Source organism: Saccostrea cucullata, unplaced genomic scaffold, assembly GCF_032062105.1.
Source record: "Saccostrea cucullata isolate Sc308-1 unplaced genomic scaffold, CSIRO_AGI_Scuc_v1 ctg2739, whole genome shotgun sequence".
In the NCBI taxonomy this organism is placed as follows: Eukaryota; Metazoa; Mollusca; class Bivalvia; order Ostreida; family Ostreidae; genus Saccostrea; species Saccostrea cuccullata.
Window position 1 is genome coordinate 1 of NW_026934932.1, and position 62,529 is coordinate 62,529.

The window sequence follows — 62,529 nt, forward strand, 5'->3', positions numbered from 1 at the left end:
ATAAAGTAAACGATATTAAAAATATCAGAAAATTATTATAGCCGCTATATTAGTGATATATTTAATCTTTACTTAGCTTTGACTCGTTTAATACGAGGGTTGTTCGAAAAATTCGTGGACGAAGTCAATTTATGCATACATGTTAACCTGAAGTGGTGAAAAAGAGGGAGATTTTTACCCCAAAAGAGGGAGCATTGTGCGCGACATTTTTCGCGGCATTTTTTTGCTAAATATTCACCCCATATACCTATTATAATGAATAAAGAGATGAAAAACAATACTAAATGAGACATAAGTTTTTATTTGTGTTCTTCACAGTAGGTTTTAGTGGCTGTTCTTGCCATTTGGAGAGTTGCCTTTGTTGGAATTGACTGGAAGCACACATTGTCATTGTTAAGTTTACTTGCTAGAATGGAACAGATGGTCTCCTGAGATAACTCTGACCTGAAACTGGTTTGGATTTTCTTAAGACAAGAAAACACTCTTTCACATTCAGAATTTGAATTTGGAATTGCCATCATGGCTTTAACAATAGAGCACAGTTTGGGAAATCTGAGTTGATCATTGGCAAGCTTTTGTTGGGACATTTCAATCCAAAATGTGTTGATTTCTTGTTCAGCTGATGGTAGGTCATCATCAGGGGAAACCACATAATCATGACACTCATCAGTCAAAGAGTCCAGGTCCTCATCTTTGAAGAATCTTGAACCTTTTAGCCAAGTTCATTGCTGAATTAGAAGAATAAAAAGATATCAGAATGCATGACTTTAATTTTTTTTAAGTGCACATGTCTTTGAAATAGATAAAAATGTAATAACCTGTCTCAGCTGTAACATCCTTTCTATTCTTGGGGTCAATGATTCTGAGATCCTGTAACAGAGAGTCTTTAAATGGAAATTTCTTCAACATCTTTGAAACTACAGCCTGGTAGAATTTTCTGACAAACCTATAATGATAATAATAAGATGATTTCTATATTTTATTTTTTTTTTTCTTTTCTTAATGTTGTTTATCATGTTTCAAAGTGATAAATTTTGATTCTGTATTACTTACATGAAAAATCTTGATGGTGTTGCAATTGGAATGTTTTCCTCCTCTTCTGCCAGGAAGGATCTAGCTGACATTTCAACAGCCAGGAGTTCATCTGAAAGTTGGGCCTCATCAGAGTAGAATGGGACTTTAGTAAGGTCTGTGTTGTGTTCTCTAATGACAGAAGCTTTGATGAACTTTGCTGTGAATTTTCTGAGAAGTCTTTCCATTTCTGACTTCAAGGACCCCAGCAGACAACGATCAGACTGTTGAAATGACATAAAAGCAATAATGATTTATCTCAATGCTAAATATTTTTAAATTTTAAAGCACCACATATTCATTAATTGTACCTGAAAAAGAGTGTTGAACTCATTGAGAGGAACAAGGATGAAATCAAGAAACAAAAAGTAGAGCTTCACTTCAGGATTGGTCAGAAGTTCTGAAATTTTTTTCACTCGTCCTCCAGATCTTTCAACATCTTTGTGGCTTGAGAAATAGGACTGTAGTGCTGGCCATTGATGAAGAGTTCTCCTTACACACTTCTCAAGACTCAGCCATCTAGTGGTGCAGTGCTTCAGTATCTTCAATGGATCTGTTTCTGTGAAGGCAGCAAATTCCTTGTATTCCTCAACTCTCTTTGAACTAACATATGAAAAATATAAATTCACTCAAAAAATTTGTTGGAATGGAATTAATTTATTTCCTGTAGGGCTATAGTAAAATTGTATGACTCAAGTTTCAGCTAATTTTTACCTTTTGTTGAAGTGAAAATAAATATCTATCAGCAAGTCATCAACAGCAAAAGGAAGCTGCTTAACAGCACTGCCACAACACAGATTTGTCAGGTGACATATGCAGCCGACATCAAATATATCAGGCTGAACAGCTTTAATTCTAGATATGACAGAATTGTTGGCTCCCTTCATGACGTTACAATTGTCACTTGTAAAAGCAACAACATTATGCCAAGGAATGTTAAGCTTTCTGCAATGGAAATAAATACATTTTAAGAATTTTCAATATTATTTCATCAATATCTTTTATTAATAAATGACATTATGTTCTGAAAAAATGTACCTGAAAGTTTCATTTATGACTTCAAAAATTGCCTCCCCTGTTCCAATATTGCACACTGGCATATCTAGAAATCTAGTGACAGCACCACGTTGAGAGTCAAAATAGCGAACCAGAATGACAAGACATTTGTCACATCCATAGTCAGTGGACTCGTCTATTAACAGTGAGAACATATTATTTCTGCAGTATTCCACAACAGGATTTCTGTATGTCGGATCCAAACAGTTTTTCACAATCATTGTTGATTTCATTCGTCCACAAGATTGTCTCTTGGCAATGTCACTGTCAGGGTTCATGTTTTTTGCAAGTTTGGTAAAGTGATCTGCAGCTGCAAACGGGAGATTATGCTCCACAAGGTACTCCACAAATAGTAACTCTGCCTGGCGTACTTTTTCATTTAAGTCCGTTGATTCTGCCTTAAATAAAGTTTTCAAACTTGAATGTTGAGATCTTACTTTATATGACTGCTTGTGCTTCTCTGTCTCTCTGTGTTTCTCGATGTCGTATTTTCCGCCATGGCTTACAGAGAAATCTGTATGACAAATAGTACAAAATGCGTACAGATCACCTTTTTTACTTCTGTGAATGAAGTCAAAAGTTTTCAGCCATTCATTGTTGAAGCAAGAATTGTATCTTTTCCTTTTTCTTGGCGGGGATATCGACGACATTTCTCGTCGCTAATGTAATCACTGAGATGTGTTCTCCAGTCATTGTCAAAAGCAAGCTTGAGTTCTACGTATTCAAAAAGCGTTTGCGTGTTCCCGATTTAAATCACGCGATATCTTGAAAACATCAACGAGATTTTAGGATTTACATAACAAACAGCTGATAATGGCTTCAAAATGGCCACTTTGGAAAATAAAAATTGCGTTTTGTAAGAAAAGCGGTAGATTTGCGAGTAAAATCGGTAGGCGGGAGATGAGATGAAAAAGCGGTAGACTCCCGCCTAAATCGGGAGAGTTAACATGTATGATTTATGTTATATTTCTCACGAGAATTTAAAATAAGTATAATACGTAAAAAATATTTGTATTGTTGATGTGTGAAGTTCCATTCTATTAGAATACACAGAAATCAATTTACTTCATTTTAAAATCAACATGTTTTTTACCCGAGGAGCACACTTAACGGCAAATTAACGTCAAAATATAGTGTCAAGAATAAAAATACTATTCCTATACATTTAACAAAGTATAATCCAATGCCCACTCGTTAAATCTCTTTTCTAATTTGTGTTTTTATGGGAATAGCCTAAACCTTTGAAAAATCTTTTCCATAATTTGAAATCTGGTGAAGATTGGTTGGTGTAAACACTCGTCTCTTAGATATCACGGTAGCCTAGTGGTAGAGCGTTCGCTTCGTGATCGGGAGGCCGGGTTCGATTCTCGATCGCGGCGCCGCGTCATACCTAAGACGTAAACAAAGGTAGTGACTGTTCCTTCGCCAAGCGCTCAACACTAGAAGTGAAAGTCACGGGTCTTTCGGATATGACCTTAAAAACGTGTGTCCCGTGTCACGGAAGGCGCTGGCACGATAAAGAACCCTCACTGCTCAATGGCCCTGAGTGCCGAGTATAGGTCTAAATTTGAAGCCCTTCACCGGCATCGGTGACGTCTCCATATGAGTGAAAAATTCTCAGGAGGGACGTTAAACAATATACAATCAATCTTTTCTAATTTTGACATTTATTTTTTAAAAGAATTGCTCTCGTTGTATAATTTCCTTTGTCCGATTTTTAATTTCTTTTACTACATAACCCTACTTTCACAATGTAAGCAACTCTAAAGCGCCAATGTCTTTCCTTAAGGTAGGATTCTTCTCTGGTTTTTGACTAGATGAAACATTCAAAGTATATTTGCTTATATGTCTTATAATATATTGAGGTGTAAGGAATTTAAAAGACCATATTTTTCTTTCCTCATCACAATTGTACAACTTTAAATAGATATGGTAAACTGCGTTTGAAAACTAGCAGGGACTATATTTTTGGCGGAATGTTGGCGTATGAAAATATCTTCTTATCTGCCTCTCAAAATTATAATAGAACAATGAATTTAGTTATAATTTTTACACAATCGAAGACTTGGAGAAATTTTCAAATGTTAGTTAAATTAATAATGAGGGACTAAACTTTCAAAATATATCAAATAAATATGATTTTTCAAACAAACTAGAACTTTGTTAGCTTTTAAACGCTTCCTATCAAAGTGCAGATTTGAGCCAAAAATCCATAAAAAGTAATTTTTCTCTCTTAGTAAACGATCAAAACTTTTTGTTTTTGTATCATTTTGTACATTTATAAGACTACTTTATAATATGTGAAAATAAGAAAAAGTTAAATATAGGAAGCATATGAAAATAACTAATATATCCTAAAAAATTAAGAAAAACAGAGAAAATTCGGATTAGCCAATATCCAGTTAAGTTAAATCATTTATGTAAATTTGGTAATATCATGCTATAGACCCGATATAGTGATATGTTTTCATGCAAAATGAACAATCTTCAAACTTTTGAAATAGAAGTAGGTATTACATGATTGGCAACAGTATTTTTTTATTCTTAATGTCAAAGAAAAAGATAATGACCTTGACCTGACCTTGCCGCTAATATAAAACGGTCAAATTTAATTTCACTGATACTATCACTTACTGATTTTGTCTTCTTGATTCTGTGAAAATTTCATTAATTTTTAAATATTAGAAATATGAGAAGAATCCTACCTTAACATTCCAACTTTTCAAAGTTATTGTTAAGATACTTACAGTTAAACCGTTTTTTCACAGATTGTCCTTATCTGATACAATGTCAATGTAATTCAAATATTGCCTGTACTTTTTGTACACATGTGCACAACTTGCTTGTGACATATTTATTTGACTCCTTCAAGAATTTTTGAGTTTATTCCGGATTTTTCCTGAGTTAAAGACAAGATTGCATCGCTATCCGCTGCTCCATGACGCTCTGAAACGTCATCGTTTTTGTCCTTTTCAATGAGGACTACCTATCTTCTCCAACTGATTTCTTTTCAACAAAGCAAAATATCAAACAAAAATTTTGAATACGAATCAATGTAACAATTCTAAATTTGATTATCTAGTTTGTTTTTCGATTTTGCTCCATTTTACAGAGAATATGACAACAGACATTATTTAGTGTATTGTTTGTAACTTACTAAATTACCAAATACTTCTACCAAATTTGGATAACATATGACCTCAAATAAAACATTTGACAGTTGTCTACGAATTTTCGAACAGCTCTCGTACCGAAAATAATCATTTTAATAACAATACTTCATTTAAAAATTTATGACATTTTAACCCTGGTCCGTGCGCACTATCGGCGACCTATAATGACCGCGAGTTTTACAAGAATATTAAGTTCAAACACTAAAAACCAAACTATTCTGACTTGGATTTTTATAAGTAATATTTTGGTTTACAATAATTTTATTTTGAACCATTTAGTTTGACGAGAACCTCATTGCCCAAGTACTTTTTGGACAACCCTCGTATGTACACAATGTTGTGAGAGTAGCGGAAGACAACTCTAATGGAGAATAGAGAATTTTTATGCCCCCGTAAACGAAGTTTCGGGGCATATAGTTTTTGTCATGTCTGTCCTGTCTGTCTCTCTGTCTGTCTGTCTCTCTGTCTCTCTGTTTGTCTGTTTGTCCGCAAAAACTTTAACCTTGTCCGTAACTTTTGATTTAGTGGAGCTGTGACTTTTATATTTCACATGTTTATTCCTTGTGACAAGACCTTTCTTTGGGTACCACCAAATTTGACTTTTTGACCTTGACCTTGGAGTCTGACCCACTTAAACACAAAAATTTTGAACTTTTACTTTGGCCATATCTTTTGAACAATAGATACCAGGACATTTATATTTCACATATGTATTCTTTGTGGAAAGACCTTTCATTGGATACCAACATCCTTGACCTTTTGACCTTGACCTTGGAGATTTCCGTATCTATGAAAAAACTTTAACCTTGGCTATAACTTTTGAACAGTTAGTACTAGGGCTTTCATACTTCACATATATAATCCTGATGAAAAGATCTTTCATTGGATACCAAGAACCTTGACTCTTTGACCTTGACCTTGGGGTTTGACCTACTTTAAAAATACAACATTGACCATAACTTTTGAAGGGTTCGGCTACGGCATTCATACTTCACAAGTTTATTCCTTGTGGCAAGACCTTTCATTTGATATCAAGAATTTTGACCTTGACCTTGGAGTTTGACCTACTTTTTTTCAAACTTTGATCTTGGTCATAACTTTTGAACGATAAGGACCAGCGCTTTCGTACTTCCCATACATAATCTTTGAGACAAAGCCTTTCTTTAGAACCAAACAACCTTGACCCTTTGACCTTTCTTTAGAACCCAACAACCTTGACCCTTTGACCTTGAAATGGAGTTTGTCCTATATTATAAAATGTTAACCTTGGTCATAACCCTGGAACAGGTGTAGCTAGCATTTTATATTTCACATTTCTTGTGAAAAGGCCTTACTTTGGTACCAACATATTTGATCTGCATTTGAGAAAGCTTAACCTTCGCTATGTTGCCATACGGGGGCATCAGTGTTTCACAAACACATCTTGTTTTCACTCGAGAAATCGTCATATACCGTTGAAGGGCTTACTCTTACTCTTGAGATGCAGGTGATTAGGGTATAACGGTATTTCTACGTCAATACTCAGTGAGTGAAGTTGACGATTAAAAAAAGTTGTTATTTTACGATCAATGTCTTTCCATTATAAAGTAGCCAATTATGAAATAGAATGAAGTCAGTATCTGTGATGTCTTAAGTTCAGTATCATATATGTCATATCAACACAGGATTAATTGTTGAAAATATAATGATTACACCTCATGAATCTTTTGGAGATTCCATTTTCTGCTCTGCTTCTTAACGTAGAACCTACGTCGTGTGACACCATAACTAGTTATTGTGATTAGCCTGTGTAAGATCAGTTTTGACGTCATAACCAATTCAATATCACTTTTTCTCGTACAGTTTCAATAAAAATTGTAGAAAAGAAAGCATTTTGAAATTTACAGAATTCCATTTAAAATCATGCCTAAATGATGTTTATTCCAATTATTTATGTTTTGGTTATAAAGCTTAATGAAAATATTTCTTGAATTAGAGAAACCTGTAGGCATCTTTCATTTATTATATCAGTAGATCTTGACACTGATTAAGCTGACAACACTAATACAATCTTCTGTAATGGAAATACAATGTAAATGTAAAGTATCATGATAATGTGTATGATATGTAACTACTTTGAAGGAATGCAAACATCCTTAAGAAATCTCCAGTTGCCAACTAAATAGTATTAAATCTCGATGAAATTTGTGTCTGAGTCAAAGATATACGTTTTGTAGATTGTGTATATATTGTATGATATATATCATTAAATGATGTGCATTCCTTGTCATAATAATTTGTTACTTTTTCAGGTATATTTTTAATGACTGGCATTTGATAACAATTTTTCTATCAAATATGATTTTTTTTAAAGTACAGTATTTGATAAACGTTAAGATTTTAAATCTGAAAGTAACCCCAAAAACGTCACTTAATAATTTGATTAAGGTTATTTTTTATTTAAATTTCATGACTCAGTAGTATTTACAGTAAATGTAATGCTCTAATGAATGATGCATCCATATTAACAGAGACTCGCAAATTTTTTCGAGGGGGATAGAAATGCTTAGCTTTTTTGATATTGTTTATAATTTTTGTAGGAGAAGAAAGAAGTAAGAATAGGTTGATATCTGAGAGAAAAAAATGCCTGCTGCATTAAATTTGGAAATTTATGGCCCGAGAAACTAAAGAAGATTTTTCGCCTAATTGTCCTCAACATCTGCATGTTAAACTGTTTGTCAGCAAAAGTTTAACCTTGCCCATAACTTTTGAATATATGCGGCTAAATCCATATCACAGGTGTATTCCTTGTGACAAGACCTTTCTTAAAGCTGAAAACGATCCCTAAAAGGAATTTGTCCGCCATATTCGATAGGACTCTCCCCATTTCTAAGGATATATAAAGGGGCTGTATAGTCACTGTTCAGTGTAATCAGATGTCACCGATGAAGACGGACATACGCTATACAGCACTCGGTAAACTTTTTCTAATGCAGGGATATAAAACACCAAAGAAACTTACAATAGTTGCTGTATACAAAACAAACACAAATACAAGTAACTGCAATAAAAATGTAAACAAAGATAATGGACCCTCTTCCAAGCATCCTTTAGGATGTACAGGATGCGGGTCATTCTTTGTAATGAGCCTGAGGCTCAAGAGGGTATCATGTAGCATTATCTCCGAGTGCAGCGAGGTGTATCTCAATTTAAAGAAGCTAAAAAATAATGACCTGTGTGACGCATACACACCTTTGGTCAGTAGTATATAAAGCACAGCTCCACGTGCCGAAATCATTCTTGGAAGCTTGTTTGTGACAACTAACAAACACCATATGGGTGGATTATTTTCCCTCAAAATAAAATCAAATTGGGTTGGGTACATGATACCCTCTTGAGCCTCAGGCTCATTACATAGAATGACCCTCATCTTGTACATACTAAAGGATGCTTGAAGGAGAGTCCATTCTATTACATATCGCCTTCGGCTCTGCAAAGGTATCATGTAGCATATTTAAAGTGTTGGTCACAAACAAAATATTACAATAAAAACGTATATTTTCAAAGTATTCAATAAGAAGACCACTTCATTACATCAAAATTTTTAATCTGATTAAAATTTGTTATACCAAAATTCATATTGTTGCTTAAATAAGCAATTTAAAATATTCAACTTTTAGTTTAGATTTTTCATATACATGTACATGTTTACCGCATTCTTTATTGTTTAGAATCTTGTGAAATGTTTTTTTCTTCACAAATTTTCTTAAGCTTTTATTTTGTATAAATAAAAAAATAATGGACATGCTTCATTGGCCCCTCAGATTTTTCTTAAAAAACATCTTAAGCACATCCTATCAAGATTAACATTCATCATCTAAATGAAATTTTGCATTTTACAACACATTAAATCTTAAAAGTTCTTATTTAATTTTCCTCTTTTTTCCCTTTTGTGTGATTAATGGAGTCTCTCATTTAAAACTTCGCTTTTGTTCAGGATGTACTGGACACAGGTGATGCAGATTTCGTCACTGGGGGGTTTGTAGCTGTAAAAAAGAATTTTAACAAGAAAGTCCATATGAATTATTGGTCATAATTAAGTACTAGTAAATGCCTCAGTATTTTTTAAACATGATCAGGATGCCTGACATTTTTAAATATGGTTACCGAGATGCCTCGCTATTTTTTGATTTGATTAAGGTAGATACTTTTCTACCTCTTTTGATTAAGTAAATGCTTTAATATTTTTAGGATATGATTAAAATGCCTTACTTTTTAAGATCATTTTAGAGATTCTTACGATTTTTTTAAATGTGATTCAGAAGATGCCTTACCATTTCTTGACAGGATTAAGGAGGTGCCTTACTATTTTTGACAGGATTAAGGAGGTGTCTTAGTATTTATTTTGACAGGATGAATAAGTTATTTTACTATCTTTTGACAAGATTAAGGAGGTGTTTTAATATCTTTACAGGATTAAGGAAATGATTAAAAATATCTTTGACGTGATTTGAGATCAAGATGCCTACAAATTTTTAACCTGACTTAAAAAATACCTTACTATTTGGATATGATTAAAGATCAAAACTATTTTTTGACAAGATTAAGAAGATTCCTTACTTTTTTGGCATGATTAAGGACCAAGATGCATTATTTTATTTAAAGGATTAAGCGGATGCTTTGGTATATTTTTCACATGATTTATGAGATACCCTTCTATATTTTTTTTAACATGATTTAGGATAGAAATGCCAAACTATTTTTTGACATGATTTAGGAGATGCTTTTCTACTTTTTGATTAAGGATCGATGATTCCAAATATATTATTTTTTACAGGATCTCACATTTGTAAAATGAAATGCCTCACTATTTCTATAAATGATTATGGAAATTCCTTACTTTCTTTTGAATAATTAATGTTTTATGATCCTTATTATTTTTTGAATATAATTAAGGATTTGGAATAAGTATCGAGATGCTCTAATATATTTTTTTTACAGGATCTTATTAGGTAATGCCTCACTACTTTTTGGACATGATTAAGTAGATATCCCTCCTTTACGCTACAGTTCACTGTTTATATCTATTTTTGACTTACGTATGCATTTTGGAAATGTTGGGCAACCAAAATACATCCCATACAGGGGATCACAATCCTTCTGTATTGTGGTAGCTCCATTGTCAAACTTATAACCATAGTTACACTTGGCGGTACAGCGGCTGAAAAAAAAATGTATAGAAAAATATCATGTCTACAAACAATTTCTTCTAACTCAGTGGAGGAAACTCAACCATGCAGTGTCGATAAATTGATATATAATATGTTTTTTCATACTACCGCACAACAATTATTTATATCCGTAATCATGGCAGTGTTTGAAATAACCGTGTGCTCGACCGCCCGAGGCACACATATATGACCATGAACAAACAGATTTGTACCAAATGAAGTCTGTTTGGACGAATAAAATTTTTCCTGAAATTTAAATTCATATATCTGAAAAATCTTTCTTAGATCAACTTATACTTTTGGTAATGAATTTATAGGTAGTGCGATAAAATTCCTAAGCCTATAGATTCGGAATTAAAGTTTTGGACCTATTCACATAATCATTAAAAGATATTCATAAAAACAATTTGAATTCTCTTTCTCGAGCTAGAGGATTTTGGTTGGGCTGACAACTTTCACTAAGCAGTCAGCCCTGCATTTCTAGTTAATTCAACGATGAAATTCAAACACTGCTTAATGACTTATTTTATCAGATACAATGGGTTTTTATCCATATATTTCTTTCTTTTATCATTATGTTTATCATGGAAGTTACATAACTGGTGCAATATACTCACTAAAATATCGTTTTAGTTGAATTGCTACAGTTTATTTGCCCATTTGTAGGAGCTGGTAACGGTTTGCAAGCACCGGATGCTACAAAAACAAGTCAATATTAATTGTTGTACATCACCATGTTGTCATTTTGTTTGTGTTGGGGAGAACAATCTAAGTTTTAATAACTTTTGTTCAATCTCATTGATTGTGTTTCAATAAGAAGTTTATCATTACTGGCTTTTAAAACCCCTGCCCGTATGAAAACCCCTTTGTAGGTGCTGGTAACGGTTTGCAAGCACCGGATGCTACAAAAACAAGTCAATATTATTGGTTGTACATCACCATGTTGTCATTTTGTTTGTGTTGGGGAGAACAATCTACGTTGGAATAACTTGTGTTCAATCTCATCGATTGTGTTTCAATGAAATATATATTTAAATCGAATCAAACAATATTTTTTCAGTCAAACATAGGATCACCATAAGTTGCACGCTTCTTACAATTTAAAATGTTTATGCAATGAAAGATTAAATTCGTTGAAAAAAATTCAAGGTAAGAAACAATGTAAAAGAAAAAGACAAAAGATCTTGTGCTGTTCTTAAGAATATATCGAGGTCAAGGACAAAATCTATCACGCGCTATGAGGAAGGATTTGATTTCTTTACCACTTTGATAATTTACACTTTGATTTTTTTTAAAATGTCTTCTGCCCTTAATACGTTATAAAAAATAAAGAGTGATCAAAATATCAGTGTAGAAGATATGATTAAAGATAAGAGTGAAATAATCTTGATGAAAGAGACAGAAAAATTCGCCGATTTGTCTAGTTATAAATTACTCACAGTGTTACATCGTTTGTGCGTAAGGTCACCGTGATATTGAAGTAAGATTACGTCCTGTCGGGTAAAACAAATAGCAGTTCATCTTTTTCCTATTCTATAAGAACAAATATTGCACTGACTACCTCTCTAATACACTTATTTACATTTCTGATGCAAAGCTTTTCTATTGTAATTTTAGCAAAATTTAAGCTGCTAGAAAATATATACAAGGGAAAATATATATTGCTCTAAAATATTGAAAAATAAAGTTTTCAATGATTAAATAATTTTAAAATAACTATAATAAACAGACAGACTCTTTTATATATCATAGAAATTCCCAAAATCCGGATCCATCTCTCTCTCTCTCTCGCATATTCATTATCACATATAATCAATGCTTCAACTGTACATTTTGTTAGCGTGTGTATTGTGTTTTGGATTCATTTAGAAAATACTGTTTTGTACGTGAACACTTTTTTCAATTAAACAGTATTTTCTATACATTTAACGCAACCAGCATTGGAATTGAAAATATACATGTACAAGTTCATGTATTCATGCGTACTTTAGATGTGTTTTATGTCCGTACATCTTTTACTTAAATTATCAATTCTTAAAAATTCCATTTGATGTGATGAGTTTTACTCTATTTGATTATCAAACATCCCCGTTGGGATCGGGTTAGAATAGGTCCTCAGCCCCCCCCCCCCCCCTTGCTTGTCGTAAAAGGCGACGACTAAATGGGGCGGTCCTTCTAATGAGACCGTATAAACCGAGGCCCCGTGTTACAACAGGTGTGGCACGATAAAGATCCTTCTCTACTCGGGGGCCGTAAGTGCCGAGCATAGGCCTAAATTTGCAGCCCTTCACCGCCAATGGTGACGTCTCCATATCAGTGAAATATTCTGAAAAGGGACGTTAAACAGTATACCATCAATCAATCATTATCAAACTTCTAATAAAAGCTGTTTTTCACTTTAAGTATATATATATATTAAATAAACACAATATCCAAATAATTGCAGAAAATGTCATTTCAATTACTAGTAGTCTAATTAGTTGTATTGCAGCGTAAATTTGTCAAAACTTTACATAATACCTACATATATCTTAACGTATATTTAAACAGGCTATCGTGAGACTTAAATTTAAAAAAAATCAGGATACTCACGTCCAGGACCGGAAGGGTTTGAATCATTACGTATGCATTTTGGAAATGTCGGGCCAGTAAAGAACATCCCTGTCATAGGATCACAGTCCTTCTGTATTGTGGTGTCTCCATTATCAAACTGATAACCAGAGTTACACTGGGCCGTACAGCGGCTGAAAAAATGTACAGAACAAATATAATGACAACAAACAAACTCAATGGAGGAAACTGAACTCTGCAATCTCGACATTCGGTTAGAATATGTTGTTTTTTTTTCATAGTATTTGAAATAAGCGTGTGCCTGACCGCTAGAGACACACATATCTTGCCATGGACGAACAGATTTGTATGTAATGAAGCCCGGTTGGACGAATAAAATTTTTCCTGCAATTCAAATTCATTAATTTGATAATTCTTTCTTGGATCAACTTTTACTTTTGGTAATGAATTTATAGGTAATGCGATAGAATTCCTAAGCCTATAAATTCGGAATTTAAGTTATGGCCCTATTCATATAATCATTAAAAGAAATTCATTAAGACAATTTGAATTATTTTTCTCGGGCTAGAGGATTTTGGTTGGGCAAACAACTTTCACCTAGCAGTAAGCCCTGCATATCTAGCTAGTTTTACGATGAAATTCAAACACTGCTTAATGGCTTATTTTATCAGATACAAGGGGTGTTATCCATATATTTCTTTCTTTAACATTATGTTTATCATGGCGGTTACATAGCTGGTGCAGTATACTCACTAAAATATCGTCGAATCTCCACAGTTTATCTGCCCATCTGTAGGAGCTGGTAACGGTTTGCAAGCATCGGATGCTACAAAAACAAATCAATATTATTGGTTGTACATCACCATGCTGTCATTTTGTTTGTGTTGGAGAGAACAATCTACGCTGGAATAACTTGTTTCAATTTCGGTGATTGTGTTCCAATAAGATATATTTTTAAATCGAGTCAAACAATATTTTTTCAGTTAAACATATAAAAAATAATAAAATATTTATATCAGGATTTCTGCAATTACATGTTAAAAGTTAAAAGAACACGGGTGTTATCATAATTTGTATACAAACAGATAATTTGAAGATTTTGACTTTTCCAATTTTCAGTAACCGGATGCTGCGTAAAAAAAGCAGTGAGTCGTAAGATGACATACTCGAATTTAGCCATTTTTTTTTTCATATTCACTAGTGTAGTTTTGTTATGTAAAAAAAATACTGTTACAACTAGGTAAAAATGCATACTAAAGACAAAGACTTATCTACATGTATGTAACACAACAAGCCCCCCAAATCCGAATTCAATTCTCTCTCTCATATCAATTATCATTTTTTAATCAATGCTTCTTCTGTGCATCTTGTGAGCATGTGTATTGCATTTTGGATTCATTTAGAAAATACTTCTTTTAAATACGTGAATACTTTTCATTTAAAAAAAAGTATTTTCTATACATTGAACTCAATCACTTTTGGAACTGAGTGTATACATGTAAATGTATTCACGTGCACTTCAGATGTGTTTTTATGTCAGTACATTGATGTGAGGAATTTAACTCTATTTTGATCATCAAACATATACCGGTAGTAAGAGTTTTTTCTTTGAGTATATATAAAAATAAACACACAATTGCAAATAAATTTTTATTTGCACAGTTAATTCAATCAATCTTATTAATTGTAATGCGGAGTAAATTTGTCAAAGCTTTACACAATATCTACACATATCTTAATGTATAATTAAACAGGATATCATGAGTCTTAAATTAAAAAAAGATCAGGATACTTACGTCCGAGACCGAAAGGGTTTGAATCATTACGTATGCATTTTGGAAATGTTGGGCCATCAAAAAACATCCCCGTCAAGGGATCACAGTCCTTCTGTATTGTGGTGTCTCCATTATCAAACTGATAACCAGAGATACAATGGGCTGTACAGCGGCTGAAAAAATTTACAGAACAAATATAATGTCTACAAATAATTTCTTCTAACTCATTTGAGGAAACCATGCAATGTCAATGGCTAAATAATGTGTTTTTATGCTACTGCACAATAGTTTTTTTTATAGTCGAAATAATAGAAGTGTTTGAAAGAAGCTTGTGCCTGACGGCCCGGGACACACAACACATATTTTACCATGGACGAACAGATTTGTACGCATTGAAGCCAGATTGGACGAATAATAATTTTCCTTTCATTAAAAAATGCACATATTTGATAAATTTTTCTTGGATCAACTTATACTTTTGATAATAAATTGATAGGTAATGCGATAGTATTTCTAAGCCTATAGATTCGGAATTAAAGTTATGGCATAATAACATCGATAATGACATCATCATTAAAAGAAAATTCATTAAGACAATTTGAATTATTTTTTTTCGAACCAGAGGATTTTGGTTGGACTTAAAACTTTAATTAAGCAGTCAACCCTGCATGTCTACTTAATTTTACGGTGAAATTCAAAACACTACTTAATGTTAAAATGGGTATTTTCTATATATTTTTTATCATTATGTTTATCATGGAAGTTACATAACTGGTGCAATATACTCACTAAAATATCGTCGAATCTCCACAGTTTATCTGCCCATTTGTAGGAGCTGGTAACGGTTTGCAAGCACCGGATGCTACAAAAACAAATCAATATTATTGGTTGTACATAACTATTTTGTCATTTTGTTTGTGTTTGAGAGAACAATCTAAGTTGGAATACTGTAAACGCATTACATTTGGCTTTATGTTATTGGCGTTTTTGGCGGAAATGAAATTCCGTTTAAGTACAACGCTAAATGTATTGCTCATGCATAAATAAGAACATTGAGAAATGGGCTAATTCAAATCTACGCTAACTCATTCAAAAATCAGTTTCCGACAAATATCGTGCGCGCTCAATAAAATACATTTACAGTAAGTTGTGTTCAATCTCATTGATTGTGTTTCAGTACGATATTTATCACTCCTGGCTTTTAAATACCCTATCCGTATGAAAATTTCCTGTCTTTCTCGTATCTTACAGCATTTTTAGAGTTATCTACGATATATCCACAGTATGATACGGTATGAATGCTCTGTACATTCAGTAAATCTCAGTATGCCACGGTATGTATCCCCAGCATGCCACAGTGACCTACAATATACCCAGGTACTCCTATAGTATGCAACTGTATATGACTAGTGTTTCCTATAGACACCTATGGTATATCCCAGTATATTTCCCAGTACGCCCCTGTATATGTTCATCGAAGCAAAAAGAAGAAGTATACACAATCCAAGAGCACTGTACGCTGTAGGATAAAGAGAAAGACAGAGCGAGATTTTCATAAGGACGGGGAGGAGGGGGGGTTAAAAGCTAGTAGTGTATAATTAAATTGAATCAAACAATTTTTCTTTATTTAAATATATACAAAATAATAAAATATATCAATCAGGATTTCTAAAATTCTGTGGTACGATCAATACAAAACAGGAAAAGAAACAAACGTAGGATCGTCACTACTAAGTTAATGCTGTTATGTAAATATAAAGATTTATAATGAATAATGCGTTAATAGAAAACAAGTGTTATCATTATAAGTATACAAGTAGATAATTTGAAGATTTTAACTTTTCCACTTTTTAGTAACTGAATGCTGCGTAAAAGATTCAGTTAGTCATAAGATGACATACTCGTATTTGGCTTTAAAACTTTTTTTTCATTTCCACTAGTGAAGTTTTTTTTAGTAAAAAACGTATGCAGTAATCGAATTTGGCTTTATACTTAATCGAATGTTGTTCACTTTTTAAGTGACTACATTTTTAGTATTGCGAGCACAAAATTTTGGACAAGACCTGGCAAAGGTTATCGCACACGCTTCTTACAATTTAAAATGTTAATGTAATGACTGATTAAATTCGTTTAAAGAAAGGAGCAATGGAAAAGAAAAAAGAAAAGATCTTACACTATACTTAAGAACATCTCAAGCTCAAGGACAATATTAAATCTATTACGCGTTATGTGGAAGGATTTGATTTCTTTTACGCTTTGATTATTTACCCATTAATATTTTTAGACCATGTCATTTGAAAAAGATATTGCTGGATATATTGGATTCATTCTTCTGTCCTTAATATGTACGAAACATCAAAGGTGATCAAAATATTAGTGTAGGATATATGGTTAATGATAGGAGTGAAATAATCTTGATGCAAGAGACAGAAAAAAATGCCGCTTTTTCTAGTTATTAATAACTCACAGTGTCACATCATTCGTGCGAAAGGTAGAAATTGTTCATACGTAGAGCTTACTCTTGCGTATCGGATCAATTGAGATATATAAACTCCGTATGCAGGTGATGAAGGTATATTGCTTAAGTAAGGGAAGTTGACGATAGAAAAGTTAAAGTCATCACGTTTATCATATAGCTTAGTTGTTAGATTACCATTAACGTCTTTTTCAAGTAAAATATCCAAATATGAAACAGATATGCAATACTCTGAGGGTTTTTTTTATTTGAAGCTCACCAGGATATTGTATCGACATAAGAATGGAAACTAGTGCTAATTGTAACGGGGACCGTTACAGATGTTCCCCAAACGCTCCCCATCTCACTTTTGGTGCCATATTCCCTGTAGGCTTCATTAAATAAGACAAACTTTATGCATTTGAGACTTTAACAACGTTAACCCAGAAGGGTACCAAGTTCATTCAAATTTAGCACTGCACGCGTGCGCATGTGAATGCATGTGCGTAATGACCATATCATCTTTTCTACACAATCTGTATACTTTAATATACTAAATATTAAAGTATTTAATCCAAAAGTATTAAAGAATACGCTCATTCAAGAGTATTTTTGATTTTATTCATTTCACGTGCACGCACGTGCATACATGAGCATGGTGACATACCTTCTTGTAGAAGTCCATTACATCTATCTATGTTCTAAATCCCACTCCGTTTGGTTGAAAACCAAGGGAGTTATAGCTGATTAAAGTTTCAGCCAATCAGATTGCAGCGTTTGTTCACGCATGTGTATGGATGTGCATGGTGACCATACCTTCTTGTAGAAGTATATTATATCTATCTATGTTACAAATCACATCCTGTTTGGTTGAAAACCAAGGGAGTTATAGCTATTTAAAGTTTCAGCCAATCAGATTGCAGCGCACGTGCATGCACGTGTTTTCATGATAATTTTTATATATCATTTTGTAGGATATCCTAATGCATGGCTATGTTCAAAATTTCAAAGGATTTCATCAAAAAACAAGAAAGATATTGAGACTTTAGTTTCAGCCAATCAGAGCGAAGCGCACGTGCATGCGCGAGAGATCTTGCTATTTAGACCATGTCTTATTGTCTATGCTACTAATATATCCTTTCAGTATCAGTTTCAAAGCATTTCATCAAAAATGTAAAAAGTTACGCCGATATCAATTAAATCGTCATTTTTCGTGTTGCACGAAATGACCTTTGTTCGGCAAATCTACATAACATGTCTACTGACCCTAAAAACATTTTACCTTACTCGGATGTGTAGTTTACAAGATCACTCGAGGACAAAATTTTCCCAGGAATAATAATAATAATAACTAGAGCAAAGCTCGTTGCAAAGCAACGAGTGGGTCTTCCTTCCTAGCGATAAGCAAAAGATTAAATGTTTCTGTCTAGATTGTCAACTTTGCTAACATTCTCTTTTTCGATTTGTCTCAGAAACCCTTACTTGAATTCTTTAATTTGGTGTGAGCATGAGGTCTAAAGGGTACTCTCTCTAACAGCATTCTTGAAATCGTATCCACAACAGTTTAACTTCCAATATTATGACTTTTGATATCGGATATATCATGTTTGTGAAACGTGTCATACTACAGAAACATAAGTGTTTTGCTACATTACCATCTAAAAAATCGCTTTAAAATCATTTAATATACAATATAACTAGGTAAATAAAATAAACAAATTATATAATAATTCAAAAAATCCAAATGTATTTACAATAATGATGAACAATCTTCATTAGTTGCAATCAGTAAGTAGAACAATACTTTTATAATAAACGCACAGAAATGTTTTGTGTATGTTTCGAATTTGCAGCTTTCCACTAGCAACTGGTGGTACCTCAATAGGAGTGTAAAATTCTCTGAAAGGTATATTGTAAACATATTACATATGGCTGTGTATTCTTTTTTAGCGGCTTTGGCGGAATGCAGCAATCACTAAATCAAGTACAAAGCTAAAAGTCTTGTACATAAACATAAATAAGAATATCTACGCTAACTTATTCAAAAGTCAATTTCCACCAAATATTGTACAAGCTAAATATTATACATTTACAGCATTAAAGAAACAAATCTCTTTGAAGGTATTGCCCTGCATAAGAACAATTTGAATCCCCTACACTAAGGATGCTCTGTGCCAAGTTTCACTTTGGTTCTGGAAAATGATATTGTGAAATTTTAGACAATGATGATAATGGATAAAATTATGTTTTTAAAAAATTTACTGGTTCCTTTAGCTCAGATGGGCTAATAAATACGCAACAGGCACAGTTTTGGAGTTGACATTGAAATGCGACTGGACATCTCTTCAATCTTGTTTTAGAAAACTACATGTACATGCCCTATGTACTGAATTCCTTGGAATCATACACATGTTTATGCCTTTAATTAGTTGTATGTGCCAAAATAACATTTTTTTTTACATTATACTGTAAAAAATACACATACATGTATTACAAGATCTTCTATTCCTGCTGAAGACAGAGGATCTATCTTAATCATTAGAATAAGTAAGTCTAAACTTTGAAAGGAAAGACCTTAACAAGTAGAGCTTTTCAAAAAAGCTTACCGTCTTTAGCAACAATTTTAAACAGTAAACAGATCTATACTTAACAGGCCGTATAATTCTTTTGAATTTCTTGATTTTGTATTTCTAAATTAGCTTTTTACGGGCATTAGCACTACCACGGTTGTCGCTCGGCCGTAAACTTTGCCTGGCCGAGAGCTTACGGCAAACCTCGGCTGATTTCATTCCCTTCTTCAAACAAGAAAGGGAAAAAAAGAATAATACATGTAACACAAATTGTAAAGCCTGCAAGCAATAACTATCAAATTTTATTTATAATGAAATTAAAGAGACATTCTTATTTATTGCTACAAAAAATATCATGTTATCAGGAAATAATTACTGCTGATTTTGTTGTTCGTTTTGTCATTTTTTTAAGATTGGAAATCTTGCAAAATTGTTAAGTCGTACGAAAAATAGATCATCAGAAAGTTATCTCCCTTGCCTTTAACAGCATTTCAACCAATGAAATAATTGAAAATTTTCTCATCATGCAATTTCTACCAATCACAAAAGAGAGGAAGTGCATAATCCGAAGACTGTAAAAAACTTCAACTATATAATACCGTCTTCCAAGGAAGACGGTAATAAAGAGGTCAACATGCTACACAAACAAAATATTATTATATTTAAAAATAACATTTATTCCAATGTAATTACTGGTACATGTATTTCTGTTACAAAAACTATTTCACTTGAAAAACTGAGAGCAATTGATATGTTCATATTTGTGGATTTATGTTGTCAAATCAAAATTTAAAAATGATACACAGTGTGTTTAAAAATTGTCTTCACAAACCAAAACTTGACTTATTTTCACTATGCTGTTTATTCCATGTCACATCCAAACAGATGATCTTCTGGCAAATCATGGTCATGCTTGGTATCAAAATTCAGTTTTCAGATGAGTCACACCTATCCAAAAGAAATTGAAATTTTTTAATCTATAATTCTTTTACTAATAAAAAGTGCAATTCATGAGATTATAAATTAGATTATCAAATTGAGAGATAAGATATTGTCACATTTTCTGTGTATAATTTGTAAACTTTAATGTACTCTTTCATCAATTAAAAGAAGTTTACACCAATTAAGGCAGTCATTTATGCTATTCCCTAATAAGACAACATACAAGTGCAAAGTAATCATGCACTAGTGGGTTTAGGATAATGTGCTAGAGTATTTATGACAACATACTAGCACGAGGTGACAATGTGCTAGCATGTACGTCAGTGATAATATGCCAGCACACTGAATCCAACATGCAGTGAAGCTAACACTCAACAGATTGTTTAAAGTTGTGTTTGCATGATATTTTGTTTTGTGTTAACACAGCAGCGTGTTGTTTAAAGCTGCATTGGAGTGGCAGTCTGTTGAAATTAACATGCTAACACACTGCAACTTCACATCATTGGAACACCATAATTTTAAAACTGACAAACCAATATCTTATGATTACTAACTAGGTAATTGCAACTGTAAATGCTGATTTCATGGTGACAATAATACCGGTAATTCACTGTATATCTGAGAACTGATCAATTATAATAAGGCGTGTCCAGATAGGGCCACTTGCTAAAGCTCAATAGCACTTTCATAAAAGCGTGCCATCTTACCGACACAAAAGACGCCATTAGGCTATCACACAGCTCGCCATCACAACACTGAAAAACACTTTCGCACTACACAAGTTCGCACCACACGCTGTCACACTAACACACAAAACACTGTCACGCTAATACAATTTCACACAACAAAATATCAGGCTAACACGAGTTCACAGAACACACTATCAGGGTTCTCCATGAGCTGTTTTACTGTGTTGCTTCCGACACAGTAAAATTTTCTCCGACACAGTAACGATTCAAATTTAATGCTTGCGACACAGTAAAAATTTTGCCGACACAGTAAAATCTGTGATAATTAGAAAATCTAAACATAAATTCTCTCCAACTTAGTGAGATTTTAATCATACAATTCTACCGTCTTTCAATTCGAAAATGTGGAACACTTAATTACTAGGGGGGCTTCACCTTGCATAATCAATTATCTCCTAGACCCTCGCCGGACTTTACGCAAGAAGGAACAATGACAAATTATTTGTTTTCACACTTCCATGTAACGGTTAATTGGTATTTGCATTGAAATAGATTGAATTATTTTTAAAAATATTTAAACGTGTCTTTTCTAAAGAACCACGGCTCTACTGTAGGATTATTTTAGTACTGTAAGTGAACCATAAAATCGTACCGAAGTCATTTCATTGATGTAAATGAATTGCTTAAAATTTTCAACATGTTCAAATAAGGAACTCTTAAAAGTATTTTACTGTTCTGAAGTTACTTTTTTATGTAATTCGGTAATATGATCTACAGTAGAAAAATGACTAAAACTCATGGCAAATATACTATAAAAATGTAGAGTACTTCGACTGTATCGACCAGAATTTCCTCTGCTTTTCAGAACATGTGTTTTTACTTTTATAAATATGTACGACCAAACCATTTGCGTAACGAATTACCGAATTGTTTTTAAAAAGTGTGTGAATGTATTCTTTTGTTATTCTAATGAATCAGTTTCAGTTGCGAATTTGATCGCGAAAATACCGCGAACTTTTAGTGCTTCGCTTAAACTCTGCAACACAGTAACATTTTAAATGATGGAGAACCCTGCACTATCATGCTAACACGAATTCACAAACACGCTGTCTCGCTAACACAAGTTCACACAACACGCTGTCTCGCTAACACAAGTTTTACACAACACGCAGTCTCGCTAATACGAGTTCATACAACACACTGTCTAGCTAACACAAGTACACGCAACACACTGTCACGCTTAGATGAATTCACACAACACACTGTCACCCTAACATGAGTTTACACAACACGCAGTCTCACTAACACGCGTTTACACAATACACTGTCACGCTAACACGAGTTTACACAATACACTGTCACGCTAACACAAAGTCACAAAACAGGCTGTCTCACTATTCACTAACACAAGTTCGCACCAAATGCTGTTGCGATAACACACTGTCATCCTAATACCATTTCACACAACACACTGTCATTCTAATACCATTTCACACAACACACTGTCAGGCTAACACGAGTTCACACAACACACTGTCACGCTAACACGAATTCTCAAAACAGGCTGTCTCACTATTCACTAACACAAGTTCGCACCAAACGCTGTTGCGATAACACACTGTCATCCTAATACCATTTCACACAACACACTGTCATCCTAATACCATTTCACACAACACACTGTCAGGCTAACAAGAGTTCACACAACACACTGTCACGCTAACACAAATTCAAAAAACATGCAATATCGCTAACACGAGTTCACATAACACGCAGTCTGGCTAACACGAGTTCACACAATATGCAATCTTGCTAACACGAGTTCACACAACACACTATCTCTCTAACACCAGTTCACACGACAAGTTTTCAGGATAACAAGTTCACACAACACACTGTCACGCTAACACAAATTCACACAACATGCTGACTCGTTAATAAGAATACACACAACACGCTGTCTCGCTAACATGAGTTTACACAACACGCAGTCTCGCTAACACGAGTTTACACAACACGCAGTCTCACTAACACCAGTTTACACAACACGAAGTCTCGCTAATACGAGTTCAATCAACACTCTGTCTAGCTAACACGAGTTTACACAACACACTGTCACACTTACACTTTATACACGATTTTACACAACACGCTCTCCCGCTAACACGAGTTTACGCAACACATTGTCAAGCTAACAAGAATTCACACAACCCACTGTCAGGCTAACACAATTAAGTTCACAAAACACACTGCCTTGCTAACACAAATTCATACAACACACTGTCTCGCTAACACAAGTTCACACAACACACTTACATTGCTGAGTTTAAAGTAAAGGTCTACCCTAATTTGAAGAGGTTTAAAACTAACATATCTCTATATTAGTAAAAAGCTTCAAATTTAAGACAAAAACATTTATGCAGTAATGTTCCTTAACATGCATCTGGCATATAAAATGAATGAGACCTTAAAAACCTCACAGTACATGTTTACTTAGCTAATTAAAGGTCTAAATTGATGCTATTCAACAATATATATCAACATCTCTAAGTATGTGAATGAGTGAAATTCTCAAATAAATATTATAAATCAAAGTATCAATAAGAAGCTGAACCTTACGTCGCAGGTTCCAATCCCATTGCTAAATGCTTTAGACAGGTTACTCCTATGAGACTGCATAAACCAAGATTCTGTGTCACCGTAGGTGTTAGCACAAAATGGATCTCATACTTCTTAAAGGCAATAAGTGCTGAGTACAAGTCTATATTTGCAGCTAATACCATCCCAAGTGGTGGCACCATGAAATGACTGAAAAATGTATGATTAAGGCAAATAAACAAACATTAAACCATTACAGCAGTCTTATCAAACAAAAATGCAAACTTTCTATTATTTCAATTTTTTAAAACAAATTTCTTTTGCAATTTAACTGAGCAATATTTGTCCTTTTTTGTCAGTAAAGTATGATATTAAATAATTAAGACTTTTTGAGAACATCTATTAATAGCGAGTCCAGACAGCAGCACAAATCCCTGCCCATAATGCGAGCTCTTATGATAACACCTTGGCAAAAGAAGATTGTGACTTGCACATTGCTCCACACAATTTTTCTGCAGTATACTTTGGACACACAGTGCTTAGCTTCTTTAACATGTTTAAGCTACATTCAAAATTCATTTCTATTTAATTTGAGTTAGCTATCCTAACTCATGTTCACATGGAGCTAATGGGAAGTAATTTAACGAGCAGTGAATTCATTCGAATTAAACATTTGAATAAACTCTCAGTGTGAACATTGAGCATGGATGCACCAAATGTCAAATGCGGCTTGACAAGCACAATCTAAATTAAAACTAAATAAGTATCTGCCCTCACCCTTACAGTCACACTGTCAATATATAATTAGTTGAATATATTCTGTAACATTAAGTGCAGTTTAAATTATAGAGTATGATCACTATGATAGATAGTAGGACTGTTGAAATTACATCCTCAAATTTAAAAAAAATAAAATATAAAGCTGTGGGGATTTACAAGGCAAACAGAGAGCGTCTGAACTGTAAAACAGATAATATATCGGTGTGTCTGTGTATTTCTAATAACATCAATGTACGTCACTGACATGTAATCAGTAGTGTAAATTTTAAGTAATAAAAATATTCTAACCTTCATTCCAATGGTCCAAGCCAATCATACATTAAAATGTCGCCGTCAGCTCTTTCATCACTCGATACAATTATCAATGGGGAATCCGAAGCAGAGTCAAGAGTGTTCATCCTTGTTAATGTGACAGTCAGAATTTCCTCGTAAACAATTCACACAAGATTCTTAGAATATATGAATCGGGATAATTCTGCTTAGAATAATGTTCCAGAGAAGTGACAAAGTACTTCGTAGCTCCAGATTAAATGAGTGTGCATGTCTACAAACGGATTCTTTGTGAGAAAATGTTCAACTTCACAAATCATTTTATTTTCAGTTTGTAAACCGTGACAAACATGTGTCCGACGTCTACTCGAAGGGGCACACTAAAAACGGGATATACTAGAGACCTGATATTTACCTGACGTTTTAATTTTTAATTAAATGGTAATATTGAGTATTTTAAATTACTTATGTACAGACTTTATGACTTCGAGGCATATGCTATACAAAAATTCAATTGTTTGGAACATTTACAGACAAATTTGAATCAGGTCAAATAAGTGTTTAGTACATCGCGTCTTTAGTACCTTCCTATTTCCCACAATGCCGCGCGTTGTTTACAAACAAGCGCGAAAAAATCCTCTAAACTAGGTACTATTTATTGTTGTGTACATCATCACATTTTAAAATTATTTGAATAAAAAGAAAACAAAGAAACACCGAATCAAAACTATATCTTTTAGATGCATCAACTAAAAATGTGCACATGTATGCAGTAAAGGCTTGGCTGGCTATAGTAGACAACTTGTTCCTGAAAGGTTTCTCACATACATGTACTTGTTTTATATAAAAAACAATTAAATATAGCTGGAAGTTTATTTCTTTTTATATCAAATGACAAGATTTTATAAGTTCGAAATTATTTCAGTCAAACTTTTTCATAATATACCAATATTTTTAGCTATCAGAAAAAACGTGTATGAGCTATTAACCCCTAATTATAGGGGCCAGCCCCTTTTCATTAATCTAATATGAAAGCTCTCGTAATTACACACAACTTTTGTTATATATTTCTTACCAAATTATTCTCGGTTCAAAAGTTATTACACAAAAAGTAGCAAAAATTCAAGAAAAAAAAATACTAAAATTTGCCGTTTTATAGCTTCCAAACTTTAGGAAATCAGCTTATAATTTTATCGTTCTGCACATCTACAATGTATTGGCTACAAGTTCTCCAACTTTCGTGTAAATATCTTACGTCGTTCTTGAGATTTTTAGTGGAAACGAGACATCAAAATTATCAATTAAAGGGCAATAACTCACAATTAAAGGCATGCATCAAAAAATTGAAAACAGGTGTAAATAGGTTTAATTACAAGGTATCTAACCTGAAAGTTTCATAAAAATCAGTCCAAAGGTCTTTGAGAAATCGCCTGTCAAAAATCGAGCGGGAAAAAAAAAATAAAATAATAATAAGAAACAGTAGAATAACAGTAGGGTCTTCCGAAGGAAGCGGAAGACCCTAATAATAATAACTAGAAAGTGTGCTATTGCAAGCAATAGCATATGTCGCCCCGTACTGGACAAGACTTTCATTTTTATCATCACTAAAACAATGGTCCATTAGCTAAGCTTGGACAACCATCGAGTCGTATCAGTCCTTTCCGTTGGAAACGGAAGACCTTAATTGGGTACATCCCATTTTATTTTTAGAATCGGTAGGAGAAGAAAATAGTGCAGAAAAAAATTACAAGTTCCTAAATTTGCAGACTTGCATAAAAGAAATTGGGCAGATGTACTGAACTGAGCCTCATACTTGTTAATTGGCAGTATCATTCCTACCAAAAAAGCTTGGCAAATGTAATTTTTTAAGAAGATCAGCCGAATTATTTTGTGTATTATAACGCCAGTTAGAACTCTGAAATTTCACTTTCATTTTAAAAGGTTCTGCCGGAAAACGAATCTGACATGCCACCTTCAATTCGAGCATTTCTGCATTGTACAGGGCTGATGTTTCTTATGAGATGATAAATCATGTGTAAACTTTCTCAGTTTAGCGGAATCGTGAACATTTTCGGCGAGATGAATGTTTTGTTTACAGTAGTGATCAAGGCTTAGCGCACTTGTAGGAGCGGATCCTAGGATTTATGAATGAATAAAAACTATGGAAATAACGTACCAATTTTCTAATTTATACTTGCACTATCTAATGAAATTAATAATATACAAGTTATAGATATACAAAAAAATGCGAAATGCTAATAAATGCAGTTGACAATCGTTATTTTATATATAGATAAAATAAAATAATTATAAAATCTAGAGACAAGACAGAAGAAGAATGAAGGTTGGCAAACTATGAAATCACATCAGGAGAACTGAATTTTATGAATGAAACTTTTAAAACGTTACTTGTAAGTTGTATATGTTAGATATGTGTATTCTAACTGGCAGTGCGCTTCAAAAGGGGGGGGGGTCGTCTTGAACATAGTACCTTACGTTTGAACGGTAAGGGCTAGGGCTTTCGTATTTCAAATATGTAATCCTTGTGAAAAGAACTTTTATTGGACACGAAGAACTTTGACCCTTTGACCTAGACCTTGGAGAACACATGTGTACATCTTAACCTTTTTTCTGTTTCGTTTCTATGACAACTGTGAGCGACTCATTACAATTATTTTAAAAGTAAAAATCACTTTGACACATTGCAAGGAATTAACATTGAAAGTTTCAAAACGATTGCTTGAGTAGTTATTGAGAAAATCGAAATTAAAGAATTTTAACATTCCCCTGGTTTCCATGGCAATAAACGATTATTTGAAAATTTTAAATGCAAGGCACACAACTACAGATACTAATCATTAAAATAAAAAGAGTTTCATTACGAACGTTTAAGGGACCAGAGAGAACACTCTCGGACAAAATTCGTCGCTTTTTACAGGTTTCCATGGCAACGGTAGACATATTGGAACTGAACGACCTCACTGCACAACTACAACCAGTGATCGTCCTTTGAGGAAAGTTTCAGGAAGATTGCCCCAGCCATCTCCGAGAAACAGCCTGGATAAAAAAAACATGCGTACAATATCAATATGTCGTCCCCGACTTCGTTCGGGGCGACATAATAACTCCTGAATTTTTCACATCAATAACTCCTGAATTTTCCCCTTCAATTCGAGCATTTCTGCATTGTACAGGGCTGATGTTTCTTATGAGATGATAAATCATGTGTAAACTTTCTCAGTTTAGCGGAATCGTGAACATTTTCGGCGAGATGAATGTTTTGTTTACAGTAGTGATCAAGGCTTAGCGCACTTGTAGGAGCGGGGGATCCTAGGATTTATGAATGAATAAAAACTATGGAAATAACGTACCAATTTTCTAATTTATACTTGCACTATCTAATGAAATTAATAATATACAAGTTATAGATATACAAAAAAATGCGAAATGCTAATAAATGCAGTTGACAATCGTTATTTTATATATAGATAAAATAAAATAATTATAAAATCTAGAGACAAGACAGAAGAAGAATGAAGGTTGGCAAACTATGAAATCACATCAGGAGAACTGAATTTTATGAATGAAACTTTTAAAACGTTACTTGTAAGTTGTATATGTTAGATATGTGTATTCTAACTGGCAGTGCGCTTCAAAAGGGGGGGGGGGTCGTCTTGAACACAGTACCTTACGTTTGAACGGTAAGGGCTAGGGCTTTCGTATTTCAAATATGTAATCCTTGTGAAAAGAACTTTTATTGGACACGAAGAACTTTGACCCTTTGACCTAGACCTTGGAGAACACATGTGTACATCTTAACCTTTTTTCTGTTTCGTTTCTATGACAACTGTGAGCGACTCATTACAATTATTTTAAAAGTAAAAATCACTTTGACACATTGCAAGGAATTAACATTGAAAGTTTCAAAACGATTGCTTGAGTAGTTATTGAGAAAATCAAAATTAAAGAATTTTAACATTCCCCTGGTTTCCATGGCAATAATCGAGTATTTGAAAATTTTAAATGCAAGGCACACAACTACAGATACTAATCATTAAAATAAAAAGAGTTTCATTACGAACGTTTAAGGGACCAGAGAGAACACTCTCGGACAAAATTCGTCGCTTTTTACAGGTTTCCATGGCAACGGTAGACATATTGGAACTGAACGACCTCACTGCACAACTACAACCAGTGATCGTCCTTTGAGGAAAGTTTCAGGAAGATTGCCCCAGCCATCTCCGAGAAACAGCCTGGATAAAAAAACATGCGTACAATATCAATATGTCGTCCCCGACTTCGTTCGGGGCGACATAATAACTCCTGATTTTTTCACATCAATAACTCCTGAATTTTCCCCTTCAATTCGAGCATTTCTGCATTGTACAGGGCTGATGTTTCTTATGAGATGATAAATCATGTGTAAACTTTCTCAGTTTAGCGGAATCGTGAACATTTTCGGCGAGATGAATGTTTTGTTTACAGTAGTGATCAAGGCTTAGCGCACTTGTAGGAGCGGATCCTAGGATTTATGAATGAATAAAAACTATGGAAATAACGTACCAATTTTCGAATTTATACTTGCACTATCTAATGAAATTAATAATATACAAGTTATAGATATACAAAAAAATGCGAAATGCTAATAAATGCAGTTGACAATCGTTATTTTATATATAGATAAAATAAAATAATTATAAAATCTAGAGACAAGACAGAATAAGAATGAAGGTTGGCAAACTATGAAATCACATCAGGAGAACTGAATTTTATGAATGAAACTTTTAAAACGTTACTTGTAAGTTGTATATGTTAGATATGTGTATTCTAACTGGCAGTGCGCTTCAAAAGGGGGGGGGGGTCGTCTTGAACATAGTACCTTACGGTTGAACGGTAAGGGCTAGGGCTTTCGTATTTCAAATATGTAATCCTTGTGAAAAGAACTTTTATTGGACACGAAGAACTTTGACCCTTTGACCTAGACCTTGGAGAACACATGTGTACATATTAACCTTTTTTCTGTTTCGTTTCTATGACAACTGTGAGCGACTCATTACAATTATTTTAAAAGTAAAAATCACTTTGACACATTGCAAGGAATTAACATTGAAAGTTTCAAAACGATTGCTTGAGTAGTTATTGAGGAAATCAAAATTAAAGAATTTTAACATTCCCCTGGTTTCCATGGCAATAATCGAGTATTTGAAAATTTTAAATGCAAGGCACACAACTACAGATACTAATCATTAAAATAAAAAGAGTTTCATTACGAACATTTAAGGGACCAGAGAGAACACTCTCGGACAAAATTCGTCGCTTTTTACAGGTTTCCATGGCAACGGTAGACATATTGGAACTGAACGACCTCACTGCACAACTACAACCAGTGATCGTCCTTTGAGGAAAGTTTCAGGAAGATTGCCCCAGCCATCTCCGAGAAACAGCCTGGATAAAAAAACATGCGTACAATATCAATATGTCGTCCCCGACTTCGTTCGGGGCGACATAATAACTCCTGAATTTTTCACATCAATAACTCCTGAATTTTCCCCTTTAATTCGAGCATTTCTGCATTGTACAGGGCTGATGTTTCTTATGAGATGATAAATCATGTGTAAACTTTCTCAGTTTAGCGGAATCGTGAACATTTTCGGCGAGATGAATGTTTTGTTTACAGTAGTGATCAAGGCTTAGCGCACTTGTAGGAGCGGATCCTAGGATTTATGAATGAATAAAAACTATGGAAATAACGTACCAATTTTCGAATTTATACTTGCACTATCTAATGAAATTAATAATATACAAGTTATAGATATACAAAAAAATGCGAAATGCTAATAAATGCAGTTGACAATCGTTATTTTATATATAGATAAAATAAAATAATTATAAAATCTAGAGACAAGACAGAAGAAGAATGAAGGTTGGCAAACTATGAAATCACATCAGGAGAACTGAATTTTATGAATGAAACTTTTAAAACGTTACTTGTAAGTTGTATATGTTAGATATGTGTATTCTAACTGGCAGTGCGCTTCAAAAGGGGGGGGGGGGTCGTCTTGAACATAGTACCTTACGGTTGAACGGTAAGGGCTAGGGCTTTCGTATTTCAAATATGTAATCCTTGTGAAAAGAACTTTTATTGGACACGAAGAACTTTGACCCTTTGACCTAGACCTTGGAGAACACATGTGTACATATTAACCTTTTTTTCTGTTTCGTTTCTATGACAACTGTGAGCGACTCATTACAATTATTTTAAAAGTAAAAATCACTTTGACACATTGCAAGGAATTAACATTGAAAGTTTCAAAACGATTGCTTGAGTAGTTATTGAGAAAATCAAAATTAAAGAATTTTAACATTCCCCTGGTTTCCATGGCAATAATCGAGTATTTGAAAATTTTAAATGCAAGGCACACAACTACAGATACTAATCATTAAAATAAAAAGAGTTTCATTACGAACGTTTAAGGGACCAGAGAGAACACTCTCGGACAAAATTCGTCGCTTTTTACAGGTTTCCATGGCAACGGTAGACATATTGGAACTGAACGACCTCACTGCACAACTACAACCAGTGATCGTCCTTTGAGGAAAGTTTCAGGAAGATTGCCCCAGCCATCTCCGAGAAACAGCCTGGATAAAAAAACATGCGTACAATATCAATATGTCGTCCCCGACTTCGTTCGGGGCGACATAATAATAATAACTAGTGCTAATTGTAACGGGAACCGTTACAAATGTTCCCCAAACGCTCCCCAACTCCCTTTTGGTGCCCTATTCCCTGTTAGCTTCATGAAAAAAGACAAATTTTGTGCATTTTTGACTTCGTCAATGTTTTCCCAGAGGGATACCAATTATATTCAAATTTTAGCATTGCACTCGTGCGCATGTGAATGCATGTGCGTTATTACCATATCATCTTGACTACACTACCTATATATTTTAATATACTATTGATTAAAGCATTCAGTCCAAAAGTATTAAAAATCACTCATTCAAAGGTATTTTTAATTTCACTCGTCCCAAATGCACTCACGTACCTTCTTGTAGGAGTCCCTTATATTAATCTATGTTCTAAATCCCATCCTGTTTGGTTGAAAAACAAGGGAGTTATAACCATTTCAAGTTTCAGCCAATCAGATTGCAGCACACGTGCATGCGCGTGATTTCATGAATATTTTTCTAAATCATATTGTAGGATATCTTTATGTATGACTATGTTTTAAATTTCAAAGCATTTCATCAAAAAACAAAGGAGATATAGTTATTTAAATTTTCAACCAATCAGATTGCAGCACACGTCCATGCGCATGATTTCTTGAATTTTTTTTGTTTATCATATTGCAGGATAACCTAATGCATGACTATGTTTTAAATTTCAAAGCATTTCGTCAATAAATAAAGGAGATATAGCCATTTAAAGTTTCAGCCAATCAGATTGCAGCACACGTGCATGCGCGTGATTTCATGAATTTTTTTTTATATCTCATGTTGTAGGATATCCTAATGCATGACTATGTTTAAAATTTGAAAGGGTTTCGTCAAAAAACAAAAGAGATATTGAGATTTTAGTTTCAGCCAATCAGAGCAAAGCGCACGTGCATGCGCGTGAGCTCGTGCTAATTTGACAGTGTCATTATATTAACACTATTAATATATCCTCATGAAATGAGTTTCAAAGCATTTCATCAAAAAATGTAAAAGTTATGGCTATATAAAGTATATCAGTCATTTAACTCATTTCACGCGCCCGCATGGTATGTAAAAAAAAATACTGTTACAACTAGGTAAAAATACATACTAAAGACAAAGACTTATCTATGTAACACAACAAGCCCCCCAAATCCGAATTCAATTCTCTCTCTCATATCAATTATCACTTTTTAATCAATGCTTTTTCTGTGCATCTTGTGAGCTTGTGTATTGCATTTTGGATTCATTTAGAAAATACTTCTTTTAAATACGTGAATACTTTTCATTTAAAAAAAAGTATTTTCTATACATTGAACTCAATCACTTTTGGAACTGAGTGTATACATGTACATGTATTCACGTGCACTTAAGATGTGTTTTATTTCCGTACATTGATGTGAAGAATTTAACTCTATTTTGATTATCAAACATATAGTAAGAGTTTTTTTCTTTGAGTATATATAAAAATAAACACACAATTGTAAATAAATTTTTATTTGCACAGTCATTTTAACCAATCTTATTAATTTTAATGCGGAGTAAATTTGTCAAAGCTTTACACAATACCTACACATATCTTAATGTATAATTAAACAGGATATCATGAGTCTGAAATTAAAAAAAGATCAGGATACTTACGTCCGAGACCGAAAGGGTTTGAATCATTACGTATGCATTTTGGAAATGTTGGGCCATCAAAAAACATCCCCGTCAAGGGATCACAGTCCTTCTGTATTGTGGTGTCTCCATTATCAAACTGATAACCAGAGATACAATGGGCTGTACAGCGGCTGAAAAAATTTACAGAACAAATATAATGTCTACAAATAATTTCTTCTAACTCATTTGAGGAAACCATGCAATGTCAATGGCTTAATAATGTGTTTTCATGCTACTGCACAATAGTTTTTTTTTATAGCCGAAATAATGGAAGTCTTTGAAATAAGCTTGTGTCTGACGGCCCGAGACACACAACACATATTTTACCATGGACGAACAGATTTGTACGCAATGAAGCCAGATTGGACGAATAATAATTTTCCTTTCATTAAAATACATATATTTGATAAATCTTTCTTGGATCAACTTATACTTTTAGATTGACTGATTGATTGATTGTATACTATTTAACGTCCCTCTCCAGAATATTTCACTGATATGGAGACGTCACCATTGCCGGTGAAGGGCTGCAAATTTAGGCCTATGCCCGGCACTTACGGCCTTTGAGCAGGGAGGGATCTTTATCGTGCCACACCTGCTGTGACACGGGGCCTCGGTTTATACGGTCTCATCCGAAGGACCGCCCCATTTAGTCGCCTTTTACGACAAGCAAGGGGAGGCTGAGGACCTATTCTAACCCGGATCCCCACGGAGTATACTTTTAGAAATGAATTGATAGGTAATGCGATAGTATTCCTAAGCATATAGATTCGGAATTAAAGTTATGGCATAATAACATCGATAATGACATAATCATTAAAAGAAAATTCATTAAGACAATTTGAATTATTTTTTTTCGAGCCAGAGGATTTTGGTTCGACTTAAAACTTTCATTAAGCAGTCAGTCCTGCATGTCTACTTAATTTCACGGTGAAATTCAAACACTACTTAATGTTAAAATGGGTATTTTCTATATATTTTTATCATTATGTTTATCATGTAAGTTACATAGCTGGTGCAATATACTCACTAAAATATTGTAGAATCTCCACAGTTTATTTGCCCATTTGTAGGAGCTGCTAAGGGTTTGCAAGCACCGGATGCTACAAAAACAAGTTAATATTGTTGGTTGTACATCACTATTTTGTCATTTTGTTTGTGTTTGAGAGAACAATCTAAGTTAGAATACTGTAAACGCATTACATTTGGCTTTATCTTTTTAGCTCTTTTGGCGGAAAGGAAATTCCGCTAATTCAAGTACAACGCTAAATGTATTGCTCATGCATAAATAAGAACATTGAGAAATGGGCTAATTCAAATCTACGCTAACTCATTCAAAAATCAGTTTCCGACAAATATCGTGCGCGCTCAATAAAATACATTTACAGTAAGTTGTGTTCAATCTCATTGATTGTGTTTCAATAAGATATTTATCACTCCTGGCTTTTAAATACCCTGTCCGTATGAAAATTTCCTCGCTTTCTCGTATCTTACAGCATTTTTAGAGTTATCTAAAGCTAGTAGTATATAATTAAATTGAATCAAACAAATTTTCTTTATATAAATAATTAAAAATTAATAAAATATATCAATCAGGATTTCTGCAATTTTGTGGCACGATCAATACAAAACAGGAAAAGAAACAAACTTAGGATCGTCACTATTAATTTAATGCTGTTATGTAAATATAAAGATTTATAATGAATAATGCGTTAATAGAAAACAAGTGTCATCATTATAAGTATACAAATAGATAATTTGAAGATTTTAACTTTTCCACTTTTTAGTAACTGAATGCTGCGTAAAAGATTCAGGTAGTCGTAAGATGACATACTCGTATTTGGCTTTAAAACTTTTTTTTTTCATTTCCACTAGTGAATTTTTTTTTAGTAAAAAACGTATGCAATAATCGAATTTGGCTTTATACTTAATCGAATGTTGTTCACTTTTTAAGTGACTATATTTTTAGTATTGCGAGTACAATTTTTTTGACAAGACCTGGCAAAGGTTATCGCACACGCTTCTTACAATTTAAAATGTTAATGTAAAGACTGATTAAATTCGTTGAAAGAAAGGAACAATGGAAAAGAAAAAAGAAAAAATCTTACACTATACTTAACGACGTTCGATCCTGATATTTAAAGTCTTAAACTTTTTTTGCCAAGTATATTTTTAGGTTCTACATACATAGCTTAATTAAAATTCAAATAAAATAAATGGGGGTCAATACGCTTCCTTTGGCGCTGCAGAACATTTGATATGACCTTCTTGCACTGAAATTTGTGTCTTAATTAAAAATTAAATTTTTGAAGTTTTCCCTCCAATATTTTTATCCAGTTAAAGCATGAAACAAAATGAACTCTAAGTTTGTTTAAACAAAGACACTTAAAAATTGTGACTAAGAAAAAGTTTCAATTATTTGACCTTTCTGCACTAATAAAAAGTGATTTTTCTGGCATTGAAAATTTAATAGCAAGAAAATTATTTTAAAGTCTTAAACTTTTTTCTGATTTTAAGCAAATAGGTCAATTTTATCTTGAATATTTAGAAAAGAATATCAAAAGTGGGGGTATATGATTTAAATTTTTTAGATATTACTAAAAAAGTGTCAATTTTACGTAAAAATTGGCTCAATTTTATTCCAGATTTTCAGAATTTATTGACTATATTTGTCACACTTTGTTGATAGAATTCATAAGAAATAATTAGATAGATATTTTAGAACCAGTATAACACATTTCACTGCAAAAAACAGCTTTGTGTGCAACCAGGATGGAAAAATAGGAATCCAAAATTAATAGTACTGTTATAGTTCAAAATGTAAAAACTGATCATTTTCGTCTAAAAAAAAAACTTCCGCCACAAAATATAGTCCCTAGCTTAATTCTACTTGAATGGAATTTAATCGCAGTTTTTTCATTGGATATAGTTAAATTTGCACTGTAGAATTCAGATTTAATGTAAGAACTTAAAAATGATGCAGAATTTTATAAATAAAGGACCTGACCAAAATACGCTCAAAATCTCAGGATCGAACGTCCTTAAGAACATCTCAAGCTCAAGGACAAAATTAAATCTATTACGCGTTATGTGGAAGGATTTGATTTCTTTTACGCTTTGATTATTCACCCTTTAATATTTTTAAACCATGTCATTTGAAAAAGATTTTGCTGGATATATTGGATTCATTCTTCTGTTCTTAATATGTACGAAACATCAAAGGTGATCAAAATATCGTTGTAGGTGATATGGTTAACGATAGGAGTGAAATAATCTTGATGCCAGAGACAGAAAAAATTTGCCGCTTTTTCTAGTTATTAATAACTCACAGTGTTACATCATTCGAGCGAAAGGTAGAAATTGTTCATACGTAGAGCTTACTCTTGCGTATCGGATCGATTGAGATATATAAACTCCGTATGCAGGTGATGAAGGTATATCACTGCTTAAGTAAGGGAAGTTGACGATAGAAAAGTTAAAATCATCACGTTTATCATGGAGCTTGGTTGTTAGATTACCATTAACGTCTTTTTCAAGTAAAACATCCAAATATGAAACAAATGTGCCAGACTCTGTGGGTTTTTTTTATTTGAAGCCCACCAGGATATTGTATCGACATAAGAATAAGAATAAAATTGCTAATTGACGATACGTCGACGATATATCTAAATGTCGAAAGGCCACAGCAAGTGTTTCTCCTTTTGGCACATGAGATTACGGTATTTTTGTATATGAATTGTATACAAAATATATATTAATATAGAGCTGTCGTGATGAGACCCCTTCTAGTGCACCTTAAAGATAGTGTTAAAAGAAGAACAAATATTACACTGTCAACCTTTTTTTATATATATTTTAATAGCATTTCACACAAAAATTAATAAATCTTAATATTTCTTATTAATACACAGCAAGATTACAACATTATCTAAGTAATAAGAAAAAAAAATAAAATTTGTGAAAGTGCAAGGATGTGTTAATCAAATCCGCCAAAAAATTTGAAGTTTTAATAACTTTTAAATGAAATAAGATTTTTAATTAATTTTTGTGTGAAATGCTATTAAATTTATTATAAGTCGTAATATTATATAGAAAATATTAACTTCAAATCTGTGTCCAAGAACCTTTAAACACAGAGATTTATTTATGTAACATAAAAAGCACCCCCCCCCAAATCTGAATCAAACTCTCTATTTTTAATTATCACGTACATGTGGTAAAAAACCAATGCTTTATCTCTTTTATACGTTAACACTTTTCATATACACGAATACTTGGTAAGTACCATAGATCGAGTACAGCAACTCCTACGTTGAACGCAACATAATCTTTGGAATTGAGTAAACATGCATTAGTACATGTGTAAGTTGCGCTACATGCTTGTTACTCTTGAGTTAAAATGATATTGTCTTAAAATTCCCATTTGATATGAGGAATTTTACACTTTTTTATATCATATCATCAAAAACGAGTTTTAAATTCTTTCCTATGAGTAATTATCAAAGACAGTAATGCCTTATGGAAAATCCTACTCAGACATCCATAATATGCATGGGCTTACATAAGCCCTATGCTTGTATTTGCAACATTGCCTATGAATCTTTTCAGAATTAAAAACACATTAAAAGTTTATTGTTTATTGTATGGCAGATTTTGGCCACAGTGGTCAGATAAATGTATTTCAACAATCAACAACAACTTTGGGGCCGCCAGACAACAGGGCTCACCCCCTACAACAACATTTTATGTGTCGTCCGAAACGGCAAGTAGCATGCTGGGTTGGCTTTCACAATCATGCTACCGACACATCAACATTCTTTTTACTTTAAATTATTTAAATTATTTATTTATATTATGAAAATATTATCAAATCAGCATCAACGTAACAACAGTCAACATCAACGTAACAACAGTCAACATCATATTTCCCAACCAACTTGAAGGTGACGATATGGCTACACCGCAATTATAATACCACTGTGACGAAATGTGATTCCCGTCTTTTCCACAACCAACTTAAAGGGGACGATATGGTTTCGTCGCACTTCCTGTTGAGAATTAAAACACTGTGACGCGATTTATGTCCAAGGATTCCTGTGTGTGTTTCCACAACCAACTTAAGAACGCTCGATCCTGAGAAGATTTGGGTCCAGTCCTTTATTTATTAAATTCTGCATCATTTTTAACTTCTAACATTGAATCTGAGTTTTTAAATATCAGGATCCAACGCCGTTAAAGGTGATGATATGGCTTAACAGCACTTCGTGTTGACAATTCAAATAATGCCACGGTGATAAGATGAACATCTAGGGATTCCTGTGCCTGTAGACAGCTAATGTCATCTGAAAGTATAACGCTTAAACGGCAGAAACCCTGAACATGTCAAAGAAATTAAAGGTGGTTGGGTGGGAGGGTATTTTAAACAATTTTAGCTCTGAATTTCTAGCATTGATAGAAAAAGGAAGTGTGGGTATTGTAAGTTTAGAGTGAAAAACGGTTTGTTTAAAAAATTCCGGACAAAATTTCCGGATTTCGCAGCTAACTGATACACAAATTAATCCATTAAATATACCATTATTTCAAATCAACAACATACATATAATAACACCATCAAAATTAGCTTCAAACAATATCATGACAACGAGAGCTTTGATAAAGGCATATATTTACAGACAAGCTGAAATATATGCAATTATCAAAGACAGTAATGCCTTATGGAAAATCCTACTCAGACATCCATAATATGCATGGGCTTACATAAGCCCTATGCTTGTATTTGCAACATTGCCTATGAATCTTTTCAGAATTAAAAACACATTAAAAGTTTATTGTTTATTGTATGGCAGATTTTGGCCACAGTGGTCAGATAAATGTATTTCAACAATCAACAACAACTTTGGGGCCGCCAGACAACAGGGCTCACCCCCTACAACAACATTTTATGTGTCGTCCGAAACGGCAAGTAGCATGCTGGGTTGGCTTTCACGATCATGCTACCGACACATCAACATCAACATTCTTTTTACTTTAGATTATTTAAATTATTTATTTATATTATGAAAATATTATCAAATCAGCATCAACGTAACAACAGTCAACATCATATTTCCCAACCAACTTGAAGGTGACGATATGGCCACATGGGCACCTGATGAATGTGTGCATTTGCAGACATACAATCAGGATGTTCTACGTCACATGGTGGGGGTAGAAACCTTCAAGACCACTGTGCCTCTGGCAAAAGGAATACCTAATTCTATGGACTGAATATGCTTTGTTATTATTTACAAGGAAATTTTTCCCTTTCACCCCATTTGACAAAACAACCCCAAGTACCCCTGAATGTTGATGATGGAAATTTAATTTCCTAACTCTGACAAGCCAGTGTGTTTCATTTGAGTGATACAATATTGTAATGATTCACCTATAAATTGGGGACGCATGTTATTCACCCACCCTTTCCCATTTGAAGTTTTGTTTCCCATACATTTAGCCTATTCCTTGCCTGCTTCATTGCTCTAACATTTCTTGAGTATCTCAATGAAATACAGGGTAGGAAAAAACCAAATACTAGTAAGAGTAGTATTGATGAAGATACTATTCAGTAACCAGATATCCCACTTATTTCTATACCATAATCGTGTGCTTAATTTGACCCACATCATTGACTCCACCGTACCCTTGCCATCAGAATATATATCCCTCTTTGTTTTAGCCCAAGGATCCACCCCTGGTCTAACACTCACTGCTATTGATGACCTTCCCTGTTTATATAATTGATGAGCAGAGCCAGAAATCCATACTTTAAATTTACCTGGTTTGGGAAACCCTGTAATATTTATTATCAAATGCATGCAAGGTAGTACAATTGAATGTGATAACTTATGATAAATGCAGCCTCTATTCTGGAAGAATGAAAAAATAATACTGGCTCGCTAGACCAATATCTACAATGACTTTACCTTTAACTGCTGAAAATTGATATTCCTCCAAAATGACAAAAGAAGGGTCTTTGACCTTACTTTCAATATTTAGCCATTGCCTGCATTAGGTAAATAACTGAACCATGATTATTCATCAGAACTTACACCCTCCTTCCCCAAATGAAAATTTCTAGAGCACCTTAACACAATTCACTTATTTGTGGGTTAACATAACTAATACCCAAAATGCCCTGAGAGCTGTTGCCCCTATATATACTTAGCCATTTTTTCTCTCTAATTGTTAATTGTATATTAATGCTTTTTTGCACTGCTCCCATACCCCCCCCCCTCTTTTTTTTATTAACAACTTGGTATAATTTTGAATTAACAACTTAGTATTAACCTTAGAATTGAGATCTCTGAAACCCTCCAATACTTTGGGACAATGTACCTACCAGTATTTAATTAGTTAAGTCAAATTTTCAAATTATTTATCTTTATTGCACTTATGATGTCCTTGACTGATACTTGTGGGTATGTAATAATTATTTGTAGAATTCTTAAGCCCTACATTGTAGGTATACTGCAGTGTTGTAAGAACTAAGAATTGGATTAATAGTCGAAACTGTCCCCTGGACATGCCCTGTAAAATGCGGATGATGAATTCAAGGTGTACATCTGCATGTTTTGCTTTTAATATGATGTTATAATGCACATGCATCAAAACTAGTTTCCTACTCAAAAATAATTCATGAGTAATTTCATGAGTAAACATGAGTGTACAGAATGCTTCCTAATGCAATGTTATCTGTATGAATTAGACACACCCCCCCCCCCCGAGATTGTAAGTGACAACAATATGGGAGCTAACTCTTGAAATGTTTTATGCCTAATGATGACCTGATCTTACTAATCTTGATAGTCTTTGGAAAGAGAATGTCTTGAACTTCTTACTATAAATGATTCTATTCTCTCATCTCAACCGTTGACCTTTCAATTAGTCTACAAAGCAGACCCCTGGGTTTCTTAATCTTGTCCCTAGCTATCCTTACAACTTTAAGCACTGTGTCACTTTTCCAGGTCTAGGAATACTAAATTTGTCCTTGTACGTACAGTGTATTTGATCCTAATGCTGAGAGAAACTCGAAATTCATTGCACACATCATGACATGCTCGAATAATGTCAGTATACGCATGATCCCCTCCTACCCGCAAGATAAAATCGAAAAAGTACGGCTCAACAATACTAAAATCTCATTTATTTATTATAATCCTCTGTAATATCATTAATGTTGAAGTTTTTTCAAAAATTGAAAGCTAAATGTGACATCAAGAGGGTAAGCACTTGTCAACACAGTATTAATCCTTAAATCTAAATCCTTACTTCAGTCCCCAGGGTATACTGGTAATAACTAAAATGCACTTTTAATATCAACATTCTCTAACTGTACTTACTGACTTAACATATGGTTCATTCTTTGGAAATTGTCTTAGAAGCCAAAAGCAAATTTTCAGCTAAAACAAAGATTATCGGACCTGTATTATTTAATCCCATACATGAATCCCTGTACTATTTTATTAATTTGCTTCAGAAATAGGTCCACTAAGTATGGCATGATCTAGACCCCACTTAAAATTATGCACATTTCCATGTCAGAATGAGCATGGTCTCCTCAAATAACCCCCCCCCCCTCAAAATTAAATGCATGCTATCTGTTTTCCACAGAATTCCTGTATTAGTGATCTATTTTCAACCCAAACCATATACATGTCAGACCCACCAATTCTGTATATATCTACAGCTGAACTAAATTTGCAGAAGTCACCATAAAAATTAGTTTAGATTTACCAAATGACCTACCGGCCCCAGCAAGTTCAGCTTGCATGTATTTTAGTAACGGATGTTTAATTTTATTGTTGTGATTTTTAGACGGTGTACTGTTACTTACCACTATAGTTTACTGTTGGTCAAGGCTTCAAAACAGAAGCCCTGCATAGAACACATGAATAAAACCTTTGCTAAATGAAAGAGTGCATAAATTGTTCTTATCAAATTACAAATATTCTGAATCAAACTGAAGAAAGTGATATGGCAAACAAACCACTCTTCTATAGCATTGCATTGTTTACGGTACTTCCTGAAAAGAACTAATTTATTTCTTTACTTCAAATAAAATGAAAAAACTTGGGTGTCAGAAAATAAAATCTAGCAGGAAGTTGATTTTGACCCCGTACTGTCTCAGTACTTTTTTTTCATTTTTAGTGAATTGTTAGGTTCGCTTAGTAAATGGCGATCATTACCAAATATAGAAAATTGCTCACTGGCTGAGTCTTAGATATTTGATTTATTTTAGTATAATAGTGCTCAACCAATCAATATATTTTCCTTCAACGATTCTTCAACATAATTTACATAATGGCCAAATGTTAATTGAATTTAGTGGTGTCCCGTCCTATGACATATTTTATTTTTACCTGTTGATTGGTTGGAATTTTAGGTCCCCTTCCGGTGCATATTTCCGGTTTCTTTCCGTCGCAGATCGATTCCTTCCCCGGAGCAAACCTGGGACTGTGCCTCTCATCCGACATGCCTTTATAAATATTCTCTCACTCCATCTTGTCCTTATAAATGACATGCTTATACAGTTTGCTTAAAAGTTAAGTTTGTCATTTCGAGATAGGTACATGTATGAATACACAACTGAATGTTAGTACCGGCACATTCGTTAACCTTTAGAGCATGCTGTACTTTGTCACCAAATAATCTCCGAAAATCCAAAAATTGTGAAGCCATCAAAAGCGTTCCAGGTTTCAAATGTATTCTTAGTAAAGCGTTTCATAATACTGATTATTCAAACAAACTTACACAAATGTCCTTTACTTAACCATTATTTTAAACAATTTTAGCTCTGAATTTCTAAACCGTCTGCAGGTTATCGGCATTGATAGAAAAAGGAAGTGTGGGTATTAAAAGTTCAGAGTGAAAAACGGTTTGTTTAAAAAATTCCGGACAAAATTTCCGGATTTCGCAGCTAACTGATACACAAATTAATCCATTAAATATACCATTATTTCAAATCAACAACATACATATAATAACACCATCAAAATTAGCTTCAAACAATATCATGACAACGAGAGCTTTGATAACGGCATATATTTACAGACAAGCTGAAATATATGCAAATATATAAAATAAACATAATAACCATACAAAAACAATCTTAAACTTGAAAATTTGTCATTCTAATTAATCTAAATGTATAGCGGCGTAAATTTGTTGAAATTTTACATAATACCTATTCCAAGATACATGTATATTTAAACAGCCTATCATGAGAATTAAATTCAAAGAAAAATCAGGATACTCACTTCCGGGTCCGAACGGATTTGAATCTCCAATTGCAACTGCATACAGAAAATAATAAGACAAGCTTGTAAAAAAAATAAAAAAATATATTTTAACTTCAAGAACTTAAGGATGCTACATATTTGTTGTTTCCAAATTAAAACCAAAACAGAAATGATTTGAATACTTACTTTGCCTTTTTAGTCGATGTGCCCTGACAACAAACACAAACAAATTGTAAACTGAAGGTTATTATTTAGAAAATATATGCATCATCGATATCACTTCGAAATTATATACATGTATACTCTAATTTAAGCAAAGATTACCCCCCTAAAACAACTTATATGGGTATAATACTTGTAGAAACGTTGCTTGTTTATTCCCCCCGTGCATTTTGTCCAATCTTTATTATGTCGTCTGGTACCTACACAAAAAGTGGAGGGTTAAAACGCAAACTGTATGCTTAACGCCGTAAAATGCAATTAATTAAGATGATTACATTTTCCATTGCTTTTAAAAATTGCGTCTAGATAAATTCAAATTGTACTCAATATGAAATTGTTTATACATTTTGTATTTCATAATGTATTTCGCTTTGATATGTAATGAAAGAATATGTAATAATACAAAATGTAACTTTTATCTCAGTTTATTACATTTTGCGTCATTATGACATTCTGCAATGTAACAGCGCTGTACATTTCAGTGTATACTTTTTGTTCTGAATTTTATTTTTAAGATTTGGAAACATTTTAAATTTATTGAAACCTGTTGATCGAGTGTTCAGTTACATTTATAATTTCGTTTTATCCGTAGAAGTACATCTTAAGATTATGTTTTATCGATGTACAAAAAGTAAGCATTTAATTTTCATTTATATATTTTTATTCTAATTAAACCATAACAAAAGGTATATTGTTTGAATAACTTTTGAGTTGATTTTGATACAGAAAAAATCCTTACATGATTTGAAATTTTCATTTTAAAAGGTACAAAAAAATCTAAGATCTTAAATCCCGTCTTAAAAACTACAAAAAATAAAGTCAATTGGAATGGAGTTTATCAGGTCCATAGATAGAAACAAAGATAAATTTCTTTAGACAAATTCATTCAGGTATTTTTAAATTTGATGACCAAAAAAACACACACACACACACAGTCCAGTCCAATACGAAAATTCGTAATATTACGAAAAAACGTAAGATTACGAGAAAGCATAATATTACATGTTTTCGTAATTTAAAACTTAAATTACAATTTTTCGTAATGTAGTTAAATTACGAATACGCGTAATATAGCAGATGTAAGAGACTATATTACGAGTTTTCGTAATCCAAGACAAATTCAAGCATTGCAAGAAACTGAGTGGCGGGTAGCAAAGTATGACGTTTACTACGAGATGTCACGGGCGATAACTTGTACGACTCTTACCCAGATTTGGATTCTGCATGTATTTCAATATGAATTGCACGAACAGTTGAATTATGAGACAAGGGTGTGATTTTTAGGGTAGACTTCGGAAGAAAAGTAGGGAGTTCGGGTGATATAGACCAATGCGACATGCTTAAGCGAATATTGAAATTTACTGGAAAATTGGTCTTATCCTTGGGAAAATTCCTATAAAAGAATAACAAAAAGAAATTGTCCACTCACCCATCGCTGGCGATACTTTCTTCTTGAATTTCCATGCTTTCTGATAAGCGTAACTGACCAAACTGACCGCGTGCTATCAGTAGCCGTGAAATCTGATATATTACTGACGTCATACTTTGCTACCCACCACTCAATTTCTTGCAATACTTGAATTTGTCTTGGATTACGAAAACTCGTAATATAGTCTCTTACAATCTGCTATATTACGTGTATTCGTAATTTAATTACATTACGAAAAATTGTAATATAAGTTGTAGATTACGATAACTTGTAATATTACGAATTTTCGTATTGGACTGGACTGCACAAGGGTGTGTGTGTTTCACCTATCCTCCGAGGACTATGGTATGAAAAAACACCTTTTCTCCGAGGACGTAAATTTCTTCCGAGGACTTTTTTTACGTCCTCGGTAAAAAATTCTCTATTTCGTTAGAAAATGTCGAACTAAATCACGTGGTGAAGTTTGGTGAAAGTCCTCTGAAGGTTAGTAACATGTGAATATGTGTAACGTCGTCACACAATTTTATCCCTCTGCCATAACACACTCTGCATATTTCCGACGCGGGTGGGTGCGCGCGCATCCGAATGGAATTTTTTTAATGCGCGCGCATCGGCATGCCGGAAATCATGAAAGGTCTTTGCTCAGCATCATGAGCATGTAAGTATTCACATAATATTTACGTAATACGTTATTTTGATTAATGAACACTAGTGGAAAAAATTGTGTTTGAGAAAAGGAGAGAGTTAACAAATAATTTAAAAGAAACAGAAGTACATGAAATACAATTCAAACTGTCCCACTGTGGGACGTGGAGACGGGTCCTTCGGATGTATGTGACCGTATAGACCGAGGTCTCGTGTAGCAGTAGGTGCTGACACGAAAAAGATCCATGGCATCCCTGCTCAATGGCCCCGAGTGCCAAGTAAAGTACAAAATTTGCAGCTCTCCACCTGAGTGAAAAGTTCTCGAGAGGGATGTTAAACAATATTAATCAACCCCCCCCCCCCTCAACAGGACTTGTACTTTCAGGTCACAGGGTGGTAAATGGCACTAAATCAGTAACACTAACCACACGCACCTGAATTTTTATTTAATCTCCACACCAAATGTTCTTAGACTAATACATACATAAATAAAACATGTTAAATAAAATCAAGGGTTAAAAAACAACATAATCTTTCTGTATTTTATTTTTTCTGATTTTTGTTTGTCAAATAAATAATTTTAGAATTATTGTATTAAAAAGTTTATGTATTAGAGCATTTGGTATGGAGATTAAAGTTTCCGTGACGTCAGCTGATGGCGATCGAGCCCTGGAACGAAATTTAAGGTTTGCATTAATTTTAGTTGATATCATTATCCATGCGTTGGATTTTAACATTATGAAGAAATGTATAGTGAGAAATATCATATTTGAACCCAGTGCTACACACAATCCAGTTGGCATATCCGATTTATGTGTTAAATTGAAGCCTGTATCAAGGAGGGGGTCAAAATGGTGTTGCACACGGTGACACTTTTTGTATTTATATATATAGAGGGGGTAGAATTTTTTATATTTAGCGACTTACTGATAAAAATTCAGGTGCCAGTGCACTAACATGCAAAACATTAATCCAAGGAAGACTGCATCACTAATTAGATTCTTCACTCTGAACACAGGGGCTTGTCACAAAAATTTTTTCTTTTAATAAAATTACTCCTACTATAAAAATACACAGGGTGTATTTTTATAGTTGGAGTAACTTTATGAAAAGAAGGTAATTTCTTCGTGACAAGCCCCTGTTCTCTGAAGTCAGTCAGTGGACCACTGTGCTTTTACTGGAAAAAATCTATTTTAAGTGTAATGCTAAAGTCGTGGTCTTTTTACAGTTTTGTCAATTTAAACTTTAAAAGACATTTTCATTTCATTTCAAAACTTGCACATATATGACAGATACTTTTTTTCACGACTAATCACTGAACGTATCAATATTGATCAACTAATTAAAAAAAATGTTTAGTCTTGCTTTCGTCATCCTTTCATTAGCGAAGTCTAAAACCAGGACAATATTACATTACATATTAACAAAAAAATTATCTTACATTCCATCTACTAATTTGCTAATGAAATATTAGATCTGATTGGGATATGATGAATTTTTCATATTGTCATAAATTTATGCTGACAATTTCTGAACAGACACGTCAAAAGCCTATTATACTCTAACTTTTTAATTAAATGTCTTTTGCCGTATGTAGCTTAAATTAGCCTTCTCTCAAATTTATAATTTGGTCTTGAGAAAAGAGAACCAGTTGACTGAGAAAGGCGTGAAGACAGATCTAGCTTGGTGGTGGCAGTGCCTACTGTATACAAGGAAATTTTCGCCCCCTTTTTATTTCTGCCTCTTTCGCCCTCTCCTTGATTGGGTGAATTTAAAATTCAAATTCAAAAGGGCAAATTTAAATTACACCTCAAAATTTCTTATACAGAACTATGGCTCTTGGGCGAATTAAAAATGGGGCAAAATTGTCAACAAGTTCAGAAGAGCGAAAATAACACGGTGTGAAAATACCACTGTATACAGTATTTTGAAAAGGATTATAACTATGACACTTGATCATGAGTTAATGGACTTCATAGTCTGTACAATTTTCAATTTAGGACATGGTTTGCATTATTTACAACGGTGTTGCATGGTAGACATTCTCGGACTGGATTCCCTGTTTAGGGGAAAGCTAGCTAGTAAGTAGTATTGATATATGAAGCTTGTTTATTGTTTTAATTGTGCTTGTATTACAGTATATGTTTAAAATTTCAAACCCTGTATTGATGACTTTGAGAATTTTGAAAATGACATTTAACTTCATTCTGTGGGTCTGACAAAACTCTGGTTTTAATTATACAATAATTAAGGATGTTTAAGGGACAAATTGAATATGTCATAATGACTGCATCATCAGCTTAATTTAAGCAATATTTTAATATTATGTATATAAACATAACAGGATTGGATTCTCTTCCAGTTTGTTATCTCTATATTTCATTTAGGATATTCTAATATGTTGACGGTGCAACTGTTAGGGCGAGCACAGATACTTATCCAGTTTTCATTTAGATTGGGCTTGTCAAACCGCATGTGACATTCGGTGCGTCTCAGACTCTGAGGTCATATAAAGTCATATACATGTTGCTTACCAAACTGAAGCCTGAACAGGGCTGAGTTTAATGAAGAACCATTTTATTGATTATTTTTCTGCAACAATGTCATTCAATCATGCAAGTTTATAATTCGCTTAACTTTTGCTCTTACTCTTGTGAGAACGTTGCTTTAATAAGCTTTTTTTGTCGAGGTGATGTCCAAATACTGCGGAAAAAATTCTATGAAATGAATGTGCAGTATTCCGGATTTTCTCTTCACCCAGGCCTTGTCATTAGAGCTCGCAGTGACGAGCATCGCTTCACAACGCTCACTGCACTAACACCGGACTTTTCAGGTCTAGTACAATCGATTAATCTTTTATTTACCAGATTACCTACATAGCTTTATCAGGTTGAGACCACTTACTACCTTATATAGAAGGCAACTATCGACACGTGACAATATCTTCGTCACACCCGTTCACCAATCAAATTAATGAGTCCAAAAGCATGACACTCTTCTACGTGTTTATAAGGCTGAAACGATTCACCGAAATATAGATATTGTTCGATATAATTGCTCGGTTCAATGTTCGATTCACCATCTCGATTTTCAGTTCGATACGTTTTTTATAATCGGGTTTGGTTAACTCTTTGAAGTAGGTCGGGTTCGACCTTATTTTAATAGTTTGACACACACAAGGGAGAAAAATGGGATGGTAAAGTTTCAGAGCAGGCTGTCACTACTATTAATGATACGAATAAAGTGCTCTTAATCAACAGAACCACAAGTAGTTACAGATGTGCAATTAACAAATTTGTAAATTCAGGCTATTAAAAATGATAACTTTGCATGTAATACATGAAAAGCACAACCGGTATTTTCCCTTTTTTTGCTATCAAAATCCCAACCAGTGAATATTTTCCAGGTAACATGCTCCTACTGTCAATAAATCTCAATAATTTTCTCCATTTTGCAGTAATATTTGACTTGTTTACTTCCAAAAACGATCATTTTTTTGTAATCCGAATTTCTTCCATTCCTCCGTTTATTGTAAATAAAGGCATATATCTCATTGAATTATTTACAATCACCCAAACAACTCAAAGAGTGCTTTGTGATTCACAAAAAATACATTTCTAGTGTATCTAATAATTTAATATGAAAACAAAAGGAATTTAATTTCATTCTAAATTAGCTAGTGCAAATGATAAGAAAAGGAAAGATCATCAGATATTTTTTTTAAATTCATTTTTATTTTTTTTCATTATCATCAACTTTATAAGATTTAATTTTAATGATGAGAATTAAACTTTATTATGAAAAAAGAATGACCTTAGAATGCTGACTTTTTCTACAATTAATTTTTTTCAACATTATAGTTTTATTCTAATTTTTGTCCCTATATTTGGGCTAGTAACTTCTTACTTGGGGCTAGTAACTGTAATGCTGCCACTAGCCCATGGGCTAGTACTTGAACATTATATTACATACCCCTGGTAGTATTTCTCTCTATTGTATCACCACCTTTTACTTTTTTGAAATCTGAATATGTTTTCTTATAAATAGTTTCTTTCTTAAATTGTATCGTATTGAAAAAAATTGAATTGTGACACAAGTATTGCAATACGTATCGTATCATGGAGGGGGCATATCGCAGCGATTTTTTTCCACCCATTTGGAAAGGGTCCGGTATCGGTTCAATTGGGAAAAATAACATCGAAGAAAAACAAGGGAGAATTTTCTCTTCTTCATGCAAATGCAACGTATTTTGTGTTTATTCCAACTTAATTACATATTACTGCTTGTTTTAAAGAATAAACAACAAGTACTTATTATTTTTTATATCAACGTCCCTTGTTTTCACATTGTCATGCTTTCAATTTGTCAAAATGTATGACACTACGCTGTCTAACCCACTGCTCCCGCCAAATAACAACTTTCTCTACTTTCAATTTAAGCGGAAGTGAAACAATTAGTCAACTTGTACAATGTTTCATTTAACAAGAAATACGATGTCGTCGTAATCTTTTGCTTCACAGTTGAATTGGGAATATTTAGCCACAGAATAGGGAAAAATGAACGTTTTTTGGCATTGGGAACGGTGCCGTTTATCGGTACCAGTTTATAAGGAAAAAAAAACGCTGTATCGTTTCAGTCCTATGTATTTACGATTCAATGGAGACACGTGGTTTTCGTTGGTTTCTGCATAATATTCACTTTGTCACTGGAAAACCGTAGAGCTTCTTTGTCATTTTTTAAGTCCAAACTTGAAAGATTACATGCCCAAGACATTGCTCCATGCTCACATTTAATATTGGAGTTGTTTTATTATTTATAATATCATTAATAGTTGCTTCGAAAGTTCGAATAATGTGCAAATGCTTTGATGTTTGCATGTACATTAAAAACTTTTCGATAATATATAGGGGTTAAATAATAATAGCGCACTTTTTAATGCTGTCTAAAACTATGTATATCACGTGAGAAAAAAACTCGATGCTTTATCGACATGATAGCAACTTCATGTATGTCTCTTGGAACAATGGTTTAAGCTGATGTATTATAAGTTGATATATAAGCCTTCATAAAGCAAATTTTGTTAATGTGAGCATAGAAATGAAAGATTATACATCATTTTAATAAAAATGTCAATTTTACTCGGACAGTTTAGTCGAATAGTCGGATGCTTTAGTCGAACGATAGTCGAATATTCGTTTAATTTAATTATTTTTTCGTATCAGTTTCACTGTTTGTCTTTTTTAGACTAGTTTACAATATTTAACCTACGCTATCACAATTATACTAGTACAACAAATTTTTGAATTGTAAACATGTACTTAGTGTAATAAAAAGTAACTGTACATCAATATGTATCCAATGCATTTAATTTCATATACATCTGTATTAGCTGCCTGTTTTATCTAAATGCAGGATATCAAACGCCCGTATTTGTCCTTTCTTTACATAACGGTAGTACAAGTACCCCATAATCGAAGCCAATTATTACGTGTCCGTCAATGATCTTTGACATGTAAACAATTAAAGAGGGTCTCTTATAAAGACAAAGAAAGAGCGAGAGCTTGGGATAAATTTAAATTATGAAATTTTGAGCAAACAATCAATGATTGTATGAAATTAATATCAGAAAAAGAAAACACGGTTGAATTACTCTCATATAAACTGACCCCGATTTACATGTGTTTACGATTTTGTAATAGCTGTTTACCAGTAATTAATATAATTCTTCCTAAATTGACATGTTTGCCGAACATACATCGACCTACAAATAATTTCCTTTGAACAGTTAAACTATACCCTTAATTTTACATATGAAAATATTGATCTGTAAATAAATGAAATGGGCAAATATAAGTTTATTGCCTTAAATTCAAAATTACTTTCATGAACATGATTAAACAAATTTTTAACGAATAACCGACTAAAGAAATTTTAGTCGATAGTCGGTATGATCGAACGATAGTCGAGTACTCGAATATTCGTTGACATCCCTACATTTTATATATTTCTTCCATAAATCTCAAAAAAGAATTGAAAATAAATTTCCAAGGGACAATTCAAGTTGCCTTTTACATTCAACACAGTACTTGTAGTAGCCCACAATTAGTCAATATATGCAATTAGGCTTAAAATAAAATAAAAAAAAAAAAAACACTGAAAAAGCACCTGACCCAAACTTTTTTTTAGCTATTTTGTAATTTTATTTTTTTTTCTTCAATTTTTCAGAATATTGAAGCTGTTTCATTTTCAATCATTGACTTTTGTTCTTATCAATCAGTGGTTTATAACAATAATGGAGCTTACTCATGTTTCTTAGGCCTTAATAAAACATGGAAAAGTTCTAACATTTGTTATCTAACAAAAATCTGAATTTTTTTCAAAAAAAAAAAAAAAAAAAAAAGAATGCCTCCTTATAACCTACCCAGTCTAAAAATTATAGGTCAGCAACTGCAAACAAAGAATTTTTAAGCTTGGCCTTGCGACTCATTCATGATATGATTTTATTTTATTTTATTTTTACAATTTTAATGTTTTTATTATGTTTTAGTTATATAACAAGTCAAATTTTCTTTGATTGCAAAGGAATATACAGTTAAACCTCGTTATTTGGGACTCAATAAGACTGAAAAAAGAGAGATCTGGGGATTCAAGATTTTCAGGGTAAAATACTTAAAGGTCAAGTACGGTAAAAATAGATCTTATATATTAAATAATGTTTATAATTCATTAAAAGCATTAAATGAAAGTGTATGGTTGTTTTTCTTTTTAAAAAAATCCAGATATAGACGCAAAATACCTGTTCAAATATCGTTATTTATACATGTTATAGACATGGGCGATAGAGTTATCGCTCTTTTTCATGATGTCATTAGAGACAATTGATGTATAGGTGCTATTCTCTAAAACAACCAATAACTGAATAAAGTGACTAGTTTCAACGCTTTACCGTGTTATTGACGTTAATTTCGAAGATATACTTGAGTTTACAGATTTAAATAATTATATATGAGCCCATTACGATGCAATCCGAATATGTTAGGCCTGCTTACATGATATGTCATCAAAGTTAGATCAGTTCCGAGAATAATGAAAGTAAAATGGACAATTTTCCAAGAAGCAATGATTTTTGTATGTTTTATGTATTGAAAATAAATTAAAAACAGATACTCAAAAAAAGTTCAACATGAAAAACGAAACCTTTAGGACGTTATTTTCATATATGTAGAATACATTGTTTTGTTTGTTAGATTACTAATTTATAAACTAGTAGACTCGATGATGGGTATTGATAGTCAGCCGTGTAAACAATTATAAGCAACGTTTAAAAGAAGTCAGCAAACTCTGTGGCTGGTTGTGTTTGCTTCAAATTGTACCCCCAATTTCCCGAAATCTAAATAAAACAAGAGAATCCTGCTATAGACATTACGAAGGCCGTTCAAAACACCGAGCACAGATTTGTTCAGAGTCGAGTTTGATATATATTGTGTATATTATATTTTTAAAGGTTGAGTAAAAATATCTTTGTTGAACAACTGTGTGCTCTATGTTTTCTAATTAAAAGTATTGTGATTTTGAACTTCGTCGCTGTCTTCATTTACATGCAATTAACCTCTATATGACCTGTTTCGAATCACAACAAGCCACGTGGAATCGTGTCGTTACAGGTAAATGCCCTCAGTAAACGTGCTAGCAAGCACTCTGTTGAAATGTACTCAGATCCTGTATCGGTCAGCATTTGGACTTGTTTGGTTGATCTTAATTGTTACAGTGGTTCATGCACATTGCTAGAGTTTTGTGAATAGAAAATTAAATTTGTTGTTGATTGTGAATCTTGAACATATAATTCGTCTTTGAAAGGAATATTATAGATCACGGATATTCTTTTTATAGTATCTAATCTAAATGTCTCCGCCCATTAACATGTAACAAAAAAACCTTAGTCTGATGGAGGGGAAAAGTTCCGGCATGTTTTAGCGCGAATGGTGTTAAAAATCGGCTTGTACTTTTTGATATCTTTAATAATTCATTTTGAAATCATTATGATTTTATTAGAAATACTTTGTTATACACAATGAAATCAAACAAAATACCCATTGCTACTATATACCCAGTAAACCAAGGGTGTAAATAGGGACCACGCTACTATACTTAAGTGGAATACTCCTTTAACAAAAAGTTGAATTTGCAAGAATTTTTTAATCAATATTTTACCTGCCCTTGCGTAGGCATAGGACTCGCCTAATCCAGCCAGATTCTTTAATCAATTGTATCTCCAATTAATTCTACTAGAAAACAACGATATTATGTTTAATTTTTACGCAAGAAAGATGTTATGGTTGTTGCGGATGAATTTCTACAGAGAGGGTGCGTTGAATGACATGTCGAATCACATTTTGGGATAGATTACTGTAAACAAACAATCTTAAAGACGGTAAAATAATAACAAAATAAACACGAATTTCATACAACAAGATCATAAAGATTGACTTTCTTAATCTTAGCTTTACATTTACTATCTTCAATCCAATTTTATCCGAACAACCGATGATATTGACTAGTAATGCCAGCATTACTGTATACTTATCCATTTCCTCCGTTTGTTTACTGCGCCCTATCGTAAGTTGATCGTACTTGTAACAGTAGAGTCATGGTTGTAGTTTAGATGCAATCACTATACAACAGAACAATGCTCTGACAATAGCAATTAATTAGAATAATTTATGAAAGCCTTTATAGGTCCTCGATTGACTGAAAAGAAATTAGATTAAGCATGATATTGAGCATGAACATTTCTGGTAATGTTTGGTCAATTCAAACCCTGCCTCATCCGGACCAGGACATAAGACCTTATACTGTATTTGTGTCAAGACTATTGTTTAATTTTATTATTATGTTACCGGAGACACTCGCATGACCTATCAGCAGATCTTTAAAAATTGTTTTTCTTGTTCAACACCATTGAAGCCTTTCAGGCTTTTGATCTTACATATTAATGCTGCTTTTCTCGCCGATTTTCTCCATTCTTCACATGGCTCTTTTGCTATAAGTAGAGGCACACGACTTTTAATACAGACTGGAGATAACTCTTAAACTTTGACCCAAGTTCTTGCTGAATAAAAATACATGAAAATACTTTTAACAGCCAAAAATCAAAATAAAAAACACTAGGGCGGGACACTTTAAGAGGGGCGGGCAGGGATGAGAATCTATAGATAAATTTATCTGGCCAATGTATAGAATTAAGTTTCTTCAAATAACCCCCCTCCCCCACTTTTATATTTAAACTTTTCAATGCTCAACTAATTTTTGCTTTTACTTAGCTTAGTTGCTTTTGTGAGCCATGTGGCCCCTGGGCCTCTTGTTGGTCCAGTTTCTGTTAGTTTGTGTCTGTTGGTTATGATAAAATCAATTGTGCTCTTTCAAAATGATTTATTATGTATAAATTTGACTTTTTTATATAAAGTTGTTGAAGAGGATGAAGATGTGGATTCAGAAAGTAAAGATTTGAGAATGGAGGATGATGATGAGAGTCTTGTTGATAGCTTTGATCATGAAGATAGCCCAGATGAAAGTGTTGTTTGTCCAATTCAACAAAGAGCAGGTAATTTTCAATCCACACAATAAGGCTAGGGGCTGTTTAGGCCTAGATAAATAAATTGTGTGTTTCTGGTTCACAGACCAACCCCTTAATATAGGACTTTCCAGGGGGGAAATGGCAGCATGCTTGCCAATAAAATGTTTAAATGAAATAAAATGTTGTCCCAACCTACCTACCCTATTTTTCTCAGCTGGAATAGAAAACACACTATTTATCTTGGCCTAATGTAATCACCATATTTGTCTGTATAAGGCATTAACATTCAGAAATGAATTATAATTAGTGATGGGAATCAGTAAGAATTTCATAATCGATGATTGGGTTGCTGTAACTAACTAATTATCAATTATAATTGGTTATTTAAAAAGTCTTATCATTTTAAAACAAGTAAAGGTAGGAATGGATAAATGATGGGTACATCTTTTAACCCCAAGGAACCACAAGAAACCCCAAGGAACCACAAAGACACCACAAGGACACCATATATAACATTAATTACTCTAAATATGGTTTATTTGCTCTTGTAAATTACAAAAAATGTTTTGAGGGGCAAATTAAAGCTTTAATCATCTTAATTGAATTGAACAGAGCAGTATCCAAGTTAAAAATTTTAAAAGTACTAGTAGTATATACTTAGTATACAATTAAGTTCAATCATGTCAATTATGTGTGTATATTTTTTAGGGTGGAAATTTGATAATATTATATGGTGTAAAAAAATAATCCTGCAACTATTTCAATACACAGAACCAATAAAACCTACCTACATAAAATAAACTAGGCTTTAAAGGTACATGTACCAAAAGAATACCCTACGGTACTCTAGAAAATCTCAATGACTTCTTATTTAACTTTAATAAATTTACATGTAAATATATATGGTTTATACTTGCATTTATAAATGACATATATAGTAACTGATTATTGCATATTGTGCAATACACAAAACAAAATGATACCAGGCCAGCACATTTAACCAAAGAATGACTAATGTTACCACAAGGACATCCAAATCATTTGGCCTGAAATGTACCCTAAAAAGTATTCCAAATTACTCGAATGACACACAATTTGACCTTTATAAATCTAAAAATGGTTTATATACTTTTGTAACTGTAACATTGCAACTGTTCATTGCATATTTTAATACACAAACAAAACGATAACAAGAACCCCAAAGGAAACCCTAGGTATCCAAATAATACCCTTAAGTATCCCAATAAATCTGAAACCTCAATGACATCCAGTTCGTTGTTAATAAACAAAGATAGTTTATGTGCATTTCTTAACTACATGTACATTGTTCATAATCTATTTATTGCCTAATTCAACAGTAAATCATCCTAAAAGCAGTATGTATCAGGGCACCTGTATGTATCATGATGTATGGTGATTTAACTAACAAAACTTTATGCCTAAAAAATATAACGCACATACTCTTACATGACTCTGACTTGCATTTCTTTCATGAACTCACAAAAGCTTCATTTAATTTTATTTTTATTATTTCTCCCAACCGCCCCCAAGTTTGGATAAAAAAAAATCCATAAACCAAGAAATCAAAAATATGTGGCCTTAATATGTGATCTGAAAAGTTTACTGGAGTCTTTGGCACAGGTGAGCTAATAAATAGTTATCAACTGTAACTAACAAATGCATTTAAACTATGTTTAGAATTTTTAAAAGTTGAATGAAATGTCATTCTCATTCTGATATTCTGTAGGTACCCTGGCTTATCCTAGTGGTACAGGGGTTTTTTCTTTGGTAATGGGTATTGACTTTTGATTTGTGTATTGAAATACACAGTGTAGTTGAATAATACATAAACATTTTATACATCTCACTCTGAACTATACCTGCATAATTTTTCTGAAATAAGTGATTTCAATTTAGATTTTTTAGTTTTTTATCTTATTAATTAATTGGCTGAGTAGTGCTACCTTTTTAAGACAATTCACGGCTTAATTGCCCTTAATAAACTTTTTTTTGTAATTTACAAGTGCATATAAACCATATTTAGAGTAATTAATGTTATATATGGTGTCCTTGTGGTTCAAACTTGTGGTGTCTTGGATACAACCAGGCTTGTTTCCTTGACCTACATTTTCCATTTGAGTGAACAGGTTAAAGTTCCTAAGTATTGTGGTGACAAACTTGCATGGATGATACATCTAAGGATGGATTAAAACACTGAATCTACCGGTTGAGTGAACAGGTTAAATGACTACTTTCTAGTATATGGACCAAACTTGCATGGTACATCAGATACTGGTTCTCCATTTTCATTTTGAGTGAACAGGTAAACCCAGAGTATGCCCATACCAAACTTGCATGGATGATACAAAATGCTTGCTTTTTTTATCCTGGTATAAATGCAATTTCCGTAACTATGCCCTATGTTGACCAAATGCTGATACACCTAAGGTTACCTTATACTGCCGGGCTTGCTTCGAACTAAATAGTTAATGGCAGGTTTCATTTATTGTGTAATGACCAATCTTGCATGGAAAATTTGGCTAAAGATTGAACCATTTTGTGGATGAGTGAAAATTATGCTTATTTAAAATAAATTAATAAACCGATTAAATCAGAATGAATTTATATAAAAATAAAGCAATATTACCAAAAAACTTTAAGGCTTTTAGCACTTGGATTATGCAAGCAATCTACTGATTTTTCTTTAAATTTTTTATATCAAAATCGATCAAAATTGATTTTCATTTTTGGAATGTACATTTTTTGTTGGTTAATTGTGTGTAAATTGCGCTTTTTCATTAAGACAACATTCGTTGAGGTGCCACAATTGGAACACATTTGAGGTTATTTAATCCCATATAAACTTGTAATGTTATATAGGCTTCAAAATTGCATTTATTAGCTGTTCTGAAACATCATATGAACTACAAATGTCAGTTCTCATTATATTAATTTCACTTTTTTATTGTATAAATGCAAGTTAACTTTTGTTAATGCTATTATGTGGTGGCTGGAAAATTTCAAAGATTGTTTATGCTTATAAAATAAATTAATAAACCGATTAATCAGAATTTTAAAAAAATCGAGCACTTGGATTATGCAAGCAAAATTTTTCCATTATAATCGATGATTGGAACACCACTAGCCACAATGGAACACATTTGAGGTTATTTTCCCACTTGTATGAAAGGCTTCAAAATTGCATTTATTAGCTGTTCTGAAAAATAGAACTACAAATGTCAGTCATTATATTAATTTCACATTGTAGTTAACTTTTGAATGATATTTCAACATTGTTTATTTTATTTTAGAGAAATCGCTGAAAGCAAAACCAAAATGAGTTCCATGGACAGACACGGAGAAAAAAAAAGTAAACTAAAGGTTCCTGGCAAGCTGGAGTGTGATAAATGCCTAAAAAAGAGAAAAGAACTTTCCAGGAGAACGTGGAAGGATGTAAAGAACTTTGTGCACAATTCTATACAAACTGTAAAGAGGAAGTACCATTTTAAGGACTAAACTTAAAGGTTAAAGTTTTTGGTGCACTGAATTTTCTGAAACTTTGTAGGTATCTCATACATAATGTGTAGATTTGTATATTACCGAGAAATTTTGATTCCATTAGGCCTTATTAATCTAGAAATGTCAGCCCAATTTAATTTGTTACAAAGAAAGCTTTGAATGTTGTTATATGCAAGAAGTTTTGATATGATGATTTTTTTGCAAATTATGCCCCTTTTTAAATGTATTATACTGTGTATTTAAAGTGCACCATGTCACGCATTGTCAAGTTTCAGGGGAGCATGGGCTATGTAAGCTTACTCACTTTTTATTTCATGTATATAGTATGTGCAAGCCTTCAAATGAAATCTACTGTGTATTGGTTAAGAAAATTACTTGCATTACATGTAACATGATATGTATTTTCACATGATGTTATAACCCCAACAAACAATGTTTGGAATTGATCTTTGATTAGTATTTGTCCATTTTTGACAGTTCTAGTATTTGTTATGATGTATGATACAATTATGGAACGTAACATTGAAAGTTTACTGTTCAAATTAAATTATATGCTAAAAATGAATTTGTAATGTCATATTTGTTATGATACAGTATTTTTCTATTGTAATGTATGCTTAATAATTATACTAAAGAGAAAATTATATATGGATGAAATAAAAGATGAAGTACTGTACATGTATTTGCAATTTATCTTTTGTATAAAATTTATTAGGGCCCCGCCCTGCAGTGATCAGTCTGTCTGTCCGTCTAAGATCTCTTGTCTGGAGCATATCTTCTCTCTTCTTGGGCACCATCTGGCTCATACTTTACCCTCAGAGTGTCTTTGGGTTAAAGGGTTTGCAGTGAACTTGAACCATGTTTCTAGTTTAAGGTTAAGGTCATACAGATATCAAAAATCCTTGTCCAGAGTATATGGTCTCACCCCCTTTGTCCAGTGGGTCTCATACCTCACACAGATTGCCAATGGTCAATGGATGTGTAGTGACCTTGAACCAAGTTTCTAGATCAAGGTAAAAAATAGTAACAACCAAGCTCTATCATGAATGTGATGACTTTTACTTTTCTATCGTCCATTTCCCTTACCTTCATCACCTGCATACGGAGTTTATATATCTCTGTTGGTTCGATACGGAAGAGCATGCTCTACGTATGAACAATTTCTAAAATGAGGTAAATAATTGACAAACAAGTTGATGAAACAATATCAGCAGTCTCGTTAAAAGTCATCATTTCGTAAGTTCTATGGTCGATACAATGACCTTGTCAGCAAATGCATTTTATCATTGAGTCTAATGATGTCTGACGTTTTTCATACTAATTGTTAGTCCATTAATTATACACTGAATTGACGACGGATTTTTCCGTTATTTCCTGATCATGATAAGGAGCACACGGCGGGTGTGACCGGTCAGCAGGGGATGCTCACTCCTCCATGGCACCTGATCCCACCTCTGGTGTTTTGAGGTCCGTGTTTGCTCTGGTCCTGTTTTTTTTTTAAATTGTTTTATGGACTTTTGATATTGAATACTGTTCGTTATCTCCATGTGTTTCATCTGTTTAAATTCTTTTCTCACTCCTTGGCCCACTCTGACTCATACTTCAACACGAGAGTGGCTTTAGGTAAAGGGTTTGCAGTGACCTTGAACCATGTTTCTAAGGTTAAGGTCATAACAGAATTATATGAAAAATCCTTGTCCGAAGCATATCTTCTCTACCCTTGCTCCAATGTGGCTCGTACTTCACTCACAGAGTGCAAATGGTCAATGGATGTGCAGTAACCTTGAATAAAGTTCTAGGTTTAAAATCTTTGTTCAGTGCTTAATTTCTTTCCCTGAAGACCACTCAGCCTAAAACTTTACCAATTGACTAAGAGTACGGAACATTTGTGATTTTCCTTCCATATTTTGATAGAGGTCATGCAAAAAGGTATGCAACGTTCGTGATCTTTGTGCCGTTTTTTGATATAGTTCGTTTCATCATACAAATATTTTTCTTAAAAAAATTAATTTTGTTATTTTTTCAGATACTATAGTTACTTTTTGTCCCCTTTAGGCTCAAACAACACACCCCTTAATATAGCTGGAGAACTGTAGCTCTCTGCTTGAGAAAATTCAGACAGACAAAGCAGAGAGCTACATGTACAGATCCAAGGATTGTAAAAAAAAAATCGATTAACGCTGCCGCTTTTTTGTCGCTCACTTGAGGTATTATTTCTTATATTTTAGGCTTTCCCCAGCTTTAAAAATGAAATCCGAGAATTAACCTTATATTTTTCCTCCTATTCTTAATTTGTAAATTTACCTTTCAACGGTTCAAGAAGGACTGTTTGTTGTTATGGACGTAGAAATGGGAATCTTTTAAATCGACATTCCAAAAACCACGAAGGACTGTTCGGACCGTTGAAAGGTAAATAAAGAATCAATAATTAGAGTAAAATGCATGATTAATTATTGGGTACCATTCTCAAAGCGAAGGTAAGCATTTACTACAAGAAATAATACCTGAAGTGAGCGACAAAAAAGCAGCGGCGTGGAGATATTTTTCCGCGTGGAGATTATTTAAACAATAAAATGCTTTATGTTTGTTATTACTGGAATTAACGGAAGTAGTTGTTGCAGAAAAAAATACATATGTAATTTTTTTTTTCTGCAATAACTGCGACCATTAATTCCAGTAATAACAAACAAAGAAAGACATTTTATTGTTTATATTTATATCTGTTTAAAGAATCATTTATAGTAGGATTAAAAAGATTAATTATTGTATTAATGATGCGAACGTCTTTATACGTTCCATTGATGGAACAGCCACTGATCAAGAAATCTGTACAGGCGACATGCCTAATGTAGTTCATGCAGTGATTAACGCAATAGGTTTTCATAATTAATAAAGGAGAAAATATTCAGTGGATGTAATTAAATATTTGAAACATTAATCAAGGGAAACGGTAAACAAGACGAGTAAAATACCTATGATGCGCCAAATATGAAGTTGAAAAGTTAAATCACTGTCATTTCAACGTGTTTTTATCTAGAACACGTGTGTATACTTTATGGAAAATCTCAACAATTTGCAAATATTTCACAAAGATTTATATATGTGTCCTGAAATAGCATACACGCACCTGTTGAAAGTGGGGGGAGGGGGGCTAAACCTACGCCTCGATGTTCAATGCCTACATTATGTCTATCTTTGCAAAAAAAGTTAGGGGTGGGGCTAGCCCCCCCCCCCCCCGGTTCCGAACAAAAGAATTTTCATATAATCAAGCCCCCCCCCCAAAAAAAGCCACCTATTCCTTTTTCCGCATATAAAAAGCACACAAAAAGACAGCATTTTTGTTGC

At 33.2% G+C, this 62,529-nt stretch overlaps 1 protein-coding gene and 2 long non-coding RNA genes across 3 annotated transcripts; 1 reads left to right on the forward strand and 2 right to left on the reverse strand.

Annotated features, from left to right (window-relative positions):
• Positions 1-8,955: 8,955 nt before the first annotated feature.
• Positions 8,956-35,350, reverse strand: LOC134241561 (uncharacterized). The gene is made up of 8 exons (XM_062723600.1): positions 35,299-35,350; positions 34,549-34,621; positions 33,498-33,649; positions 15,646-15,718; positions 14,878-15,029; positions 13,835-13,907; positions 13,133-13,254; positions 8,956-9,325 (listed from the first exon to the last, which is right to left on the reverse strand). Exons 1-8 carry the CDS (start codon positions 35,348-35,350, stop codon positions 9,273-9,275), a joined length of 750 nt encoding a protein of 249 aa, XP_062579584.1. The 3' UTR covers positions 8,956-9,272.
• On the reverse strand, positions 20,623-25,475 carry LOC134241559 (uncharacterized). Its single transcript, XR_009986683.1, has 3 exons — positions 25,179-25,475; positions 24,132-24,320; positions 20,623-20,829 (listed from the first exon to the last, which is right to left on the reverse strand). It is a non-coding gene; the product is annotated as an uncharacterized LOC134241559 (long non-coding RNA).
• A 10,410-nt stretch (positions 35,351-45,760) lies between the features above and the next one.
• On the forward strand, positions 45,761-59,040 carry LOC134241560 (uncharacterized). The gene is made up of 4 exons (XR_009986684.1): positions 45,761-46,104; positions 48,092-48,172; positions 55,555-55,692; positions 58,977-59,040. It is a non-coding gene; the product is annotated as an uncharacterized LOC134241560 (long non-coding RNA).
• The last annotated feature ends 3,489 nt before the right edge of the window (positions 59,041-62,529 follow it).

Bases quoted from the DNA above. Each gene is read 5' to 3' on its own strand.
- LOC134241561 (XM_062723600.1), bottom strand. From the start codon at position 35,350: ATGTCATCTTACGACTACCTGAATCTTTTACGCAGCATTCAGTTACTA. The intron at 33,650-34,548 runs GTGAGTATATTG...AAATTTTTTCAG, and splicing joins GGAGATTCTACAATATTTTA to CCGCTGTACAGCCCATTGTA. The intron at 15,719-33,497 runs GTAAGTATCCTG...TTGTTTTTGTAG, and splicing joins AAACCCTTTCGGTCTCGGAC to CATCCGGTGCTTGCAAACCG.